General features: G+C 38.0%; 2 protein-coding genes, 2 long non-coding RNA genes and 4 pseudogenes across 4 annotated transcripts; 3 read left to right on the forward strand and 5 right to left on the reverse strand.

Moving 5' to 3' along the window:
• Positions 1-475: 475 nt before the first annotated feature.
• LOC136281011 (tetratricopeptide repeat protein 28-like) lies at positions 476-57,681 on the reverse strand (annotated as a pseudogene).
• LOC131773362 (uncharacterized protein KIAA1958-like) lies at positions 17,546-18,107 on the forward strand (annotated as a pseudogene).
• LOC136281033 (uncharacterized) lies at positions 18,114-18,776 on the forward strand. Its single transcript, XM_066167225.1, has one exon. It carries the CDS (start codon positions 18,114-18,116, stop codon positions 18,774-18,776), a length of 663 nt encoding a protein of 220 aa, XP_066023322.1.
• LOC136281032 (uncharacterized) lies at positions 24,660-27,593 on the reverse strand. Its single transcript, XM_066167224.1, has 8 exons — positions 27,313-27,593; positions 27,085-27,215; positions 26,725-26,953; positions 26,452-26,638; positions 26,187-26,305; positions 25,813-25,921; positions 25,505-25,614; positions 24,660-25,388 (listed from the first exon to the last, which is right to left on the reverse strand). The coding sequence occupies exons 1-4, from the start codon at positions 27,553-27,555 to the stop codon at positions 26,579-26,581; spliced, it is 663 nt and encodes a 220-aa protein (XP_066023321.1). The 5' UTR covers positions 27,556-27,593; the 3' UTR covers positions 24,660-25,388; positions 25,505-25,614; positions 25,813-25,921; positions 26,187-26,305; positions 26,452-26,578.
• On the forward strand, positions 43,940-46,553 carry LOC131787157 (uncharacterized). The gene is made up of 3 exons (XR_009340439.2): positions 43,940-44,105; positions 44,368-44,576; positions 44,677-46,553. It is a non-coding gene; the product is annotated as an uncharacterized lncRNA (long non-coding RNA).
• LOC136281020 (tetratricopeptide repeat protein 28-like) lies at positions 49,353-53,010 on the reverse strand (annotated as a pseudogene).
• A 1,845-nt stretch (positions 57,682-59,526) lies between the features above and the next one.
• On the reverse strand, positions 59,527-64,167 carry LOC131781768 (uncharacterized). The gene is made up of 3 exons (XR_010717540.1): positions 64,030-64,167; positions 61,764-61,867; positions 59,527-60,116 (listed from the first exon to the last, which is right to left on the reverse strand). It is a non-coding gene; the product is annotated as an uncharacterized lncRNA (long non-coding RNA).
• Positions 64,168-69,218: 5,051 nt separating this feature from the next.
• Positions 69,219-71,189, reverse strand: LOC131772736 (uncharacterized; annotated as a pseudogene).
• Between the last annotated feature and the right edge of the window lie 900 nt (positions 71,190-72,089).

Below are 72,089 nucleotides of genomic sequence, written 5' to 3' on the forward strand. Positions count from 1 at the left end.
CAGCATATACACCGGCTAGGAAAGTCAACAATTTCCACCCACAATGTCTAAAGCTTCTAACAGACTACGCTGTGATATCTTCCGAAGATATCACAGTAATGAGTCATTACGGGAGCTTGATGTAAAGAATAGAGTACAGAACCCTATTATCACTTTATTAGAGTTAGTCGGGTTAGTTTCCTGCAAAAAAGCATTAAACGCCAATTAATCTGAAATCGCAACCAGCTTACAGCGGATCACGTTCTGAAGCAAAGCCAAATGATGGCAGCCTCGAAATCTAGTATGAAAAAGTCCAAAAATATGACTTCTATTGCTCGAAATGGACTAAAATTTGGGAGGGTACATGAGAGAGTCGTATTGCAATGGAAAATGCAAATGAGTTAAGTGTGTAAAATTGACGCCAAGAGGGACTTGACGAGTTTTAAGAACGTTAAAGGAAAACATCAAAACAAGTTGTATTTACATTGAGCGATAACTAAACTGAATCAGTTTCATTCAACTCCAGAGTGACATCATCCCCAATGAGAACAAATGCTGCCCAGTACTTTACTTCCCTGAATTCTTCTGACTCTCTCATACATTTCATGGCTTGGTTAAGAGCTTCACTGACCCTCCTTCCTTTAACTAGTTCGTTATAAAAATGTGTCATGAACTGGAAAGTGGCCTCGTCATCAACCGCCCACAGGGATACCACAACGGAACGAGCCCCAGCACCTAAAAATGCTCGAGCAATGCCAACTACCCCCTCAGCCTTTATTTCTCCCTCAGCACTGTGACAACAACTCAACACAACCAATCTTACCCGTAGCTTAGCTGCCAACACATCTGCCATCGTCAATAAAAAGTCTTTCTCCTCAGGTTGAATGGATTCTCGTACAGGGTTTGGGGCCAAAGCAATTTCTCCTGTTCCCATTTTGCCATGTGCGGCGATGTGCACTAGAGCAACCGTGGATAGTCGCTTTAAGACTTCTCCTTTAGTCGCCATTTTTCCAATGAGGGGAGCCGTTCCTAGGATTCTTCCGATCATCTCTACTTCTTTCTTTGTATATGGCAGCTCACACAACTTTCCCTTCATAGAGAACTTCCTCTAGGTACGGATCTCCCACGAGAAGGGCGCCTGTCTTATTGTGGAAGTCAGCTGGAGAATCGGTAATTAATTTCAAAGTGGTCAAGGACGGAATCAATCTGATCTTTAGAGACTCACACAGATACTCCTGGTTTGGGTTCATCAGTGCTGCATAGGGTACCAAACATAATGGACCTTCTGGTACAAGAATGAGGTCATGTCCATGGACCAGGTCAGCAATAGGAGCAATTATAAGGTCAAAAAACCTCTTTAAGCTCTCCTTTGATGAAACAGGCGGAGAAACACTAACAGGGGCCCTGTCAGTCGTGCACTCCATCTCTCGCGACACATGAAGCGAGCGATTTTCGATGTTGACACCAGCACGTACACCAATTTCAGCCAAGGCGGTACTTTTTAAGGTCAAAAGAAAAGTTCTTGTGTCTTCTTCTGCAACATAGTCTCCAACCTCTGTTTTCCTCAAGGTGACTTCTTTATCCTTCCTTATGACCCAGAAAATGATTTCTTGTTCATTAACAGCTATGGAAACTGTTGTTGAAGGAATGGATCTAAAAGAGGAGCCAGTTGACTTTCCTGAGGAATGAGACCGAGAGTATACCTCTTGACACCCATAATTTTCTTTTATGAGATCTTCTAGAGCCTGCGCCCGTCCATCCTCAGCAACACGCAAGGCATCATTAACTTCCCCTCGGCTTAAATGGAGACGCCACAAATTATTGACTACATTATTATACGTATTGCGATAGCTAATTTTCCACTTGTCTTCTGACTGGAGATGAGCCCTCATTCCATTCAACTGTAACAAACTGAGATTTAAGAAATAAAAGGCTTTCAAAGACGATTCTTCATCATTAAACTGATTGTATAACATAAAATATGCATGGCCAAGATTTCCATAAGTCCGTCTTTCTCCAGCTTTATCTCCCACTTCTTTTGCAATTTGTAGATCACACTCATGGTATTTGATTGCCTTATGAAAACCGCCAAGTCTATCATAGGCATTGCCAAGATTTCCATAAGCCCTTCCTTCTCCAGCTTTATCCCCCACTTCTTTTGCAATATGTATGCGACGCTTGAAGTACTCGATTGCCTTTTGAACAAGGCCTAGGTGATAATAGGCAATGCCAAGATTTCCATAAGCCCTTCCTTCTCCAGCTTTATCCTTCACTTCTTTTGCAATTTCTAGGTGACTCTTGTGGTACTCGATTGCCTTATGAAAATCGCCTAGACGATCATAGGCATTGCCAAGATTTCCATAAGCCTTTCCTTCTCCAGTTTTATCCCTCACTTCTTTTGCAATTTGAAGACGACGCTTGTGGTACTCGATTGCCTTATATAAATCGCCGAGGCTATGATAGGCATTGCCATGATTTCCATAGGCTTCTTCTTCTCCAGCTTTATCCCCTGCTTCTTTTGAAATTTGTAGATGATGCTCATGGTACTCAATTGCCTTATGAAATTCGCCTAAGCCATGACAGGCATTGCCAAGATTTCTATAAGCCTTTCCTTCTCCAGCTTTATCCCCCTCTTCTTTTGCAATTTGTAGGTGACGCTCATGGTATTCGATTGCCTTATGAAAATCGCTTAAGCTCGCAGAGGCAATGCCAAGATTTCCATAAGCCCGTCCTTCTTCAGCTTTATCCCCTACTGCTTTTGCAATTTGTAGGTTACACTCATAGTACTCGATTGCCTTATGAAAGTGGCTTAAGCATTGATAGGCATTGCCAAGATTTCCATAAGCCAGTCTTTCTCCAGCTTTATCCCCCTCTTCTTTTGCAATTTGTAGGTGACGCTCATGGTACTCGATTGCCTTATGAAAATCGCTTAAGTTCTCATAGGCAATGCCAAGATTTCCGTAAGCCCATCCTTCTCCAGCTTTATCCCCCACTTCTTTTGTAATTTGTAGATTACACTCATAGTACTCGATTGCCTTATGAAAATCGCTTAAGCATCGATAGGCATTGCCAAGATTTCCGTAGGCTTCTCCTTCTCCAGCTTTATCCCCTGCTTCTTTTGCAATTTGTCGATGATGCTCATGGTACTCAATTGCCTTATGAAATTCGCCTAGGCCATGATAGGCAATGCCAAGATTTCCATAAGCCAGTCCTTCTCCAGCTTTATCCCCCTCTTCTTTTGCAATTTGTAGGTGACGCCTATGGTACTCGATTGCCTTATGAAAATCGCTTAAGCTCTCATAGGCGATGCCAAGACTTCCACAAGCCCGTTTTTCTCCAGCTTTATCCCCCACTTCTTTTGCAATTCTTAGGTAACACTCATAATACTCGATTGCCTTATGAAAATCGCCTAAGAATAGATAGGCATTGCCAAGATTTCCATAAACCAGTCCTTCTCCAGCTTTATCCCCCTCTTTCGTTTGCAATTTGTAGCTGACGCTCAAAGTACTCGCTTGCCTTATGAATATCGCTTAAGCTCTCATAGGCAATGCCAAGATTTCCATAAGCCCGTCCTTCTTCAGTTTTACCTCCCACCTCTTTTGCAAGTTGTAAGTGACACTCATGGTACTCCATTGCCTTATGAAAATCGCCAACGCCCTGATAGCCGATGCCAAGGTTTCTATTTGTCTCTCCCTTTCCAGCTTTGTCATTGTCGCCTACCCTTCTACATGAAAAAGAAAAACAGTTTTTGTTGGAAGATCATAAACGCACAAAAAGTTCCTTTCTTCATTCGAAATAAAGATTTTTATTTGCATTCAACTTTCCACCTTGAATCCTATTCAAAATATCCGTACAATTAGGTGCAAATATATATATATATATATATATATATATATATATATCTATATCTTTTAATTTAACAAATCGTTTCATCAATTGGAAACCTAAGAAATGTGTATGTAGCTCGACAAATTGCGCTGACCCTGGATGAACTTTATTGCAAAAGCTTTTCCAGTCCTTGCCCACGGTTTATCCCTTAACTATGGAAAAAGACAGATAATCTTATTGGGATATCCTTCTCTCCAAGTTGTCTTAGGGCTGGTTTACATTAGCGACGGAGTCGGATTCGCAGTCGGAGTCGTAAGAGCACTTCCGACTGAGTGAAAACTAAAAATCAGATTCGTGAGCGGAGACATAAGCTGAATGGAATCAAAGTACGGAATCGGAGTCGGAAGAATCAGAAGAGTTTCATTCAATTCCACTTTGAACTCCGACGCTTATGATCTGTGAAAACTCGATTGTCGGAGTTGAAGGCAGAAGCAGAAGCAGAAGCAGAAGATCAAACCAGTTTCATTTCAACTTGATCGTATTGCTTTTCACTTCTCAATAACGATTCCAACTCCGTTGTAAATGAAGACCAGCCCTTAGCTTATTCCAGATTATTGGCCGTTAAGCTTTCTACATAGGAGATTGATATTGAAGTGAGAAAATTATATTAAAATCACCCGTCACAGTTTGAGGATCATTCTTAAGAGATGTTTCCCACCCCCTTTCTACATTCCACAGAGCACCATAACCTAAACAAGCATACCCTAGCATAGGTCTCAGTAGACCCAAGGGCCGTAAATAAGTTTAAATGTTGAAGGCAGTAAGAAACAGAAGGTGGTCAGGTCATCGTGGAGGCACAACACTGGGATCTATTTATTTTCCCGGGTCATTCACAAGGCATCAATCAACAAAAGTGTGTCAGGCTTGTTTGATATTCTGATTGGTTGTGTAGATATCGGCATCTAAAGTTGGAGTAGCTAAAAGTAAGCAAGTCGTGCTACGTAAATGGACGCCACGGGACAAATACTTCAAATATCACAATTTCCCGACAGGCTTTCGTTTCTCACTATTCCTGGGATATTTCGGCGAAATTTGACGAAAATCGGTCTAAACTATATACCCTATAAATTCGCTCAAAGTGGTTGTATTCTTCCCAAAATCAAATGCAAGATTTTAGCTCATAAAGCTCCGCCAACAACTCGCGTCACGCCAGATTATTTCGCCTCCTGAAACTGCAAACCAATGGGAAAACGGGACCTCCTAGCTTCAGTGATGATGGACTAAGACTTCACGGAAAAAGTAACCCACTGCAGACAGGGTTTTTTTTTTGGTTTTTGTTTTGGTTTTTTTTATCTCGATCGCTCAGTGGAGTGTTGAAGAGGACGACACAATAATGACCATCATGTATGACGAATTTTGGTTTGACAGCGAGTTATTAGTTATTTAGAAACCGGATTTTCAAATAAAAGTTAATAAATCAGGAAGGTGTCATAATCTTGGACCTGGGCGAATCCCCAGGGGGAGTTTTCGCGGCAACTACTAATGTTGAGGCTCGATTTTCATCTTATTTCCATATATTGCTTACATCGCGCACTTGACAAAACTCACAAATCGAAGCTCTTTGCTTATGGAAAAATCATTGCTCAAGGAAATATCCAAAGCATAGGAAAGTCCTTGGTGAAAAAAAAAAACAAAACAAAACATAAAGAAACAGAAAACAGGCCCTGAGGGGAAATTCGAAGTTTTTGCGTGACAAGCCAAAATAAAGGCTGCGTGGCATAATGGAGCGCAGGTCTCACTAGGAGTTTTTTTTTTCTTTTTTTTTTTGTCCTAAAACTCCGTGAAGTTAGTTTTACGGCTGTGTAGAGGAGTGTTGTGTAGTGTCACCATGGACGAAGGCAAGCGAGAGGTACGTATCCTTCATCAGTCAGTTGTTTCTTTTTAATATCATCTCACTTATTACTTTTCCTCAATTCAATATCAGTTAGCACATGTGATAGAAGAGGCTAAGACTTCCTGTTGGAGACTGTACGATAAGTTGATTGTTTTTAATTCGATTGACGTTTATAACCGATTTCGGTTATCTATACACAATCAGACAAACATTTATGCGGTACGTTGTTTACGTTGTTTACGTTGTGTTTCATCGACCCATACATGGCATTGATCCACTTATTTACTACGGGACGTTTAGTGTGTTTCTTTCTACTAAGCTTGAAGCTTTGAGTGGGAGTTGACCGAAGCATTGTGGTAAAATCGTTAAAACAAGTGAATAAACAGTGACTTAACAAGCTTTTCCACGTTTTCGACGTAACGAAGTGCACATAAGAGATTTATGTAGTCCATGTCTTACACATTAATAATTTTAGTTTCTTTGATGAACTTTTCAATTTACCCCTTAGCTGAGTTGCCTTTTTTACCCCCAAAGCGGTCTAAATTCCACGAGCATATTGAAGTAATGATCAAAGAGACAACACAATATTTTTGTCTATTAGTCCAGTCCTGAAATCATCATGTATCTGCTAACACTAGGGAAAAGTTTTAAAATTTTCTGAGAAAAAAGACCAGTCTTCTGAGAAAAAAGTGCAGCTGGAAAAGAACACATTTTAGTCAAACGAGTAGAGTAGCAATATTTTGAGGTAATTCTTAGTGTTTTAAAACATCGAGATTTGAAGTAGATCAGAGACGCGAGTGCATGTTTACTCCCTGGTCAATGGTGAGAGTTTCCGCCCATAATTTTCAAAAACAAAAAAACATCAAATTGCGAGGAAAAGTGAATCAGACGACCATCCATGTTTAGAAATTTTATTGTCATAACCACCTGGAAAAAAAAAAAGAAAAGATAAAGAAAAGAAAACTTGGGATGTTGAGAGAATACGAGAAAAGTCTGTGAACCACGCAGTGCAACCTCGTAGTTTACAAACTCTTCTCTTGTTCTCCTAAGATTGCGCGTGGTTTATATACGTCAGTAAACCGATAGAAAGTGTCGTTTATTGCTTAAATATCAGTATTTACCTATTTAATGTGGCTAAAAAGATCCAAATTAATTTGTTCGAACTATTTAGATAGAACTTGAAATACAACTCAAAGTACAACTTGAAATCCAACTCAAAGTCTAATTCGAAGTTTAACTCGAACTAAAACTCGAACTCGAATCCAAACTCGAGCATACCACAATCCCATAAGTCAGGGTGGCACTTGAAAATGCCCCTCGATGACAGATTTTGAGAGCAAAGTAGACAAATTTTAGGTGTGGAAAATGCCATGTCTTGGTCTAAAATTGGGTCAGCATTTAGAGAACCTGGCGGCACATCCCCACCAAGAAATCTGAGAAAACACGTTTCAAGCATATAGATAATGGCAACTGATTACTTATCCATGTATAGACCCTTTAACCAAACTCCCCCTCACATTCTCCAGCTTTAGCTATTTTTAAATCCTGTTTCAATTCTTCTTTCATTTCATTTCTTGGCAGCATTCATGAAAAGTTCAGAGCAGAAATCCTGATAGAGGTACGAGGTTAGATGTAACTCCGATTTTTTTAGAAAGGGATCCGGAAAAATCAAAGAGAATGATGCATCTATGTTTCGCCTTTTGTATTCTTTATATTGTCCATTTTCCTAAACTGGGATTTTCACTGTTTGAGAACGGACGAAAAACCTATTAAAAGCTGTAACACACACCGATATGATACTAGGTCTGTATGTTGGCGACTATAAACTTTATTTTTAGTTTATTTTTGCTTTATGATAAAACAAAAATATAACTAAAAATAAAGTAAACATCACTTCGATATCGATAGCCTGAAAGCAAATTAACCTACACCTATATGACATTGAAGTGGAAAACGTGAATTGATAAATCGTTTGTTTCACGCCCACTTCAGGAGTTGCTTGAATGTTCTCTTTTTTTCTTTCCAAAACCGGGGTGCTTATGTATGTCTTTGTGTGCGTGTGGGTAGGGATTTATTTGCGCGTCCAGACTAAGACCTTTAATGAATTCTTAGTGGTTTTCTCAGGCATTAGTAACTCGCTTTTCCGCCCAAGTCATTCACATGAGTTTTAGTGTTACTGGTTCATTCTTCAACTAAAACACGACTATTATATGAAGCTGGTGATCAGTGAAGTTTTCCCTGCCCCATGTCATAGAAAAATCGAAGAAATGACATTCTTTACAATGCGACTTTTGTGCAATATGTCAACAGAACGAAGACGATTCAGAGGTATCCCTGGCTAGTGGTCTCAGCAATCTTGAAAACGATGAGCAACTTTAACACCTGTCCAGTCGTATACCTGTAAGGCAATGACTGAAAAGGCCAAATTACTGTTACGCCTAAATAGTGTGGTGAGGGCCTTCAACAGCCTATGGATCAAGGTCTTTTTCCGTCGCAAGTCAATCAGTGAAAAGGCCAAATTATGTCCTAATGGATAATAAGAAAGTTGAGTGCGAGCTTCCTCACTAAAAGGCAACTAAAATATCTCTCATCCCCAAGCCGCAGCAAAAAGGAAGATGAGGTCGCATCCTATCTTATACGGTATGGTAAGCTAAAGTTTGTCAAAAAGCGCAATTTAACCAGCCTTGCTAACTTTAACGTGAAGAAATCAACCCTGGGAAACAAAGAGCAGCACCCCGAAAGACAACGATTGGGGAAACCACCATCCGCTACTCTCTCAGAAAACATGAAAGTATAAACTTAAATGGCTCAAGGATACAGAGGCCTTTAAGTGCTACGGCTGCAATTCTGCCATACGAGTCCCAGGTGAAATTCCTGATCTTGCAAATGATGTACTTGCGTCTACTAATGAATACAAATCGTTCATGAACGATGGGTAACTACAAGTTCATTTCGGGCCCACACATTACTACTTATACGCTGTGTGCATCGCCGCCAAAGACACTGAATTTGATACAAGTACTGACATGGTAATTTCAGAGAATGACAAGTCACAAGCGCTTGATTCATAAGGAATTTCAATTATAATAATCATGCTCTCGTATTTCTATCTTACGCGAACGATGAAGATGTAAGTTGTATCCTGTGGCTGTTAGCTGGCTCAAACAAAAAGCCTTCTCGGAAGGCTCTGCAATTAATAATTGATCCAGTGAACCTGTTTCTATTTCTCGTTTTTCAATTTGTTTTTCCTGGAATCAGTCGCGAATTTTCTTGTGTCCTATACGAGCGTTGCAGTGTGGGTTACAGTTAATGAGAAAACTTAGGTGTGAAAGCTCATCGACATGACTTGCTTTAATGTCCTGTATTCTCGGCTTGCGTCAGCGTTCAGACTATTGACGTTATGTCTTTGAAAGTGGCAAAAAAAATCCTGTAAGTATTGTAAAACATCTATATTTATTTGAAATACGAATGACTTGTTCCGTTTTCATCCAGAAAGAATTTATATCACATTTCAAATTCATATCTTCAAAAAGTATAGACTTAGGGCCTGTTTACATGGAGTTGGGGGACCCCAGGTGGGTGAGGTAACCCGCCTGTCAATATAATTTCTTTTTTCATCTTGATCACGTTTACATGATAGGTGGGGTTATCCGCCTAAGCAGGTTGCCCGGTCTGCCAGGTAGGGTAACTATTCCTTCTAACGTATTAAGTCAACGGTTCCTCGCGTAACCTAACACTGCGTAATACAATGCGTTAAGCTTTCATGAATAAATACATATTTGTCAGAGAATTAATCTTTCTTCGTTCTCGAGATGTGAGCTTGGGACGCCTCTGCTAAAATTCCTTAATTGCAAGCGCAACAATAACCTCAAGAAAACTCACCCCAGCACCTCGGGGTTGTAAGATTGTATGTAAACGCGTTTTACTTTCGACCACGGCTAAGCGGGCTGCCTCACCTACCTGAGGTCCCCTACCTCCATGTAAACAGGCCCTTATCCTAAGAAATAGAGATGTTTTGACACCATCGGGTTTTTTGTGTTCTTAGTGTGTTTTTAGTTTTAGTGTTTCGATTTATACTTTCGTAAACATGCCGACTCACTTTATGGTAGTTTACTGTTGATATTACTATCGCAGGAAATTTAAGGATATCGCACCTGAATTAAATAAAATGTTCTGTTCACAGTAGTCACTTCAGCGTAATTTTCTCATATTTTTCCCATAATCCCATCCATGATCCGATCCGGTCCAGTTTTGTACTATAGTTCTCCATGTTTTTTAAAGTTTTGACTCGTTTGGCTAAAAAAAAATTTTTGCCGGTTGCAGTTTCGCATTTTTTCTCAGTCTTTTTCCTCACAAAAGTTGAAGACACGACACAGGATCATTTCAGAACTCGAATGGTCATAAAGAGAAACTAATATTAGCACGCACGACATTGATTACTATCATCGCTGATGTGCTCTACAGTAGTCATATCTAAAACAATCTTGCTTCTCCCCTCGTTTTTCGCCTCTTTTCTCGCGTGTGCTAAATAATATTGAATGAGGGAAAAGTAACACGTGAGATTATATCAAAAAAAGAAATACTAACTGATTGAGGGGGGACTGAGGTCTATTAGAAACCGCAAAACCGCCGAGAAAACTCGGTCAAAACCGAAAACTGCACGAAGTTCTCGCCGCCTTTCCTCTCTTCGTTAAGAAAACGCCACACACTCCACAGTTGCTTCTTGATCTATTCGAACTTTTTCCGTTGCCGGCGCGTGTGGCACGTTAGAAGCTATACTTCAGAAATTGATCGACCTGAGTGCTCCACTTTGCAAGGTCAAGGTCTAGGGCGCTATTCGAGACGCGTGACCTCCTGCGGATCCCTACGATATTTCACTAAAAAGAAGTTATTGAAGAGACATTTGGTTTGTCACGCATTCCTCCCAATAACTTTGCGTTTTGCCGCTATTCGAGATCAGTGGAGGCGCTCAATTACCGCTCAGATCGAAGACAAACCGGAACATACACCAAAACCGAAAAGCCGATCTAAAAATCGCCAAAACTGCAAAACCGAAAATCCCAATGTCCCCACCTGATTGATGAAATGATACGTACCTCTCGCTTGCCTTGCCCATGGCTGCACTACACAACACTCCTCGACACAGCCGTGAAAGTGACTACATGGGGTTTTGCGCTGCTCCATTATGTAACGCAGACTCTATTTTGGCTTGTTTTTTCACCTCCCTTTTTTTAATTCTTTATTACTTTTGAAATGACGATTGCTTTATTTTTCAAAACTTTTTTTTCTTTTTTTTTTTCGATCCGTGCTCCTATCCGTGTGGTTTTTGGGCAAAAAAATTCCAAGAGGAACTTTGCTCCATTGTGTCGCCACATTATATTTTGGCTTGTCACTCAAAATTTCTAATTTTAACTAACATGATCCGATCCATGATCCGATACGTGATCCGATCCGTATTCCGATCCGTGATCCGATCCGTGATCCGATCCGTGTTCCGATCCGTGATCCAATCTGTGATCTGATCCATGATTCGGTCCGTGTTCCGGTCCGTTATCTGATCCGTGATCCGATCCGTGATCCGGTCCGTTATCAAATCCGGTCCGATCCAGATTTTGTTGACGCCGCAAAAGTGAAAAAAAATACAGGTTTAAACACGAGTTGTCTACGCTTATCAGAGGAGGGTGAAACATAAGGGAAAAACAATGGAGCTTGCAGTCATACCTGGCAATGTCAAGAGAGGATTGTTGAAAATTTGAAATTTGCTCAAAACATGACCGACATTAATGAAAGTTCTCAGCTGCTTTAAAATAGCACTGATTAGCATGCGTGTTGATCGCTTCCGCTAGGATGTTAAAGTAATTTGCGCGCGTACGAATTTTTTTTCCCGAAGGACGCACACGAAGGTGGGAAGTAACCTTAAGCCGTGGAGAGCGACTTTGCTCTTAGCCTCTTGCCCCGTAATTTTAGCATTGGACTTAAGTAAGTCTGATTACCATTACAAATAAGTTCCAAGTCTTTCAATACCTTTTTATATGTATTATATATTTTAGTGGTAGCATAGAAAGTTTGCGTAGCAAAATAAACTTCGTTTAAATAAACTTCCTTTAAATCGGGTTTAACCGAATGTAAATCAGAAACAGAGAACTGAAATACTGAGTTTTTCATGGCTTTCAATTTATGCTACATTTGAAGTCGACAAACATTTGTTTAAGCAGCTCCTGTGAAGAAAAATATTTTGAAATGTGTTTTACAAAACAGCTTTCAAACTTTTTAAAGCTTTGTTGTCAATGGGGTATAAATCTGTTACTGGCCAATTAGGCTTCACTTTAAGCAGATTTTGGTAAAAGTATCCACCTAAAGATGGTAGACTAGCCGGCAGTTTTTTCCGGTTAGTATCCAACTAACAGCTCTGAAAGGTATCCAATATTTGCAGCAGGATTAAACCTCTTGTTTCTCCATCTTCACGTCGTTTTATTAATTGTACTTTCACACAAAATTTAAGGTTATGATCTATATTTACAGTTAACTTGCCAATATGTAACTCTACTCTAAGCATGAAAAATTTACTTGTAGAGAAGTCCCAATATTCATAGCAGAGCTCGCAGCGCGCGCAGCGCGCGCAGTGTAGCCCCATAATTACACAAAACAGTAGTAACCCATCAAGTCGAAAAATTTGGACGTGCGACCGTACAACCGACCGTACTAGGTGCTACTTTTAGCATACGCGGCCAACTTTACCACGGGCACTATCTTAGCTATTACGCGATGGAGGAGTGAGGGAGAAGGTGATGCGCAGGCGCGATTGCGCGCGTAACTTGCATACCCCATTAATGTGCGCCAGGAAACACCGGCAGATGACAATGAAGTGCGCATACTCGAGAGTCGAGCTTCAGTGTAGCGTACCGCGGGCACATGGCTAGGCATCGCACGAGGGCTTCATGTGGGCTAGTGGATGTGAAGCCGTGAAACCAAATAATTTGCAACCCGCGTTTTGAGCGCGAAATCAAACTGGTGAGTTTGAAGTTGAACAGTAATTCTTAGCATTTTGCAATTTCTAATCAACTCGCAAAGCAGCAATACCGGCAGAGCTAAAGCTATGTCAACGGAATGAAATTGTTATGATTAAAGTTAGTGGAGAGAGGGTTTCGAGGGAAATAGGATGAAAGAAAGAGACTGGGCGACCAAGAGGTAAAATACGTAAAGCGAGTCGAGAAAAACGCGTAAGAAAGTTAGAGAGGACACCAAAATGTACAGAATACGGTGAAAGGAACGCGAAAGAGAACAAGAAAAGACATAAGTAAAAAAGGCAAATATCTCGCGAAGAGGAACAGGAGAAGGAAATACAAACAATCGTCGTTTGATACTAGCTTCAGTTCATAATTCAAATCACGTTTCGGTATATCAGTGACTTTGGCCTTCATCGCCTAAAAACCCTCGTGCCGGTTCATCGCTCCAATAATATTTCAAAGTGTTTGTATTCTTCAAGGTATTTCTTGTCGTGTCGTTTGAATTGTTTTCTACAGTCGTGGTGCTGATGAAAAGGAAGTTATCTTACGGATTTTGTTTTGCCTAGAAAGCTTTCAAATGATAGCGAACGGCGAGCGCAAGTTTCTACCTCTTTCTCTCTCTAGTTAACTATCGTAGGATTTACTCTCTTCATTCAAAAAAATCACGCTTCGCCGAAGAAGTGTTGTTTTAGCTTAAAAACGAAGTGGTAGCCTTTCCCAAAATTGAAATAAAATGAGATTGAGTCAGCGATGTCCATGTTTACATTAAGTCTGACGTGGTAATTTGATTTTGACAACATTGTCATGAAAGAACCCGTCAAACATCTGAGAATTAAATTACGGACCGCAAATGTGTGGTGCGAACAAACTCGCGGGTAAAAGGGAATTAGTTCTACTGCTGAATGAGTGAACTTCATTGTTTAGTCATGGTACTTTTCAGCGCTATTTTCTCGCGCTTTCTACTCGATTAGTACGAACTTCAGGGAAAATTTCAATTGTCTCACAAAACATGGAGCCACTCTCTCTTCTCTCAACATCTCGAGGCGTACTTACTGCTCGAATTATGATGAACATGCCTGCAATACGATATTTTTTCCCTGATGCCGGAAACTGAAGAATTAATCTCTGAAATCGATAGTCATGACATTTTGCAAGGAAGCGTCTGAACTGTGATCGTGTCATTTACTATTTTAAAATTCACAAATGGTATTCTCTTTTCATCCATGTAAAGAGATATTACACATTTCTTAAACTGAAATTTGAATCATGAAGTCAACTTAATTTCAATGAGTTCCAAACTTCATTGTACATTACAACACTTTACTGGAGTATGTTACATTTATTTGCTGTAATTCTGGTTCATATGATTACATAACCCGCTAACTTTCAAGATTTCATTAGTAATTCTCTTTATTGTCTGGCATACAATTTATGTGATGTTAGGTTGGAGAATTTGGAATTGGATTGTTCTCATTACTCGTCTGCTTGATATTATACTGATAGTGTAAAGAGAAATTCTGTATAGGTCACTAGTGGGATTAAAACAGTTAAAACGTGGGATTTCATTATATTGTAATGATTAAAATTTTATGCTTTCAATGTAACAAAAAAAAATCTGATGAGAATCTGATGTTATGAAACAATGGAAAAACCTGTTGCTGGTAGCTTATGTCTTTAATGTTTAAACGTTTATGGGAAATGCTTTTCTTCAAAAGCTAGGATACAGAAGTTTTCAAGGCTGATAGAAATAACCTGGTTGCAAGTAATGAAAAGCAAAGTGAAATTCATACCTTACTGCTTGACATGCTTCACTCAAACATGTCAGTTGTGTGTATCTACCATTGTAAAGGTGTCTTTCATGAAAAATATTTATTTATGTGGCTGTTGTTCTTTGTCGATCTTTGTTGCCCAAAAGGCTGGTAAAGGCACTGAACTTCAATTTTTATGTACACAGGGCACCCTTCAAGGTGAAAGAGTAGAAGACCACAGACTGATGTTTACTAGGCAGTTGCACTCACCGCAATTATATATTCAAGCAATACTCTACATATATAAAACTGATTACATCATGTCTTTAACCCTTTACACCCTAACATCAGTATGTATATTCTCCATACTGTTCTCCATACATTCCCTAATGTGCTGGCAAGGAGAATTTGCTTAACAATCAAAAGATTCTTCAATTGACGATCATTTCCTTTATTCTCATGACCTTAATACTTGATTTAGGCCGGGGATGATATCAAAAGGAGAAATTAGATACTAGTCTCTCTCAGGAATTAAAGTGTTAACAACTGTTCACATTTTATATGCTCCTAGCTTGCATTTGTTGGCAGCAATAGTTAAGATTGTTAGGAAAGCAAAAAGATGAACAGAAGACAGTGAAATGAGGGAAACTGTAAACTTTACCCAATGGTAGAAGAAATGATCACAGAATACTTATGTAGGGAAACTTGAATTATGCTAGCCAATTTCCTCCATTTCCCTTCATGTTTTTGATCAAATAAAATTTAATCAGTTGTAGGGTTTGCTTATAATGTGTCAAATCACCAGTGTGGACTTGATTCTTCTCAGATGTCAGCTGGTAAAACATAGATACTTAAAAAAAATGACCATAAGTAAAAGTACACATCTTCAGAAAAAATCACATTGAAGTGGTGGCGTGATTGAACTGTGATATTTAGAATGACAGAAGCAGGAAAAACACATTGAGCTTTTTTCTATTCACTAGTAAGTTTATTAGATTTTAGATTCTACGTTCAAACTGGGTAAGATTAAATTTATCCATATCATGCTTCATTATGGTTTGTTTACATGGAAAGGTAGTTGTTGTTGTAGCTTCACAGATGTTTTCATTGCTGTTACAACTAACATTCATAACAAAGTTTTATTTAACATAGAATGGTTCAAGAACTTTCTTCCTTTCTCTGCAATACTATTTACTATTTTTGGAGCACTATTAACCCTTTACACCCTAACATCAGTATGCATATTCTCCATACTGTTCTCAATACATTTCATTATGTGCTGGCAAGGAGAACTTGTTTCACAATCAAGAGGTTCTTTAGTTTATTATTGTTGCCTTCATTCTCATAACCTTAATGTTTGATCCAGGGTGATATTGAAAGGAGAAATTAGATGCTAATCACTATCAGGGATTAAAGTGTTAAAGGAAGCAGGTTATTAAACAATTACAGCTTTGATTCAAGCAAGTATTTGAATATGTGAGTAACATTTGATGTTTTCACATGTAACAGGATGATCAAGCTGAAGATGGCCTCAAAAAGAAGTGAACTCAACTGTAACAATTAGGTCACTACTTTTGAAACTTGAGCACTTGGTAAATACACCTTGGCTTGCAATTCTGATGATTACAGTTTGTTGAGGTAATTGAAATGTCAGTCCCCAAGCAGGAACCATCCACATGACCTGTAAAGTCATAAACTATGAGATAACTTTTGAAAAATGCCGATAACCTCAGTATTTTTTAAAATGAAGAAAGGAAAGCCTGCCCTCTTACCACAGATAGTTCTTTTGTGTATCATTGGAACGTACCTAGTCTTATTTGTACATGAAGTTGATTGTTTTAGATAGGCTAACCTAATAAATTAGCGGTGAAAATTTCTTTTTTTGACTCAATTTTACCTGACAAACCTAAACTGAATAAAAAGAAACTTGAAATTTGTTTCTTCTCCTTCTGAGGTGTGCATCAACATTTTGAAGTCATGGCAGGCTTGAACTACAGGTTTATAAGAAATCTGCATGTGTGTGTGTTTTCAATATATAAAACCAGTAAAAAGGTTGTTTAGCTTTTTTCATTAGTTCACATTTCTTTTTCTGAGAATCTTGTTTATTTGGCCTATGCTGAGTTCTAATTTTTCAAACAAATTTTACATTCTTTTGAATATTCTTAGATCTCCTAGTATCAGTTAATACTAATGTGATTAAAATAATTACATCAAATCTTGTAGATGTTTGGTACATTTTTCCACCGATCCTACTGTGTAGGGATTGGTATTGGCTATAAAAGTATAGTTAAATTAAATATTTGTGCACAGCCTATACATTAAATATTTGTAATAAAAGATTGTATCCTTCTTAGAACTAGTTTATCAGAATAAGAATGAGTTACCAAGCATAATTATGGCTCTCATAATAATAGTTTCCAGGTTTGAAAACAGTCATTGGCTACTAAAATCCTCAGTTCCTTTACCTCGACAGCCCATCCTCATCAAAACATTTGCAGCAAGAGCAATTAGCAAATTTATTACCACTTTGAAATCACTGGTGGTCCCTGTAATCTGATTGGCTCTAATTGGTGCGATTTATTCACGAATCGCACCATTTTTTGCTCTAAATCACATCTTTTTTCCAGCCAATGAGGAAGTTACACTTTAAACAAAACAACCAATCAGATTTCAAGGCTTGTTTAAAGTAACCAATCAAATTGCAGGAAAATGAAAGACAAAGAGTTTCATTTCGCAAATTTTGCAACTTTTGTTTAAATAACTCTTATTTTTCCCCCCCAAAAATGGATGAATTTAATTTTTTCCAGTTTTTGAATGATGACAATGAGATCCTTCAGGCTGAAGACCAACATTCCAGGGACTTTCCCACTTTTCGTGTACATTTTGGTGAATATTTTGACGATTTTCTACCCTCTCAAGCTCACAATCCGCACAATCCCGAGTCCACCGAGTCAGCAACAAACGAAGAAAATCAAAAGCCACCACAAGAGTTAGATGTTTCAAGATTTCCTATAATTTCAAGCGATGAAATACAGGAGCTTAAGTCTGTCGCTTCGAATAAAAATACGTCCCGCTCCACAAAACAATGGATGAATGTTTTCAGAAGCTGGTGTTAATGCCGCCATCTTGAATATGTCTCCATCGAAACAATGGCGCCTGAAAAACTTGACAAGGAGTAAGTTTTACGCCGAGGTATAAAAAAAGGACGGAGATGACTACGAGCCAGAATCCCTTAAAATCATGCAGAGTGCCATCGAACGGTATCTAAAGGAGAAGAAGTATCCATTGAGCATCGTGCGATCGAGAGAGTTTCACTCCTCACAAGAAATCCTCAATGCGAAAGCAATTTCCCCACGTCAACAAGGAAAGGGAAAGAGAGCCAACAAAGCTCAGCCAATCACACCTGAAGAAGAGTCAGCCCTGTGGGAAAAAGGTCAGTTGGGTGATTTTAATGGAAAGGTCTTGACCAATGTCAACTTCAAAAAATTGACAGAACAACTGGGATTTCGTGGTCGCCAAGAACACTACGATGCATACGTGGAAGACGTAATTATAAGACAGCGAGAAGATGGAACTGAAGTTGTTGAGTTCAGGGAAGGTCCCACTAAAACGTGGAGCGGTGGTCTCACCATCAGGCGAAGAACAACACCACAAGCAATGTTCAGCACCGATGGCGGAAAAAGCGATCCAGTGCGGCTATTCAAGCTTTGGTTGTCCAAGCGACCCGAAGGAATGAAGAACACAGGGCCACTCTATCTTAGCATCATAAATCGTCCTAAATCAGCAGATTTTTGGTACACCAAAGTTCGAATGGGACAAATCACCATCGGCAATTTAATAAAATCCATGGCCTCCTGTCTCAGGACGAATAAGAAGCTGACGAACCACAGCATGAAGAAAACATTGGTATCAAAACTGAAGAAGTCTGGTCAACCGCGCAATGTTATCTGTGAAATAACAGGCCATGCACGTGAATCTTCGTTAGACGACTACCATGAAATAGACGAGAATCACAGGAAAGAACTGTCTCACATTATCAGTGGATATAAAGAAGTGCCAAACGAAAATCAAGTAAGCGAAGTCTCCCGCCAAAATACTGCAAATGAAGCCTCAAATCAAGAGATTGCAGTGCAACATAAACGAACACCTCTGGTTCCTATTTATCACGTCCATCAACAAGGCCAAATGCATCAGGCCATGGGCTCCAATCCTGGTTTTCAGCCGGCTGAATTTTCAGGATTTCCACCACGTTTTCCGTTGCAGTCACAGTACCGCATGGAAGCCTTCAGTTGTGCTGCTCCCGTTCCATCGCAGAATTAGATAGGCTGCATCTTCAATTTCTTCTCTAGAGACAGCCAGAATTCTCCACCCCAACCACAGAAGAAACGAAGAGCTTACATCATTGAGTCAGACGACGAGGACTGAACTTTAACGCTTCACTATTTTTCTGAGTTATTGAGGACTTCTCGAATTTCTTGAATGAAAGTTGTCTTTCTTTTGATACGCTTGACTGAGTTTTTGACACATGACATCAAAGTCTTTCTGTTTTGCATACAAAATGAGATGTAAAAGCGTTTCCGGTTCCGCTTTTTATTTAAAAACCGGCTCAGTACTGCATCAATAAAATATTCGAATTGACCAAGTCCTGTATTTGGGTGATTTCAAAATGGATGTAATAAAGTGGTAATTGAACCTCGTGTCGTGCAATTTTGGTCTGAAATCATACTTGTGATTTCAAATCGAACTCGCGCTGGGCGCTCGTTCGATTTTGAAATCACGCGTATGATTTCAGCCCAAATTGCACTCCACTCAGTTCAATTACCATTATTAACAATACAGACAAGAGAGCCTATTCCCACATACACCCTCCTCAATCCTGTTCACTTACTATGGACATGACATTTCAAACATGGTGTATGTTTTCCTGACTAATTATTTTGTAATGGTGCTTACAAATTGTGGAAAATGGTTGCATTGACATATAATACGACTTGCCAGATGATAGTCAAATGAAAAATTTTTAAATATTGATAAAATTTATTTTTGTGTTTCATGTTAATATGTTGCAATAACTCTACTTTCCAGTAAATACAACTATTTGTAAACATGAGAAAATACCATAAAAAAAAACTTTGCTTTAAAACTAAAGAGAAAACTTGATTGATGTTTGGAATTGATTGCTGTGATGTAATAAATGAAATCCAGGTATTATTTCAAGTTTTCCACATATATCTTCATGATCGAATCCTAAGTCTCTCTTCGTCATCAAGTCTTAATCATGACATGTTAGCTCTAGCTTGTCTTCTTTTAAAGCAAACTTTTGCAGCGCAAGAAAAATGTTGGAAAAATTTCGTACTACATTAGCTAGAGTTGTTAGATCATGGGCAGTTGGCTTTAAGACACCTACATTATAAGTAGTTACAGTAGAGGTTACCGAATCAAATAACAGAAAGAATCTCAAAAAGACGCCGTGTATTTCCAGCCAGAGGACAATCATGAAACAATTATAGCCAAATGGGGAAAAGTTTTAAGAAATTACAGGTTCAAACACGAGTTGAAAATGACTTTTCTTTTCAATTTTTACGCAAAACAGAGGAGGCTGAAACGTTGGGGAAAAAATGGTGGGGCAAGCAGTCATACCTAGCAACTTCAAGAGAAGATATAAGAGAATCCCGGCATACGATTCTGGCGTCTTGACTGATTTACTAATTCACTGTTATCACGTGTATACTCTTCAATCGACTGTCTGGTGATGTCTAAACTCGAAGTAGTTTAACCGCGTTTCTTTCAATTTTGGCTCATTTCCCAAACCAAAATTATCAGTCGCGCTCAAAAGAATATAATTTCAACCGATGCTGACATCGCACACTTCCTCTGAAGAAGAAAAGATTCTCCATCTTCGAAAATTTGCTCAAAACATCAAGAAGAACAACGAAGGTCCTCAACTGCTTGAAGATACCCCTGACCAAAATACACTAACAAAAGCTCCGCTTTTAGGCTTGGCTAAATTTATATATTCAGTGTTTTCAAACCTGGAGAGCTGCCTTGTTCACGATCGTGATCTCTCTTGCCTTGAAGAACCTCCATAGCTGAAAAAGAACGTAAAGGGAAATATTATTTGTCTTTCCCGAGCGCTTAAGCGATCAGTTCATTTTCCGAATTTATCGGTTGAATCTCAAGTTAATCAAGCCACAATACAAAAGAAAAAGTTTGAGGTTTCTTTGCACACCTTAATCTTCAAGATTAAAGCCTCATTCCGTGATAATTTATGTCTTACATGACAATCCTAGGTTCAAGTGAAAGAAATTAGTTGCGGTTCAGTTTGAATAAACGTAAGTATAGAAAGGGAAAATTCCCAGCTGAAAGCGACCAGGGGCAGAGGGAATTTCCCTTCATTAACTAAAAGTGAAAATAAAACTCATGACTCGGATTTCACACAATCGATATTTCAGAAACAGAAATAGGGATGCCTTCTCGGTTGCAGTGATTTGGAAGCTTCACCCAGCGTCCTTTGATTACATTTACTGTTGCCACTAAGCAGTAAACATGGTGAAATATTTTTAAAACCGAGCTAATTTGTACACTCTTCAATACGAGTCGATGTGACTGTACAATACAATACAATACAATACAATACAATACAATACAATAATACAATACAATACAATTTATTTTATGTCGGTAACGTAGGGGTGGTTACCCAATCCCCCGAGCCTAATGGCTCATGTTGAAAACGCTCGACAGTTAAAATGCAGATGTGTGTATAAATATATGTACAAGTTAAATATATGTGTATATGACGAAAAAAGAAACGCAAAAATATCACCTAGCAACGTACCTCTAGTCCTAATCCTGAACCTCCCCTGAAACCCTACCAGCCCTAATCACCTAACTTGTAGCCCTAACCCCGAAGCCTAATTACCAATTCATAACCCTACCCTTACAATTGTATACTAATACATTTATTACACTTACAGCCAAGCGTAGTTATGCGAGATAGGCCAGTCTTAAATTCTGCTAGAGTGGTTGCCGATTTAACTGAAGATGGTAGCTGGTTCCAGGAATGAGAGATAATAAACGAAAAAGAGCTATGAATATGGCTAGAGGTATTTACAGGCTGGGAAACATTAAGAGCAGAGGAGCGCAAATTGTAGTGACAGACCCTAGGTGTGAAAAAATTAGAGATATATGAAGCTCCCTGTAGCCTGTATGCCTTGAAAAACATGATTAAAGACGCAGTAAGACGTCTTTGGATTAAGGTGTCTATACTAGCAAGCCTGAGACAGTCTTTGTACTCAGTAGATCTACCTAGATTAAGCACAGTTCTTAACGCGTGAAAGTTACATTTTTCCAGCTTATTTTTCAGAGGAGTAGAGATTCCCAACAATAGAGGGGAACAATATTTTAAATGAGGTAACACATATGTTTTATACAAAGAGATCATAAAAGAGGAAGGTATAAGACGCTTTATTCTGCGGAGAGCGGCGATTTTTGCATATGCCTTTTTCAGCGTAATTGTTACGTGATCTTCGAAGGAGAGTTTATTGTCCAGCGTAACGCCCAGGATCTTTAGAATCAGCTTTATGTCAATAACCTGCTGCGGGTCCACAAAGAATTCAAAATTGTAGGAACTGTTTCCAAGTACCATTGCCTGCGTTTTGGTGCTATTGATTCCTAGGTAGTTGTAAGTGAACCATTCCTTGAGTCTTGATATATCCGCATTGAGATTAAACTCCAGAGTCATAGGGCAGACGCTAGACGAGTATTGGGTAGTGTCATCCGCGTATAGACGTAGTGAGGAGGTAGCAACACAGTAATTAACATCATTGATAAAAATGTTAAAAAGTAAAGGTCCTAACAAGCTACCCTGCGGAAGCCCGCAGCGCACGGGCAGCCAGTTCGAGTAGGACCCATTTCATCTAACACGTTGGAATCTGTCAGACAGATAAGACTGTATAAGCTCCAGAGCCTCCTGGCGCACTCCATACGCTTTAAGCTTAGCGAGTAGCAAATTGTAGCAAACTGAATCAAAGGCTTTGGAAAGGTCAGTAGCCACTACCCCTGTGCTTTCTTTCTTGTCCAGTGCCGCACGCCAGTCATGATTAACAGCCGATAAAAGAGAGGCAAAAGCGGAAGATTTATGAAGGCAAGGAACCTACGAAAATATCACAAACGTTTGATCAAGATAACACACCTTGCTTCCTTGAGTTCACGACAGGCTTAGTTTGTTCTGAAAATTGATTACATGCAAGCATAGCACGCTCCCAAGTCGAATTTTTCACGAGTACGTCTCTTTCGAAAGGTTTTAACAACAGTTTAAGCGCTCTTAAATTTCTCAACGAGATTCTGAGAAAACGAAAGGTAAGGACCTCGCGCTCGAATGTTTATCCAACATTCTGAACCCTTACGTTATCGTCAGACTCGACTAACTTGATCTTGCTACGCTTTTGGTTTATATTACAACAAAATACGACTGTATACACGATGATGGTTATAGTGAAGCAGGTTGCTCTAGTCATCTCTGCAATTGAGACTACTGCAAACGACGGCTGTCGTCAAAATATCATCTAAACCGCTTCACTTAGTCTTTCCTGGAACACAGAGGTAAGGATTCAACCAATCTGTTACTCGAAACTCTTAGGGAAATTCACCGACAACTAGAGTTCCTTTCTTGCGGCTGATGTGTAAAACTAGATGATTTGTAGATAACTGTTGTGCACTTTTAGAAACGATAAATTCGACAAGACGAGAAGCGGAAGATGAATGACCTTCGATTAATCGCTTTCCTTGGTTCCTCAGGCTTTTTTTATGAAATCATGACACTCTCTTAAGTTGAGTAATCACGTGAAGTTGACAACGGATATCAAATTTCCTAACTGTTGGCGCGATCACTTGTTGAGATCTTTGCCTCACTTTACGGTTACATTCCTATGACCTTTATATTTATTCGGTGGGTAAGTTTATCTTGGTTAGATCGTTGTTATTTTCATGATTTACCGGAGAGAAGATAAGTAGAAGCGACAAATATTCCCAGAATAGGAGACCCGTTTAAAAGTCTAAGTAAATAGATTAGAGACAAGCGAAGGACCGGGCGGGTGAAAGTCGGTGGTCACGATTTCCTACCCAGGCTGCTCTTTCGTGGGTCGCGAATTCCCACGTAAACTCTGTGACCCCCTTCCGCAGTATGATTTTATTGTGTCAGCGGTCGTCTCACTTTAGTAATAATAAAAAAGGATCTGCCTGCAGTCAACCAGCGGTATCATAATTGATTACTCTACTCTGATCAGTTGGGTTCCGGAGTTGAAACCTTGCAGGATTTTGTTAGAATTTACGTTGAGAAAAGGCGAATTGAATGGCAGATTCAAAGAGGAGGTAAGTAAATGGGTAAAAAGGAATGATTTATTATAAAACTGCAGTACTTTTCCGTGTATAATTTTTAATACAGTAAAAAAGCTGAGCTTCCAAGGTGGCCATATATACTTTGCCGTTAAGATCAGAAATAGGTTCGTCTGTTTAACAGTCTACTGGCCCATTGAAAACTTAGTAGTTGACATCAGTTAAAATTAAGAACAAGTAAGCATTATTATCGTAAAAAATATGCAGCTTTTAGAAGCTGGCCAGTAAGGTATTCTTGGCTTATTGCAGAAGGAAATGTAATGGTTTCATATTAATAATTAGTCATGGTGAAGAGCAGGTCCTTCACAATAACAATTTGAGTTGGGGAAGGGGGGACTCAAGTGTGTTCGCATGAGCTGGGAAAACTTGGATTTCAAAGAACTGCAGGGAGGGGGGAGTTGGACAGAGGGGTCTGAACATCCTGATTCCCATACCCTTATTAAATGGCTCTTGCCTCTGTTTTATTTTCATTGCAAAAGTTTATGCAATTGTGCTAAAACTTTTACCCAGTTCCTGCCCCTCTTGCCTCCAGTACACATCCATCCCCTATTCTCATGGGTTCCCATCCCCCTGTCCCCCACCAAATAACTCTTAGATACTGGAAATTGCTTTGAAATTAGAAAAGAAAGTGTTTATACACAAACCAGTGACAAACGTGTTATACCCGAAATGCAGTGGTTTTTTTTGTTGTTTTTGTTGTTAACAGTACAAGGATATGAATTATTTAGAACCGGACCTTCTAAATTTTATCGTCAACTCCAATTCCATAATATTTTTCACAGGTTAATGCTTCAGCCTTTAGTCTTGTAAATGGTTGGTAAATGGTTTATCAATCAGATTGGAACGTACAGGGTAAAAAAGGGCATTTTATCACCAGCTTCTGGAAGTGTGTCTTCAATTTTCTCTTCAGTAAGTTCTTGTTTAGTATTTTATCTTTAGCTTGTTTGTGTGCCTTTTGGTTCTTTCTTGTTTTCTTCACAATTACAGTTTCTGAAAATATTGGTTCCATGGTTCTTGTCCAAAAAGATGTTTAATGAACATGACATATCTATTTCATTAGTTTCTCAGCAAATGAGTGCCTAAATCAAGGAACATTTGCTGTGACTGTAACAAAGAAGTATTACTGATCACATTCAGTCGGTCAAATTTTAACTGACTTAAATGATTGGTCTCTTAACAGTACACCTATTGGGCCCTTTTACTGCATGTTCTTTGAGAAAAAATGATTTAAATTATATAGCTTGCTTTAGAAAATACACTTTCTCACAATTTTTTTCCCTTGAATGTAAATTTCAACAAGCTGAGCCACAACTCCATCACACACTTTAAAAATGAAAAGAAGACTCCCAGATAGGTTGCTATCTGTGTGTATTTTAAGTGTATGATCATGGACAATAAAAGAAAGGATTTTGCAATGCTGTGGCAAAGTTCACTCCTAAACAACTAGCATGGAAGAACTGTCCACATCTATCGCAGCCAAGCCAGTCTTCATTGTCATCCATCTGACACACCTTGCAAACAAGAACATCCCTTCCTCTGCCAAAAAGTGAAGTAAAAGTTCAAAATGATTACTTAATTCTCAATTTGTTTTTTGGGATTAAACACAATTCACAACGGTGATTGTAATGATAAGAAAGGTATAATTATTGTACCTCAAAATGTCATCGTAACAGCTGCCAAACAGGTTGGATAGAAGCTTCATTCTCTCAATAGAAACATTGACCTTTGTGATCGGTCTGTTATCACACAAGTTCCTGGCAAACTAACAATAGATCTTGCAGTTATATTATATATGATGTAAGATTGGTTGATGTAAAAATGTAAATATTCTGATTATGTCTCTTTAAAAACTGCTATGGAATGACATCATATTGTTTTGACTGTTTAATGTCAAAGATATTGATGGAATTGGTACCTATGAGCTCACTTATCGAATGCTTTATACTACTCTAAAGATTACCTTACAAATAAGTACTCCACAGTTGAATCCATCAGTTTGCTGAAAATGGGGTGGCTTGAGGCATGCCCACTCTTTGCTTTTCCAGCCTGTTTTGATGTCAGCAGCCTCACTACAGAAAGATTGCAACCATTTTCATAAATGCTACTGGATATAGCTACAAAAATGAGTTATGAACATTGTCTCAATATTAATTCCTGGCGATTGATGGAATCAGTTAAGTTAGGTTTAGTTAAGTTTATGTTACATGAAGTCACTAAATTAGTCATATAAATATATAGCTGAAAAATCATAAAAACAATGTGGCCAGTACAATGGCCATTCATAACTCTCACAACAATGAAACACAGGGTCTTGCTGGGAATACAGAAACTCACCTTATGTTATTTATAAGTCTGTACAGGCTGGGATTGGAAGCTGCTGTTATTTCATTTGGATGTTTGTTTCCATGAATAGGATCAATGTAGACACGGATAGATTCCTTGTTATCTAAAATCTTTGAACACATTTATTTTATGTCGTCAAAACGAAGTCCTGAGTCATGTGTAAAATGTTCAATTTATCCAAAGAATATAATACAAATTTTAGAGATGACTATTTTATAAAAAAAAATTTACAGTATGAATAGCATCCTCGACTTACCAGTAATGTCCAGTGATGTCCAGTGATATTCATTGGAATAACAATTTTTTCAATTCCATGGAACCTCTCGCCCATCCACAATCTACGGGTACTTGCCCCATGTTTCACCAACTGACAAAGGGTACTGTCAGCAGCAAAGAATTTTTTGGTCGAGTTTTCTTAGTTTCCACAGTGTAGCATCAACGATCTACAAAGAGAAGCACAACGAATTTAACAACTGAAGATATACAAAATTAATCTTTCAAATAGTTACTGCAAAACAGTACTGCTCACCATATCAGTTAACCATCCATCTACAAAACTAGGGATCTCCTCTTTAATTTTCTGTGTTTCTTTTGCAGATAAAGTGCCAAGAGGAAGAGTGGCTAGCAAGTCAGAAACGGTTACTTTGAATGGCCCTACTTCCAGTACGGAATCGCGTATACCAGTGTTGACTTGCAAGGTCCTAACTCTCGTCTCTGCGTCACACAACTGTACTTCTGACTCTCCTAGCTGAGAAGGCCTGTATATACACCACAACAGTAGATCAAAAGAATAGTCTAAAAGGTTGATACATCGTTCCTTACTTAACTGATAGAATATTCGAAGAGTTATGATCACTGTTCTGTATTACTACATTCGATAGAATTGTACCTTGGTGAGATACGAGCAGAACTCTCGTGAATTGTGCCAGTTAGCTCATCATTATCCATGTCGTTATCCGCATCATTACACAGTTCAAGTTCATTATCGTCATCAAGAGACACATCACATATCGAGTCAACCTGCAAATATAACATTGGCACATACAAGATAAACATTTTACACGTTGACATAAACAGTTCTTTCAATCGTTGTGAGAAAACAACGAATTATACCAACCTCTTCTAATTCCACGTCACTGTCTTTGGAATTGCCCTCAGCCCTTGTCAAGTCTACAACCACGCCCCTGTCCTTCCTTTTCTTGCTGTCTCGTCTGCGTTTGGGAAGTGTCTTATGTTTCACCTTGTGGTGGTCTACCTCTGTAACTTTGAGCTTCTTTTTTGCAGGACTGTGTCGAAGAGGAAGGCCATTTTCAAGAGAGGAACTTTGACGGAGATCCTTCAGCAGAGATTCCACAGTCATGATAGTATTCTCAAGGATAGCTGAATCATCGACCACGAATGTTGCTGATCTCAATTCATCGACTCTTTGCCGAAGGCGCTTTCTGAGCTTTTGAGTTATTAAAGGTTGCTCGTTGTCGTTGATTTTTGGCCGGGAAGAAGTGCCACTGGTGCATCATATTCATCGGAAGATGAGGTGGGGACTGTTGTTTCTGCACCGCGTACTTGACTGTAATAGTCATTTCCCTCGTCCGTTGAACTCGGTTCCGAGGTTGGTTGTTCGTTAGGATCGGCTTGATCAAAATGCACGGTGTCCAGAGTTATGAAGACGCTATTTTTTTAAGAATGCGGTAAGCTGTTAAAGCTCCACTCGTCAAAGAAGTTGAAAACAGCAAAAATGTGTTTACAAGGGAAATGCGTTTTACGCCAGCTTTCACATTTGCAGCTTGGCTCCAACAGCTTGACAGCAAACAGCTTTGTACTGTTCGAAATGCTTTTGACGAGAAATTCACACTTTTCTAAATTGACACATTTCACGTCATGTTGGGCAAACTCAGCAGCCCCAAAGTTACTCCTGAGGCATGTGTTTGACGAAATGAGTAGGACGGTTGTGAAGATAGTCAGGTATATCGCGCTTGAATTCACGATAAGAACCACTCAGCTGAAGGTTGGTGTCCAGGTAGTGTTGGTAGGAATCAGGGATAAACGACTCCACGATCATCACCACTATTCCAAAAACTGATTTGTCGAGTGATCTAGGCAAATACCTGTATTTGAACAACTTATTCTGCGCTTCAATTCCATTGTTGGTATTCACGATGTTGACGGCCTGTTGAACACGAAATGCATGAGCCCAACGATCGGAACAGTCCAACCACACCTTCTCGCAGTATTCTTGTACTTTGGGATTTCCCAAGTACAACGTCGACTTTCTCAGGCTTTCCACGGCCTTCTTGTAGGACGTCTCCGAACGAGCACAAGCAATTGCTTGCATCAGTTCTAGAAACATCTTTTGTTCCCCTACGGTCAGTCCATTTTTGCCGACTTTGACCCATCTCTGCCACGCCTGCTCGCAGTGAAAATCGCATATGTATACTGCAACATCTGGGAATTCGCTTTCGATAGCATTTATTTCCGCCATCGAATAATCTACCGTGAAATACTTTGGTTTCCACTTAGGATTCCAGCTTTTGATGATATTAAGGGCTTCCGCGATGCATTCATTGTCCTCGTTCTGCTAGAGAAATTCGGCTACAACCTTATAACCCACATTGGTGTGGACACACACGAAAAACAAAGGATAGCATACTTAGTCGTTTTGTAGGTGGCATCCATAAGTACAAGGTCACTGCCATACCTGAGGAGAAGCCTCCGCTGCCATTCTTCTTGGTGTACGAACAAAAACTTTGTCTCGTCGTTATCCTTGACCTCGTCCCTTGTCCTGAAGTAGAACTTGGATGATGGGGAGTCACGCCTCCATTACTCAATTTTGCGCTTTAGTGACTCTTGGTCATCACCGCAGTATTTGCTGGCGCTGATTGCTCGAGCGATATGACTTCGCAAATCCTGGCGACTGGGGTAATATCGTCGGTTTGACTTTCGGGGTCTCTGATGACCTTCATGACTTCCAAACATTTCTTTGTCGACGTACTGCTCCAAGCATTTCCGTACCACATCTGGACTAGTTATATTTTCACTAACCAGCTCGCGGATCTTGCTTGCGATTTTCGGATTGATGGAGTGACCTATTGTGGCGGCCTCACCGACAGGATGTACCTTGTGTGCTATACTAAGAGGAAGCCTGAAATAGAATCTTGTCGTCGTTCTTAGGCGCTTTCCCGTCTGCTTGTCATCCTTTAATTGCTTGAGAATCCCGGCTTTTGCCTTCCGTGGACCTTTCTTTGACGAGCACTCTTCAGGTTCTAAAGTATAATCAGTGTACAGCCGTATAGCTCGCACTTGCAGACTTGCTGGGCAGTCGAGTTTTCTTGATCCTTGAACTTTAATGTAACCTCCGGAGCTGGCTAAGTAATCGTGTCCGGAGGTATTTTGAGGTTTCTGTTTCTTTCCACCTCGAGAATCCTATATTTTCATAGAGAAACAGAAAGTAATGATAAGGTTCTAAGCACTCTATGCCACGTTTTTGAAAATGTCGTAGCAAACTGTGTCAATAGTATCCTTACCGCCTTTGGTCAATGCAGGCAATGTTTTGTTTCCACGGTTACCACTGAGAATGGGTGGGCCAGACAGGCAATAGGAAGGTTGCCAGACTTTTGCTCAAACATGGGTTGTACTAAAAAAAGACGAAACTACCGACATCATAAAGAGAGATTTTACAAAGCTGTTACATAGCACGATTATTGAAATATTGTAAAACTTTCCGCAGATCAAAAAAATGATTTTGTTTTCCAACTGAGATTTCCGGCACTTGCGACTGGAGTATTTTATAAAGAGGCTGTCAAAACGACATTTATTAAGTTTTCTTTTTATGTTAACCACAGAGCCCGGTGTTTTCCAAGTATGTTATTATGTTGTTTTTCGAAAAAAAAGAAAAAAGAGTGCAAACAAAACAGATCCGGTCCACGCACGCATGTTTTTCACAGCGCCTTGTCTTTTCTTCCAAACCCGTGTAAACTGTTAAAAACCTTTCGGGCCGAGGTTAAAGAAAAATGTGATCACTTTTAGACTACGAAAAACGCTTTATTAAATAGTCGCTAAATCTTGACAACCGTGAATGATTGTTGACTTTTACGACGATGATTTAGCATTTCTTCGTACTCATTTTCTCACCAGTGGAAGTTGTGCAATAGTCTGTCAACGCACGTGTGGAACGGATGTTGTAGATGCCTTCGGATAATTACCGAAATTAAAATCCTGGTCACTTGATGGCTAAATTTTATTGAATTGTTGCGACATAATATTTCGCTTTCATTTCTTCATTAAAATATGGACGTCGCATCTGGGCCCCATAAATGACTAGCATATTTCCGCCTTTAACAAACAAAAGGCAGCGAAAGGTCAAGTTGTTTTGTAATATAAACATGAAAACCCTGGCATGGCCTGCCTTGACTGTATTCGTCCTTTGTTTTGCGCAATCGTTTTACTTTTCCCGAAAATTGCAAACCTAAAATGCTCAAAAGAAAAAGTAAAGAAGATTGAAAATACCATTTTCGGATGATCTCCGCGACCTTTCCTTGACCTCTGTTGTGGAGCGCACAAAACATGTAGAATTCAATGTGGTGAATTGCTCAATGAGATCTTCCTTCCGTTCCTCTGTCCCATCTCAAAACTTGTAACCGTAGTCAGTATCAACGCGTACCTCGCAAAGGTTTGAATGAAGAAACTCGATTTCCTTTTTAACTAGCGTAGATTGTTTGCCAGAACTATTTGGATTACAGCTAAGGCTAGAAGCCCGCTTTGCAAAAAAATTCGGATGACATCTCGTTAGCAAGGCAAGGCCAATGAGCCCTGATAGGGACGTGACTTTAAGTAATAGAGCGGGATTCTTGCCGCTGGTTATAATTAACAGCTGATTCAACCCTAGTTCCCAAGTTGAGCTCCCCTTAGTTAGTTATTACTAAAGTGGGACGACCGCTGACACAATAAAATCATACTGCGGAAGGAGGTCACAGAGTCTACGTGGGAATTCGCGACCCCTCTTTCGTTCATTTCCATTAACCGAGAGCGTGACAAAAATTAAGGCTGACATAAGCCCCACTTCCCTCCACACCCATTTAAAATAAATGGAGCATTTTGGGTAGTCCCGCTTTTCTCTTCTTTTAAAGTTTCACATTGAACGCGTGACTGAGCCCACAGGCAGCCGAAGCTCGCACAGTGAGCTCCTATAGATATTAGATATGCAAATATTATTATTTTGGTCAACGGGCAAAGTAGAGGATTTGTCTGAGACTGTACTGTTAATTTCATACTTAAACCAGAAATTTGAAATATTTTTGAATAAATAACAAGCTTTACTTGCCTCTAAGTTGTTTCTTCATTTGAATTTTGATTTTTTTTAGGCTGATTTACGGTCGTATGACTAGTTTGAAGTTCCCTCTCTAGCCAATCTCATCAGCGAGTTAATCTGCCGTAAAGCAGCCTCGAAAATTCGAAAAAAAAAGGGGGGGAGTAAACTTTGTCTTTAATCAAAACGGAAGCAAACTTTTGAGTGGAGAATACGACCATTCCTGCTGATGCTCTTATATGCAGCAGTTTACAGTATTTATATATCTAATAACAGAGTCTTGGTGTACGAACTTGGGCTTCCTGTGTTGTGTTTGGGTGTAAGTGGGGTTTTGTACTCCTTTCTGTTACAAGAACCAACTGAGCTGAAATGTGCCAAGGGAATTTTTAATTAATAACATGCTCTTTCCAAAAGCTCAGCAAAGAGGGCGAAAGTAAGAAACAAATCATTATCAGCATCAAACAGTGGCACTACCACTTTGACATCTCAGCAACAGAGGATGGAGACACTGAGACACAAATATTAGAACTGGTGGATTTCAGATGACAACCAAGTCTCATAGTTAGAATTTAATAGTTTGAAAACAAGCCACCAATGGATGAAACTTGACTTCTTCATGATCATATACGGGTCTGCCTAATGTGCGAGCCAGCGAGTCATGCGAGTCACTGTGCGAGCCATGTGAGTCATGCGAGCCAGGTTGCGAGCCATGCGAGTCATGCGAGCCAGGGTGCGAGCCATGAAAAATGAAAAATAAAAATATATCAAATAAAAAATTAACATGTATGTAAAATATATCGTACAATACTACTTACTCATGAGTCCATGCGCCATTTTTTGATTGTTTTCAAACCCAGTTTCTCTCGGACAGAAGTATATATTAGAGCCCATTCCTTTACCGCGTTCTTCCTTGGCACGTTACCAAAGAGGTGCAGTGGGTTTTTTTCCTTCCAGTCGGAACAAATTATCAGGAGAGGTAGAAAGTACTTTTTTTTGGCGTTTACTTCTGAAATCATTCAAGTGAGGTAAGTGAGATTCGGATATATGTATTTTTAATGTATTAGTTCCATTTCTTGAACATTTTCAGCACAGCCTCAGACGAGGTTAACATTGCGAAATGTAAAAGTATTTTTTTGTCAACAGTAAATTTTACTTTTTCGGGTTTGTTAGAAAATGGAAATTGAAATGGAACTTCGGCAGAGGATAGAAGAAGAAGGATTTGAAATTGCTTTTAATCCTCCCGGTGATGGAAGCTGTTTCTATCGGGCTGCAGCGTTTCAACTGGGACTTAAGTCGGAGATCTTGCACAACCTCATTTTTAATTATCTGGGAAACCATCAGTTTGACGTAAGTTATTTAACCGTAGTATAAGTGACTGCGTGACCGACAACAGATGATGACATAAGCGACGCCCGGTTAATAAGAGTATTAAAAACAAACGGAATGAAATGAAATATTTTTCTTGTACTTAGTTTTTACATCATTTTCCTTAATTGAGCCCTAATCCAAGTCTTTTTTTTTTTCATTGTACACTAGGGCTCATTATTTTTCCTTAACGTGTATTTATTTTTAAGCCTAATTTTCCTTGCCTCCCAGTTCAGAGGTTCACTTTAAACGAGCTGCATGTATATTTGTCACAATGTTCGTAACAGAGCATCTGAAAAGCAACGTTTTAGGCATCACATTTTTCTCACTGCGCACACTGAAAGACTATTGGGCAGACAATTTTTTTTAGGAAAAATGAATAGTTTAAAGTTTTGAAACCACCTGAAAAGCCGTCTCTTGTACGAGGTTTTGTGACATTTTTTTTTTTTTTTTTTTCATAATAGGACCAGGGAAATGACCGCTTGGCTTTCTTGTGTGACGTCGATATGGGTGGTGAAAAGGTGCCTGCTGTGTGGTCAGAAGCGTTGAAGATCCTGGAAAAGAATTATGCTAATTCTTTAGTGATTAGCGCCTTTGCAAATGTGATGCACTACAAGATCATGATTATTACAGTGCATGGGGTAAATAATTGTTGTCATCCAATGTTTCACGTTTGTTTCCATTGCTTTCAGAAAACGAAATTAAGTTTTTAACTAAGGAGTAATAAATTGTTTTCTTTACATTTTATTTTACAGGATGACAATTTCGTTAAAGTTGTGGAGCCTCAGTTGGGTCCCTCAGTTGGCACTCTTTACTTCGGACACAGTGGTAATCACTACGTCCCATTGAAGCTCAAGCAAAGGGTGGGATTGGTTACTTCCATGTGCTATACATAATGTAAACAGATGTGCCTGGGTTCGTTTCACAACTTGGGCACATGTTCATATTTGACCTGTGATACGCAATTTCTGACAAACAAATAATCAATCAGTCAGGCTAACATTGCAACTAACTCGCTAAGATCTGTTTAAATTTCATACAGTTTTTTGGTCCCTGGGTTATATTCAGGACGTCACAGTATTGCTGACTTACTCAACCTTCTCACATTTGTTTCAGGCATCAAGCTATGCAACGGCGGCGAGATCTTCCAAGGGAAATTCTGAGCCACGTACTCGTAGTTTTTCCCCTAAAATCAAAGAGGAACAAAGTGCTCAAGAAATTAAAACATCCTCCGGTAAAACTTTCAAAGCTAAAAGGACAACGACAACAAAGGTACAATTTTAACGGGGTGACTCATCTAGTTCTAACCACGTAATCGTTTTGGTTCTGCCTTTTTTTTTGGTGGAAGTGGGAAGAGGCGAGGCGGAGATAAAACAAACGTCATTAGCGGTAGATACACTAAGAAACTCATTCTGTTGTGTCTAATTTCAGACACCCAAAGGACGAAAAAAATCAAGAGATGGAATGGTGGGAATCCACAGAAGAATACAACCCCGGGACGAGTTTATGGAGAGGACGAAAAATATCCGATGACACATCTTCTTATGGATCGGATCTTGAAATAATTGAAGAAAAGGAAACTCCAAAAGACAAGTCATTAAAGGTATGTAGGAGGAATTTATTCGCGTTTTTAACTAGAAGATACAGAACTTCAACACTTTACCTATACAGGCCTTTTTTTTTTTTTAATTTAGAAGAGCAAGCAGGAAATTAAGACGACGGTTGCAGATATTAGTGATCAGAGTGTGGTTGAAATAAGCTCCGACGATGGCATGGAGGTCGATTCGCCCCTTAAACAACCCACCGGGAAAAGACAGCGTATTTCATCAGTAAGTGATTGTATACTGACTGACGAAACTGAACACAGAACAAAACGACTGTCCCAATATTCTTCCTCCTTGATTCCTACATCGCCTAGGTGATCACTAATTTACGTTGCACCCTCTTACCCAGAACCTATTTGCACAATCCTGCGCGCCGAAGAACACTGGTCAATGTTTAAGAAAATTAGGCAACCCATCGATCTGAAAAATTTGGTTGTCACGTGACTGTTCCTACGTCCGTCTGTTGGTCCGTACGGCCATCCCCATACCTTCAAAAATAATAGAGTAGCAAGCACCATTACTGTAGGCACCTCTGTGGACATCCATGTTACAATTAATTGATAGCTGACCAGTATCACGTAATGATCACAATTGATCGTTTTTTGAGTTTCTTATCCAAGAAAAAAAATCCTCTTTTCCCGTTATGGTTAATTATTGAAATAAGTAGCTCTGCTTTTATTAGTAGCTTGAAGCCGTGCATGGAAAGGAAATTTAGAAATCAACGTCAATGCGTATATTTGTCCGCTAAGATTGCAGAATTTTTAGACACACAAAAATATATCTGAACCAAAGAATGTTGTGTAGATATCATTTGTAAAAAGTCATTGTTGTAGGTTCTTTTAGGCTCGATTACCAGCCGCTGTTGGAGAGAGCGGCAGAAATCGACCTTAATTTTTTTTTTAATATAACAGGATGACAGCATCGAAGAATTAATCGCCAGTGTAAGTGGACTAAGTTCCAATGACAACACGCCTCAAAAGCCACGTCTACCAGCAGTTAAAAGACCCAAAGAGGACGCCCAGAGGTCACCCGCAAAGCAGAAGCTATTTGATGAAGAGTACGTAATCATTCTTTTATTGATGTAATAGAGTGTTGGGTTTAGGTGAATGGTTTTCTGTTTTGATAAAAATGTGCACAGAATGGAATACAAAAAACTAATTAGTTATAAACGTCAAGGGAGTAAAAACAGGGAAATTCCCTCGAGATCATTACAAGTGCACATGAAAATAAACGTCTCTTTTGTTGTTTGGGAGGGGTAGACTAGATGGCGGCATGCAGATGTGTTAGTGGGGGTTATTATGATACGATATGAAAATAGCCGTGGTGTTTTATCAAAAGTCTATGCTTCTTAAGCAGTTTTCTTCCTGAAGTGTTAACGACCTTTTGCATTTATTGGTAGAGATAGCGACAGCAATGGGGACATCAGCGTTCTAAGAAAGGGACGTAGACTGTATGCCAACCAAGACGAAATTGACAAACTCAAGCCAGTTCAGGTGAAGAAGGTTCCTCTGGCTCCTCAAGGTCCTGTAAAGTATGAAGTGCAATACAATGATGCGGACCCTTTGTCAGTGGTTGTAGACAACTGGAAGTGGGGTAGAGCACAACCATGCAACAGAGCGGGATTTTGCAAGGGTGGTAGAAGGACGCTTCAATTGTGTCTCGGTTCGCTAGAATGCGCAAACAAGAAGTGCGCATATTTAAAAATTCATAAGTCTCCAAACAAAGTCGATTTTAATCGATCAAAACGTTGCGTTCACTGTCACAGTGAAGCCATTAAAAAGCATTGTTCAGCAAGAAAATATGTTGAAAACGACCGGTGCCACAAAAAAATGACAGTAATCTACTTACAGGAACACGATTACTCTCCAAAGCAAGAAGAAGATAAGCCGTCTAAAGAGGAAGTAGAAAACATTCTCCGTATAAAACCTACTAAATCAGCAGGTCAACTACAGTTGGACGTTGTACGCGAGGCCTTACTTAGTGGTAAAGAAGTAGACGAGGTGAACGAGATAGCTTTAAGATACAGCAACAAAAAACATCTTCAGTATATACAGAGTACCATTAACAAGAAAAAGAGACCTGGAGGATCGGAGATAGAAGCTGTTCAATTGCTTAAGGACGATTTTCTTGTCAGGAAATTAGATGAAAACTTAATTATGTGTGTTGGCGACGATTATGTCATTCTTTCGTCTGAGCATAAGGTGCGATTAGGTGCACTCATTACTCTTGGCATTGTTGACGAACCAGTAAGCCTCGATGGCTGTGAAAGCCGCGCGCAACACTACACAGAAATTGAGATGACCACTTACGACCCCATCTTGAGACGCAATGTCAAATTAGTCAGTATGTTTGCAGCCAAACCAGGTGAAAATTCAGATAACGTAAAAAAAATGGTGCAGTCTTTTGATGCGGCCGTTAACAATGTTCTCCCAAAAGTGGCTGGCCAATATAATGTAGATAATGAAGACGTCTAAGGACGGGGATTAGATTCAAAATCATACGTCGGTGATGAAGGTGGTGCTCTGTGGCGTGGTCTCTGCTTGGTAAAGGGGGAAGACGTAAAAAACAAGACCATTTCAGACTTTTTCCATTTCAAACAAGACATCAACCGTAATTCCGTTTATTTTGGCGACCAAAAAAGTAAAAAGGAATTCAAATCAATAATGATGGATGCGTATAATTCTCCTACCTCTTTGCAGGCAGTAGATGCGGAAAAACGACTTGTAAAACTTATTGAAAAAAAATCAACAAATGTAAAAAAAATGAATTCTTTTAAGGCATGGTGGTGGCGAAGAAAAGCGCGTTGGCAAAAATGGTGCCGCACACAGTCATCGAGCGAAGCATCCTCTGCGGAGGTGGCAAATGCAAAATCTTTGTATGCGTCCGGATATAGGAAAAGTCTGCTGGACGTGGTAACCGCGGAATGCGCAAGCGCTGTTTTGGAGGGTGCAGAAAACAAGAGACAATCCCTTGGCCTAAAGACAGTAGGTCGTGGCCCTTCCGCGGCAGACCGCTCTGATAAGCAATCCCTTAGTATGGCCAGAGCGAGGGAAGCGTCGGCCGACGCAATTCAACAAATCGCAGAGAAGGCAGAGGTTATAATTGATGATGACTTTGCATTGGAAACTGACGACGTCGAAAATGCACAGCAGCAGTTTAAAATCAACACAAAAGACACTCACAGGGCGGACAAAAAAAATCAAACAAAACAAAAAAGTAAACAAGTTAAGAAAGTGAAAGATGGGCACGTGACCAAAAAACAAAAGAAATTATTCCACGACAAGGTTGAAGGAGTTCACATGGACCTACTTCATTGTGATTCCTCTATGACCGAATTCACGTTCAAAGTGCTTGATACAATGGGGTATCTCGAAGAGATTTGCATCAGAAAGGAATCTGCCATCTGCTCATCTGTCTGGTGCAAAAAGGAATGTCACCACCTGATGTGGATTTTCCACAATTTGTTCAACTTTGATAAAGAGCAGCCGATTATGTACCAGTCAAAATTCACTGATCAACAGTGGAAACAAATAATTGAGGCATTCCCAGAAAACGTCCCACTGCCTAAAGTGACTTGTCCTTCAGAGGATGAGCAACAATATACGATAAACAAAAACATCTAAAAAGGACGCTAAATGCACCACCTGTAAAAAAGAATTATCAGAGGGTAATATCCAAGCCACAACAGAAGGCCCTTACAGGACAATACAGAAGTCCTGGATTAAAAGAACATTCTTCTTTTGCCCTCGTTTGCAGTGCATGGGAAAATTGCCGAGGAATTCTTTTATTTGCCCATATAAAACTGGAATGACACTGTTAATCGAAACACCTTTGACTGAACAGCAAAAGAAAGAAATAGACTTGAAAACTTGACTTATTTAACTAAAATATCACCCGCCGCTCTCAAAAACATCATCACGGACGGTGGGCTGATCATTTGTCAGTTTACATGTTCAAAAACATCTCAGTAAAATGGCACCTGTTGCATTTGCGAAGTGATCTTTTTATGCCTATCTACTATTAACTTTTCAAACGAGATATTTCAACTCTGCAAAGCAAGACTGTCACCTTGCAATTGTTAGTAACCAGCTAAGTAAAATAAACCTAGAAAATCAAAACAGTCAAGAGAGTAAGTCAGTTCGAGTTATACCATGGATTCCCGATTTCTTGAACCTCCCAGACAAACAAAAAATGGTTCCAGAAATATCTGGATGAGGTAAATTTCTCCTTTCTTTGTTTGCCTCTGTTTTGCTAATTGGACATAAAGATTGCTCAAATAACAGAAGGTATTATGAAATCGGCGGTTCCAAAAAATCTGGATTATACTGTAATTTTCCATATTGTAGGGAAATTGCGAGCAGCAGCACCAACAATAATAACAAGAACAAAAAACAACAACAACAAAAACATCTCTGTCTCTAAAGACTACAAAGAATGCGTGACTTCGATAGTGTTATGTAATCTATACAGTACTGATGTTATCTGAACATTGATAAATCGTTTTACTACCAAGACGCATCTTCGAAGGTATTTTTCTTCGACATTTTCTCTCCTTTCAAAACATAATATAACAGATCTTAAAATAAATAATTAAACAAATAAATAGCACGAGATAAATACAGTTACATCACGTTTTAGAATCATCTATGAAATTAAAACCGTCGCTACATGTCGCTAGTGTCACTCGCGTCATGTATCATTTAATATACAGCGTTATGTAATTTTTTCTTACGTTTAAATTGTGGCTCGCATGACTCGCATGGTTTTTCTTACGTAAAAACCGTGGCTCGCACCTTGGCTCGCATGGCTCGCATGTTTTTTCTTACGTTAAAACCGTGGCTCGCATGACTCGCATGGCTCGCATCGTAACTCGCATGACTCGCTGGCTCGCATATTAGTAAGACTCGTGAAATACAAGCTAATCACAGTTTTGAATGGGACTACAAATCGTCTTTTACCCTCATATTTATAAAAGAAGGATACTACATTAGGAAGTATAAGAGATACATAGATGATCCCAGTGTACCAGTATGGACTGATCCATCTTTTGAGATGTGACAAAGACTCCATCAGTCACACAAAACAAAGATTATATATTATGGAATCGGTTATCTCGATTTTATGACTTATCATCTGTGTCATTTACATTTCAAACAACGTGATGTATCAAGTATTTCAAGGAAAGTTTGATTGTAATTCATGGTTTAATTATAGTTAGTTAGACTATTGCTCTAAATGAGCATGAATGCAAGGGTGCCAGTCACTGAACAATACTTAAGACATGAATTTTTCCTCAAAGTAAATTCTGTATGACCCCATATTTCCATATATTGTATTAATTCTTTTTTATGTTGATGATGTCTTTAATACAACAATTTGATTGTTTAGACACACACACACATATAAAATATATATGTAGATGTCACTGACACATTTTCTTTTAAAACAATTCCAGTGCTAACAAAAGTTTTGATGTGCAGTATGTATATTTAAATGATCTGAAAGTACATTTTTGGAGGTACTTGTTTAATGGACACACTGCCTCACATGTTTGCTTCACACGGCTTTGGTGAGTAGTACTGTCATAGAATGCAATGTACACATATGTGATATCCATATAATGAATGCTCTGTTTGTTTTGTGTTGACAAAGTTAAATACACAACTACAGAGCGCTTAGATCTTGTCATTAAAATATCACACATTTCATTGATACAAAATATTATATAAATGTTATATGAACTGATGAACTCTTCGTTTCCAGATTGGTGCTGAAATATGTAAAAACACTAGGGTATCTGCTTGTAAGCGTCATGCTCATAACTTTGCGCAAATTAGCTCAGGAAAATTTTTAAAATGGTATATCTGAAGTGAAATATTGATTTGATGCAAAACACAATCAGACATCTTTAGTTTTATGATTACCTAAGGTTGACATCTATAAACTATTAAGATTCCTATGTTTCAGTCATTGTAACAATGCTTCAAATGGATGCCTATAGTGGGTTTTTTTGCTAATGGTTTTTTTTGATAGACATACATCGCAGTCATAATAATATTTACAAAAAGGAACATTGAATATTGAAAGCCTTAATAATATCATCATCATACAGAAAGGAATGTGATAGCTTAATTCTTTTTAACCACATGTTTAAATAATATAATAAGTTATTTAGGAGATGAACAGATCTAAAGCTTGTAGCATATATATGACTTCTAGGTGTTTGGATATTAATACATAATATGATGTGCCACCTGACTTATATTAACAACTATTATTGTAATCCATAATTCCCCTCAAAGTCCACAGTATTAACATAAAAACTAATGCGTGAGGTAAGTTTTCTTTCAGGTATTCCTCTTGTGATTGTGGAGTTCAATTACATAGTCTAAAATTAATTTTAATAATTTTATTGTCATGGATGTTGCAAAGACATGCAAATATGATTGGAAATGTAGATTTTCACTGTTAGATGGCTGTTTACTAAGAACGTTTTCTCTTGCAGTTTCTTATTTCAATTACAAATCAATGAAAACAACAGGAGCATGAATAGCCACAAACAAATTAAAAGTTAACCAGTTTAGAATCATTAAGTTTAAAAGAGTTGAGACATTGAACTTTATTTCATGGCAGGGAACAGATCACAGCAATCAAGAGGGAAATACTAAGATTAATCCAAGTTATACCTTCCAGTGCTTCTCTCCTGGTGTTGAGATAAGAATTTTTATCCAGTTTGGGACATGTATTTTTGAAATTGCTTGTGTGCAGTGTGAACAATGACATTCTCCTCATCATACATGAAGCTTTTATAATTCTTCAGATGTCAGATTTTTTAAGATTGGCTTTGGATGTTTATGTTTTTACAAGATATGGCCATAACACCAGGAAAATTCAAACCTAAACAGAACACAACAAAGAATCGGTCATTGTTCTCTATCTAAAATTTAATAAGGATTGAGAAAATCCTTTGTTTGTTTGGTCAGTTCTAGAACCTGGGATTCACGTCAGGATAGAGTTAAGTTTACAAGATTCATTCTGAAATGAGACTACATGAGTGACCTTAGGGTTGGTGTTGACTTAATGTTATATAGCAGGCTTGGATGGATTGGATGTTGCAATTTTATGGCTGCTCAATCAGGTTTAAATCAACATTTGTCAAAAATTCTTTTATATCACAGAATCTGCTTCTGTCTGTGAATAAAACTCCTTCAGCCAAAGACAATGATTTACCAAAAATGAAGCATGGTGTTGGCAATACTGGCAGGTATATGCTCAAATGTACAAACTTAAGTAAAGATGCAACAAGACACTTTGGAATGGATTCTAACCACTTAGTGCTTTAGGAATAAAAAAAAAGAAGGATTTGATATATCCATGGTATACTAGCTGCATTAAGTGTTAACTGTCTACTTGAAAGAAGATAAAAACCAAGATATCAGATGATTATGTATTATTAGTATGGCATACACTGGTAGTTGAAGTAGTGGTGCAGTGTCCAAAAACATTCATTCTGTATGCATGAAAATGTATTTGAGTAATGAAAAAAGTAAGAAAAAAATTATGAGATTGTTAAGTTTAATACATTTTTACAGTCTGATAACAATTCCCCAAAAGACTAAAATTTAGTGCTGCATTTTTCTTTCCTAAATTATTCCATTTGGTTATCTTGCTGAATCCAAATTCCTCCTCTAGATAATGGATAAGTGTCAAATGATGATCCTACAATAACATTAACTAGTACGTTAAGAAAAAAATTTTAAGACACTCTATTAATTGTGATTGTTATAGTGTAGTAGTAAATGTTTTTGTAAAGGGTAATTTTTATGAACAAATGTGGGCATACCTATAATCATTTTATATTTCCAAATACTAGTGATACCTGTTTGAAGGGGAAATTATGTTTCAAAAGTTTGGCTGACATTAACAACTCACCAGTTTCATCTTACATAATGTTTGAAATAGTTTCAGGTAACAATGGATTGTAATGAAATCTGTATTTTGCACTGAAACTTTGTAAATTTCTTCAATTTAACAACATTGATTCCATTTAGTTTTCCATCATCTGTCACTCTATATGAGCATGGAAAGTCAGCTTTAATAATAATTTAATGCATGTGATTACTGCAATATCCATAATGAAATTTACTTAAAAAACAATCCATAGATACTTTCAAGCTTTCTTATGACTGCCCCCCCCCCTTCTCCCATTAAAAAATGATAATATCATTATCTGTTCCTCAGGCATTAGTAAACCGATATATCAGATATAAATGTTATTAAATTATCGAGTGGTTTGAAATACTTGAGATCTTCTTATCAGTGTTACTTTGAGACAACAACATTGTTAAAATGGAAGTTAGCAAAATATGTTTTTACAAAGTCTGTTAATATTTACAGGTTACAGTTAATGACAACATATATGTATTGGAGCAGTAACTATTGTGCGGTTGTTGTAAAGGATTTTTTTTCAAGGATCAATGGTTGTACTGTATTTAGCTCAATACTAAATCTATGAAAATGTACTGATCACAATTTTACTCAGTAATTTACTCCTCTGACCCCCAGAGTTTGTGCTGCTGCATTTGGTTGGGGAATACGTTCCCAATTTTTATCCCAGGAAATTTTTTGGATTTTGGTATCAAACATTTTATAAAGCAAGTCCAATTAACTTTTATTGCATTAGCAATCTCTTAATCATTTTATTACAGTGTATTCTGATTACATATGCGCCAGCAACCGCATTGTACTTCAGTAAGTTTTAGGCTATCACTATATATGAAGGGTTTTAGAACCAATGTACTTATTTTGTTAACTCTCATTCATGACCTATTGTAACTTTTGATCGATATACTAATATAAAGTTTTTTTTAATATATTTTAACCTCAATAAAGTTTGAATTGTGTTGTTCCAGCAGATATTGATATTGACTGCAACTGTAAAATTCGTCGCATATATCGCTAATCTCAACTAACTCCTTGCCCTTGGTTTTCATTCTTGCTCTGTGTAGAAGGATAAATGTATACACCATTTACAGCTTGACTGTCATGGGGTGACTTCAATATTTCCTAAAACCACACATGTCGATATTCCTTTGGTTTGAGAAACTTGGAAGAGAAGTAGGTCTCAAATTTTGCAACCTGGTTTAGATGGGTTAATACTTGGTAAAGAATTGTGAATATTTTATTAACTTACCGTTGTGGTGCCAATAAATTTCGTTTCAGAGATAGAGCTCTTTATCCATGTGATGCTCTTGCAATGTATCCGCGTTTTATGTTTACCATCAGTTGCAGGCGAAGCAAATAGACGAGTAACTATTTTCTCTCCTGCAGTATTCTGCCATATTGGAAATTTCACTTTCGTAACCATGGTTATGGACACACCTCCGTCACACCTCTTTATTGCTCCAATGAGAGCTTACGTGTAGCTTTCCCAGAATGCCCTAGCGATCGTAAAGCTCTAAGTTCGTGATTAACGAATTCTTCACTTCAATTTTTTCCATGTGAAACGTAAACGTTTTGTACTTCTCCTACCAGTAGCCGTGAAAGTTCTATTTTGTATTGGAGATCTTGAGCTAGCCTTTCGTAGGGTGGAGTTTTTCTTGCAAGTCTTTACGACCGACTTTAACTCATTCAGTAGAGGTAAGTAGAAAGAAGTTCGCAGCTTGGTCAGCGAGGAGTCGTATGAAAATTATCCCCTTCGTAGCTTTGGTCAGTTAGCCTTTCTCGCCTCCCTTTTTTTTGTTTTTTGTTTTTTGTTTTTTTTTATTGTTACTGACGCTTATTGATAAAGACTGTTAACGACGATGGCAAAATTATTATTTACATGATTTTCCTTCGACACTAATTTGTATGTCAATTCTTGGAACTGACTTTTAGTAATAGTTCCATGTTTTCGCTGTAGGGCTTCCGACAATTCAATAAGGAACAAAGTTATTGTGGAAACTGAGATAGATGGTTTGAGGGGTGCTGTTGGGTAGTACAATGTAATACAAACGCTACCCTACAAGTCAGTGGCACCGATGCATAAATCAGCCTGTGTGGTGGAATGTCCACCACAGTTAGAAAGATAAACTTTAATTCGCATTGCTATTATGGCAAGGAAGTCTTGAGGTAAACACCAGCACTGATTTGGTTCTTACTTGGTCTGTACTTTTCCATGCAGACCGTATCCACTGAAACGATCATAACCCATGTATTTTTGTTTTGAAAGGTATCAAACTTAGAATTGAAAGGGTTCAGTCCAAGTGCAATATAATGAATCACTTGCTAACTTTGCTTGCTCAAGTTCTACTGAGGAATATTGGCCATCAGTTATTTTTGGAAGGGCCTCAGGAAAATGTTCTCTTGTGTGGCCCTCAGGCTTGGTAAGAAGTTATTATTTGCAGTTATAGCTGAACTCATCTGTTAGAATGACATTAATTTTATAAAATGAATGAGAGACAGTTGATTTCATTTTCATATTTTTAGTTCAAAGTTATGGTGATGTAGTAGGCATGGCCACCATGTTCACTGCCCTGGCCACTGCCACTATGCTGTCATTTGTGGCTCTAATTAAACAACCAATGTAATTTCACAATTGTTAACTAACCAATCTCTGTTGGACAGTAAGAAACACACTCAGTATGTCTTAAATGAAAACATCATACCATGGAAAGTGCTTGAACATCCACTTTTTGCTTTGATTAAAAAACTCATAAGCTCACTGTGCCCTCCCATTTATTTATTTAAATTTTGATGCAATAGAAGGAATTTGTGCACACTTTCTTTGTTATAATGTCTATTTGTTACAAATTGAAAAATATTTCTTGGGCCCCATATTGTTTCTAAAATGTCATTTAGTTTGCATGAGCTTGATAAATTTAAGATTTTCTTAATATTGTGAAAAATGACATTTAAAGCAAATGTTAGCCAAGTTTGTTGTAATGTCAGCTGTTGTTAGGTTACAACTTACTTTACTTTACTATTTCATTTCTTCCACCCCTTCTTTTTTTATTATTTTTCTTGTCCACATCTATTTTATGAGAAAAGAATCCTTAGTTTGAACAAGTTTATTAAAAATACTGCACAAATTCTCTTATTGAATTAGTAAGAAAACATTTTGTTGAAGTGACAACACTGAACCAAGTGATGGTAACATTGCAAAATTATGAACATCTGCTTTATTGGAAATGGGCAAAGGAAAATATCATTTTGTATTGCTAAGAATTTAACAGGAAAATTGTACTTCAGGAAGGTATGGTGTCACTTTTGAAACTTGGTACAGAGGGGAGAAACTATTCACTGTTTACAGGTGCAACATTTTGTGGAATCATTGCATTATAGAAGAAAAGAAAATATTACTTTACAGTTGACATTTACCCAAATCACTGCCTGCGTGGGGTGGTCCTTCAGGTAGATCTTCTTCATGTTTTGTATAAACAGTAAACATTATCTAATAATTGTCAATTTGAAAAAAAGGTATTCTTTTTAAATTAGTGGTAAAGGAAAACAGTGAGCCAACCTAACACAACTTCACTGCACAGAGCTTAACAGTGAAATTGTGTTTAAAGGAGGCTGTGATGTCACTTTTCCAATATCTTAAAGAGAGGATAGACTTACTGGTAATTGTTTACAGATGCATGACATTTTGTGGAATCATAGCATTATGGAAGAAAAGAATATATAATTTTCCAGTTGGCACTTAACCAAATCTCCAGTTGAAGGAGGTGGTCTTTTGGGTACATGCAGATCTTCACCATCTGTGGTATCAACTGTAAACTCATGTAGTTGTCAGTGTTTAAAAAAAGGTATTTTATTGAAACATCAAGGAACAGATGTGTTGTGAAAAACATTTTGTCTAAACTGATCATGTAAATTATGTTTTTGTCTTGTGGTTGCAGAGTAATTATTTATTGAATAGTATATTATTTATGATGCATATGTAATTTTACAAACATTTAAATCTTAATCTAGTTTTACAGTTGTGGTTTAAGTAAGTTAACATTCTGTTGTAAATCTAGCACTCACCTTCTTGGTTTAAATGTAGACCATATTTAAGAATAAATTGAAATGTTCCTACTTTAATTGTGTAAATGAGTTTGTTAGTAACCTGTGGATATAAAAATCTTAATAAAGTAATTATAAGTATTGTGGTTAAATGCCTTGTCAAAGATTATTCAAGAGTATGTGTGAGTATTCATTTGAAATGGAAGTTTTAAGACTTGAATTAATCTTTCAAGAATTATTTGTTGCAAAGTAAATTGATAAATGTTAAAAAAAAATATCCTCACCGGGCATTTCTTTTTCTCTTGACCTCTGAAATAACAAATGCCATAATTTCACAATTGTTTATTTCAATTTTATTACATAACTATCAAACAATAGAGGCCAAATAACAACACAAATTGATCCCCTTGCTATTATTATGTCTTGTATCAATATGCTTTCTTTTTAGAAAGTGTAACATAACATTCCTTGACCTTTTTTGATGTCCATAACTTTTAGCCTGACATTCACAGTAATTGAGTGTAAGAAATTGAAATTTGTCTGTTTTCTTCCAAGCTGGGAAAGGAAAGATATCAAAGTTGTTTCATAATTTAACAATATTCACAAAGGTGACTTACTTAACTTTCTTTTATTTGGCAAGTATTAGTAAGTGCTAGTTACATGGAAGTCTTTACACTTTAATATCAGTATGCATATTCTCCATACTGTTCTCCATACATTTCTAAAGAGGCTGACAAGGAGAATTTGTTTAACAGTCAAGAGCTGCTCTAGTTGGTGATCATCTCTCTTCTCGTGACTTTCATGTTTGACTCAGGAGTGATAATTATAGTAAGGAGAGATTAGATGCTAGTCATTCTTAGGGGCCAAAGGATTAATGAGGGGAGGCTTCCTGCACAAAGGTACACTGCTCTACTGTTTTATCCTGCTATGTCTTACTCACAAATGAAAGAAAATAAATCAATCCTTATCATGAACAATTCATAACACTTTTATGCCAACTATTTCTTGAGGTGTAAGGCAGTCTTTTCATCGCCAGATTGTTGGAAATATGACAATCAATTTAAATGAAATAATCTTGGAAGTAACTCTCCTTAAAATTAAGGCTTTACCTCCCACAGCACTTGTTTTATTTTATTGAAAGAAATGAAAAAAGGTAACATTGATATATGTTACCTTTCATCTGCTGTCAGAAAGTCTCTGGCTCTAAGAACGGTAATCAGGTGGTACTCAGGCTCTGTCAGGCTCCAAATTTTTGTACACTAGTAGTTCTGATTCTCCAAAATCTTGAGGGTTATTCCAGTCCACAGAAACAAACAATGCTTGCTCTGTTTGAGCTTCTTGATATTGGCAATAGTTAAGCATGGCTTCAAAAAGACAACTTGACAATGATTTTTGGTTGAGCATTAAAACAATCTTAAGCTTATTCTCAGCACAACTAAAGAAAAAAAACTGTAAGGTTGTCAGTTGAGTGATCAGTTAGCCCCCTGATCCTGGGAGTGAAAAGGCCACACCATGATTTAATGTAGTTAGCTATTAAAGGAGACCAGCTGAGACAAATTTGAACATGGTAATCTTTTTCCCGTCATGGACCGCACAATTTACAATTTTGATTGAGCCTTAATTAATCTAATATCAATAAGGTTTAACAGCAAGACCTTTGTTTTGGTTTTGGTTTGAAAATGTTAAATGAAAAATAGAAACAAAAACAAAAATACGCACTTTGAGGTTGGAGAGCATCACAGTCCCAATTAATTTATTACTTTGAATCTTTTTGTGTATTTTATTTTCAGTAATCACAGTAAGGGCAAAAGAGTGCCCAATGCCAAAATTTCGACTCGGCAGAAGACAATTCTTGAACAGATTAGGTTACTTTCTGCAGCAAAGTGCAGCAGCAAACACAGTTACTGCTGTAGATATTTCACCTCTAATTCTTAAAGGGCTGGCAGACGAATAAAATCTATGTTTGTTGAGTTCCAGACATCTCTTTTCAGGTTACACTCTGAGCATCCCTTTGAATGGAGCTCCTTGGGTCTAACACAAATATTACTGCAGATCACACTGCCATAATGCTCTAACAGCTGATATGCAGCTGATCTCTGGTGACACTTTCACACCTTTATTACACTGTGATCAGCTGTCATCACAGATATATCTGACTTGCCCATCCATTTTTGCTGATCATTTGACTTTTTCTCTTTTTGTCTTTTTAATTCGTGCACAAACATAAAAAAAAAATATCTGAAGACGAATTTTTTCCTGAAGAATTCATTTCAAGCAGCCACCACATATGATCACTATTTTACCAAGAGAAAAAACCTTTGCCAATCAGGAGTATTATGTATGCTCAGTTAGAAATAAATTAACAAACCAAACCTCACATGCCTTCGATATTACTCTTTCATCTAGGTTTCAAATAACTTGCTTATAAAGTAATTTGTCAGGAATATGATTAATAAGAGCAGTGCTCAGAAAAAGAATTGTAGGGATATCCTTTCTTGAGGACACTTTTTGATTATTTTGGTTTTTGTTTTTCTTCATCCAATCCAAAGCACTTCAGGGAATTAACCTTCAAACGTCTAACAACTCTTCACCAAAGTGGAGGTGGCTAGTGGTTGATATTTATTCCTGCAACAATTACAATATGTGCGTGGGCAAATCCAGTGCAAGTTGCTCGGAGGTAGATGGCAAAGGCTGTACGGCATTTGAGTAGCCAATCAGAGGGTGCATATGGTAAATATCCTCCATTAGCCATCGACACCCACCTGAAAAGTTGTTAATTATTCAATGTTTATTAGCACCGAACGTCCTTTTGGGGAACATATATGGCCAACTGTTAAGAAGTCTTTTGGTTTGGGACTATCTGAACTACTAAACAACGTAAACTGCAACTGTAAACTCACACTTGTTTAATGGCTTGGATTGTAATACAACTTGTTAGGCTTAACTTCACAACTCAACTGTTCAGCTGATAACTGCTCCACTGCCTACGAGAATGTTGCTCACGTTATTTTAAGGTGACCAAGCTAGAACTGACAGGAGATTGGTAGTCGGTCATCAAACTATCACCCGTTATTAATTTATGCTTACGTAGTGCCTTGCACAGTAGGTTGTAACCAAACTGCGCTTGTCCAAAGAGATGATCAGCATAAAGACCTAACATCAAATAAACATCGTCAAAATCTTTTTCATGTTAAAAGGTTCGCTGTCCTTCGCGGGTCTCCAGGCCAAAATAAACGAACGTGAGCAATATAAACATTACTAGGTACAACTTTAAGGAAATTCATGTAACTGTAACATTGATATGTTTACAGAAACACTGTTTAAAGGTAGGTGCGTAACAATAATTTACAACAAGAGTAAACAGTTCGTATTTGGAGAAGGGCCAACTGATGTTAATGCCTACTTTCCATGAATTAACAGGAAACTAGCAAGTGATTCCAGTCACACTGATGGAATAACATTTTACAAGCTGTAAAACAATAGCCACAATTATTATTAGCTGTAAACATTGGTTTGGCATGGCTTGGGTTAAAGTAGCAAAAAAAAACAACTTCAGATCGTGGTACTAAATCAGTGATTATAAAAATTCCAGGAAGAAATAGCCTGTGAAAGACTGGTATTAGGTCAAATGAGTGAATATCAAAAATAATGACTCGGCTTCTTAATTAAAAGTACCTCCAAAAAGGGAAGATTGTACTTTAAAAACAAATCAGTTCAAGCATATGCATATGAATTTGAAGTAGGTCATTTCCGTGTACCCTAAAACCATACCAAAAACAAATCTCTAAACTACTCCAATGCAATAATTCCCCGCGTTTATACTTAAAAGCCAATGCTGAAGTCGAAGCACTTCCTTCAATAAAATACTTACTTGCATTCTAAAATAAACATGAGCAATCATTCAACTACTTGTTTGATATCAACAGTCAACTTATACAACACCTGCCGATGAAAACAGTATACAAGAATATTCTAAGTAAGCTATAACAACCTAAAAATCAAAATACCAATCCAATTAATATTTAATGAGTTGAAATTAGTTCAGTGGATCCCGTAATCTTAATCTTTAACACTATATAAAGTTTGGCTCCCCATCCTCGCATCTGATTCTGCTGAGTTGCAACCTCTGTGCGGAGGGAGAAGCTTTCGATGTTATCATTTCTGACTGAAAAATGTAAACTAATTTTTTCCTGCCCTGATTTAGGACTGGTCTCTTTATTTATTAAACAGGACACTAAAGCTAACCACGCTCAGGGCCTACAGTGGCTTCACAGATTTCCTTACTAAAAACGTGAGGGTGCTAGGCCCTCCGCTGCCTGTGTAGAGTCCACATTTTTGAAACCTAAACTCTTACTTGTTATTAAATTCAAAACCAATATATTTGTACGGTTAAATCATGTGTATGTATGCTATCAAGTTGATTATCAAATTTGATAAGTTACAACATATAAAATCAAACCAATGACTATGGTTTGTTACGATTTGTCAAAGAACAAGCGGATCAAAAAAAAAAATTCTGTCAACTAACATTCATCTTTCGCTATGCAAATAGAGCCAGATTATTTCCAAACTCCTAAATTTGATAAGTTACAACATATTAAATCCAACCAGTGACTATGGTTTGTTACGATTTGTCAAACATGAGCAGATAAAAAAATTTTTCCTAGTAACATTGATCTTTTGCTATGCAGAGAGCCAGATCATTTCCAAACTCCTAAATTTTTATTTATTTCATGCTATTTGAAATACAGAATGGTACCGGCCATGGCACTGAAAGGGTTTATCACATCAAGATCCATTCCCATGTTAATCTTAACTGACGGACAATGACAGTTGTAGTTTTCATTTATCATCTTCGGGCAGCGACCATCTATGGGTAGAAAAAGAACAACACCATTGGAAACTTCTTGTATTTTGAAAAATAAAGGAAATCACCATGCAGTTTGTTTTGTTTCGATTGTTTTTTCGTTGGCTGGAGTACATTTTGTACTGCTTATACAGTGGCTAGAAAACTCAACAATTTCTATCCAATTTGGGTGGGTTGGGAAGAGAGTCTTATTGCAATAGAGAATGCAGATGAATGAAGTGAGTAAAATTTGACGTCAAGACTAAGCACTTTAAGAGTATTAAGAGCATTAAAGGAAAATATCAAAACAAGTTATATTTACATTCAGCGGCGACTAGACTGAATCAGTTCCATTTAGCTCCAGAGTGACATCATCCCCAATGAGAACAAATGGTGCCCAGTACTTTACTTCCCCGAACTCTTCAGACTCTCTCATACATTTCATGGCTTGGTTAAGAGCTTCACTGACCCTCCTTCCTTTAACTAGTTCTTTATAGAAATGTTTCATGAACCGGAAAGTGGCTTCGTCATCAATTCCCCAGAGGGACACCAAAACGGACCGAGCCCCAGCACCTAAAAATGCTCGAGAAATACCAACCACTCCCTCAGCCTTTATTTCTCCATGAGCACTATGACAGCAAACTCAACACAACCAACCTTGCCCGCAGCTTAGCTTCCAATACATCCGCCATCGTCAACAAAAAGTCTTTCTCCTCAGAATGATGGGATTCCTCAGCAGGGTTTGGGGCCAAAATAATTTCTCCTGTATCCATTTTGCCATGTGCGGCGATGTGCACCAAAGCAACCCTGGATAGTCGCTTTAAGACTTCTCCTTTAGTCGCCATTTTTCCAATGAGGGGAGCCGTTCTTAGGATTCTTCCAATCATCTCTACTTCTTTCTTTGCATATGGCAGCTCACACAACTTTCTCCCTTTATAGAGAACTTCCTCTAGGTACGGATCTCCCACGAGAAGGGCGCCTGTCTTATTGTGGAAGTCAGCTGGAGAATCGGTAATTAATTTCAAAGTGGTCAAGGACGGAATCAATCTGATCTTTAGAGACTCACACAGATACTCCTGTTTTGGGTTCATCAGTGCTGCATAGGGTACCAAACATAATGGACCTTCTGGAACGAGAACGAGGTCATTTCCATGAACCAGGTCAGCAACAGGAGCAATGATAAGGTCAAAAAAGCTCTTTAAGCTTTCCTGTGGTGAAAGAGGCCGAGAAATATTGACAGGGGCCCTGTCAGTCCTGCACCCCACCTCACGTGACTCATCAAGTGAGCGATTTTCGATTTTAACGCCAGCACGTACACCAATTTCGTCCAAGGTGGTATGGTGTAGAGTCGAAAGGAAGGTTCTCACGTCTTCTTCGGAAACATAGTCTCTTACCTCTCTTCTCCTCAAGGTGACTTCTTCATCTTTCCTTATGACCCAGAAAATTATTTCTTGTTTATTGAGAGCTATGAAAACTGTTGTCGAATGAATGGATCTAAGAGAGGAACCAGTCGACTTCTCTGAGGAATGAGACCAAGAGTATACGTCTTGACACCCATAATTTTCTTCCATGAGATCTTTTAGAGCCTGCGCCCTTCAATCCTCAGCAACACGCAAGGCATCATTAACTTCACCTTGGTTTAAATGGAGACACCACAAACTATTGTACATATTGTTATACGTATCGCGGTAGCTAATTTTCCACTCGTCATTAAACTGGAGATGAGCCCTTATTTCATTCAACTTTGACAAACTGGAACTAAAGTAGTCACGGGCTTTCAAAAATGAACTTCGATCTTTAGAGATGTGGTTAAGCATAAAATAGGCATTGCCAAGATTTCCATAAGCCTGTCCTTCTCCATCTTTATCCCCCACTTCTTTTGCAATTTGTAGACGATGCTCATGATACTTGATTGCCTTATGAAAATCGCATAACTTCTGATAGGCATTGCCAAGATTTCCATACGCCCGTCCTTCTCCAGCTTTATCCCCCACCTCTTTTGCAATTTGTAGACGCAGCTCATGGTACTGGATTGCCTTACGAAAATCGCCTAAGCTCTGATAGGCATTACCAAGATTTCCATAAGCTCGCCCTTCTCCAGCCTTGTCCCCCACCTCTTTCGCAATATGCAGACGATGCTCATGATACTCGATTGCCCTGTGAAAATCGCCTAAACTCTCATAGGCATTGCCAAGATTTCCATATGTCCCTCCTTCTCCAGCTTTGTCCCCTACTTCTTTTGCAATTTGTAGGTCACGCTCACAGTACTCAATTGCCTTATGAAAATTGCCTAAGCTTTGATAGGCATTGCTAAGATTACAATAAGCCTTTCCTTCTCCCGCTTTGTCCCCCACTTCTTTAGCAATTTGTAGGTGATGCTCATGATATGCGACTGCCTCATGAAAATCACTCAGGCACTGATAGGCATTGCCAAGACCTCCATAAGCCTGTCCTTCTCCAACTTTATCACCCTCTTCTTTTGCAATTTGTAGATGACACTCATGGTACTCGATTGCCTTATAAAAATCGCCTAAGCTCTGATAGGCATTGCCAAGATTTCCATAAGCCCGTCCTTCTCCAGCTTTATCCCCCACCTCTTTTGCAATTTGTAGACGACGCTCATGGTACTTGATTGCCTTATGAAAATCGCCTAAGCTCTTATAGGCATTGCCAAGATTTCCATAGACCTTTCCTTCTCTAGCTTTATCGCCCACCTCTTTTGTAATTTGTAGTTGACGCCCATGGTAATGGATGGCTTTATGAAAATCGCCTAAGCTCTGATAGGCATTGCCAAGATTTCCATAAGCTCCTCCTTCTTCATCTTTGTCCCCCACTTCTTTTGCAATTTGTAGATGACGCTCATGGTAGTCTATTGCCTTACGAAAATTGCCTAAGTTATCATAGGCAATGCCAAGACTTCCATAAGCCCCTCCTTCTCCCGCTTTGTCTCCCACTTCTTTTGCAATTTGTAGACAATACTCATGGTACTCGATTGCCTTATGAAAATCGCCTAAGATTAGATAGGCAGTGCCAAGAATGCCATAAGCCTCTTCTTCTCCAGCTTTATCCCCCAATCCTTTTGCAATTTGCAGGTGATGCTCATGGTACTTAATGACCTCACGAAAGTTGCCTGAGCTCTGATAGGCGTTGCCAAGGTTATTAAAAGTCTCTCCCTCTCCAGCTTTGTTGTTGGGTCTCAACTTTTCGGTATTTTGCAAATATTCACCTACCCTCCAATATGAAAGAAAAAAAAAGCAGTTTTTGTGAGAAAAAAAATAGAGATAATCCAGCGATCATAAAAGCACAAAAAGTTCCCTTCTTCATTCAAAATAAAGATCCTCATTTGCATTCACCTTTCTACCTTTAGGCTTATTCAAAATATCCGTACAATTCAATGTAAATAATGTTTTTATTAAACAAATGGCTTATTTGATTGGAGACTTGAGAAATGTGTACATAGCTTGATAGATTACATTGAACTTGACCCTGGATGAGTTTTATTGCAAATGCTTTCCCGGTCCTTACCCACAGCTTATCCCTAAACTATGAAAAAAAAGACCAAAAAACAAAAAACAAGTAATCTTTTGGGATATCCTTCTCTTCAAGCTGTCTTAAGGCTGGTTTCCACTAGCGACGGAGTCGGAGTTGTAGTTGTAGTCGTAAGGGCACTTCCGACTGGGTGAAAACTAAAAATCAGAGTCATGAGCGGAGTCATAAGCTCAACGGCCGGAAGAATCAGAACGGCTTCATTTTCTTCTGATTGTGCTTTGGAATCCGATGCTTACGATCAGTGAAAAACTTCATTGAAGGCAGAAGCGGAAGATCAAACCAGCTGGATTTCAACTTGATTGCATTAATCTGCACTTCTCAATAACGACTCCGACTCCGTTGTAAATGAAAACCAGCCTTTAGGTTATGCCTTATAATCGGCCGTTAAGCTTTCTACATAAGAAATTGATATTAAAGTGAAGAAATTATGTTAAACTCGCCCGTCATAGTTTGAGGATCAGTAACAAATGCTGTTACAAATAACAAACGGCCGTGTTTCCCCCTCCTTCTACACTCCACAGAGCACTATAACCTAAACAAACATATCCTAACATAGGTCTTAATAGACCCGAGGGCCGTAAAGAGGTTTAAATGAAAAATTCATCCGGCTAATGGCCTTAAGATTTCTACACCTCTTTTTTTTCAATTTCGCAAACTCGGAAATTACAGATTTACAGATTTTGAGTTCATTTCACCAATTACAGATTTCAATTCAACACCTTTCTATATTTTGCGTAGCAAAATAAACTTCTTTTAAGCAATCTTCTTTTGAATAAACTTCCTTTAAACCGGGCTTAACCGGATGTAAATTAGAAACAGAGAACTTAAAAACTAAATTTTTCATAGGATTAAATTTGTGCTACATTTTAAGTCAACAAACATTGGTTTAAGCAGCTCCTGTGTGGCTACCGTTTCATTTCCGTTTTAACATTACTTCCGGTTTTACACACCGTTGCGTGTCACGTGACAGTCTCTTGGGGATTGCACATGCTTTGACATTTTAGAGAGAGTTTTACCTTCGTGTAGCTGTTTTGGCTCGCAAAACAGTTCTTTGACGTTACTATGATCGCGAATGTAATGTGATCGTTATTGCGACTTCCCTTTTTTTGTACGTTATTTTGTAACGCTACACACAGATTAAAAGCGAAAGCTAGATTCTATAAAGGAAAATAGTTCAAACTGTGTTTGACAAAACATCTTTGAAACATGTTTAAGTTTTGTTCTCAATGGGTTATAAACCTGATAATGACCAATGATGCCTCACTTAAAAGAAAATAAAGTGAAAGTATCCACCTAAAGATGGCAGACTAACCAGCAGTTTTTTTCCGGTTAGGCTCTAACTAACAGCTCTGAAAACCATGCAATATTTGCAGCACACTTAAGCTTCTTGTTTCCCATCTTCGAGTCGTTGTATTAGGTTTGCTTTCAAACAAAATTTAAGGTCATGATCTTTATTTACAGTTAACTTGCAAATATGTAGCTCTAGTCTAAGCAAGAAAGATTTCATAGTAGAAAACTGCTAATGTTCACATTCAGTGTTTTCAAACCTGGAGAGCTGTCTTGTTTTCGATCTTGATCTCTCTTGCCTTGAGGAACCTCCATAGCTGAAAAATAACACGCCGAGCGCTTCAGCGATCAGTTTACCGAATTTATCAGTTGAAGTTCAAGTTAAACATGCCACAATACGAAAGGTAAAATCGGAGGTTTCTTTGGACACCTTTATCTCTAAAAAGCTTCATTCCCTGATAATTTGTCCCTTACATGACAATCTTATGTTCAAATTAAAGAATTTAGCTGCGGCACAGTTTGAATAACCGTAAATATAAAAAGGGAAACCTCCCAGCTGAAAGCGACCGGGGGCAGAAGGAATGTCCCTTCATTAAGTGAAAATGGAAATGATTTGAATCAGTATTCCAGAGACAGAAAGAGGGATTCTCATCGATTGCAGTGATTTGGTAGTTTTACTCAGTGTTCTTTGATTATGTCTATCGCTGCCAGTTACCTATTACAATTATAGTAACCATGGTGAAATATTTTTAAAACCGAGTTAATTTGTATACTATTCAATGCGAGTCAATGTGACTGCACAGACGGTCAAATCAAATTACGAACGTCTACACAACGTGGAACACACTTACATGCGTTAGACATGATTAGCAGCCGATAAGAGAGACAAAAGCGGTAGATTTGCGAAGACAAGCAACCTACGGAATTGTTACAACCGCTTGATCAACATAACAACACCTCTCTTCCTTGAGTTCATGACACGCTTGGTTTGTTCTGAAAATGGTTTACATGCCAGCATAGCGAGCTCCCGAGCCGATTTTTTCACAAGTAAGTCTCTGTCCAAAGATTTTCACAATAGTCTAAGCGCTCAGAAGTTTCTCATCGAGATTTCTGACAAAACGAAAGGTATTGACCTCGAGCTCGAAGGTTTATCGAACTGATCCTGAACCCTTACATTATCTTCAGACTCGACTAACTCGATCTTGCTTCGCTTTTGGTTTACACTAGAATAACATACGACTGTACACACGATGATAGTTACACTGAAGCAGGTTGTTCGGGGGCATCTCCGCAATCGAGGCTACTGCAAACGACAACTGTCATCAAAACATCTTCTAAACCGCTGCACTTAGTCTTACCTGGAACACAGAGGCAAGGATTCAACCAATCTGTTACTCGAAACTCTGGAAAAATTCACCCACAACTCGAGTTCCTTTCTTTCGGCTGATGCGCAAAACTAGATGATTTGTAGATAACTGTAGAGCACTTTTACAAACCAGAAATTCGAAAAGACGAGAGGTGGAAGACGAATGACCTTTGATTACTCGCATTCCTTGGTTCCTAGAATTTTAGTATGAAATCGTGACATTCTCTTAAGTTAAATAATCATATGACATCACAACGGATATCAGGTTTCCTAACGCGCCACTTGTTGAGGTCTTTGCCGTACTCTTCGGTTACATTCCTCTGACTCATATTTATTCAGTGGGTAAGTTTATCTTGGTAAGATCGTTGTCATTTTCATGATTTTCCGAATAGAAGATAAATCAAACCGACAAATTTTCCCAAAATAGGAAACCTGTTTAAAATTCTAATTCAGTAGATTAGAGACAAGCCAAGGACTGGGCGAGTTAAAGTCAGTGGTCACTATTTCCTGATCCACAGCAACTCTTTCGCTAATTTCCATTATCCGAGAGGGTGACAAAAATTAAGGCTGACATCAACCCCGCTTCCCTCCCCACCCATTAAAAATAAATGGAGCATTTTGGGCGATCTCGCCCCTTTCTTCTTTAAAGTTCCACACTGAATGCGTGACTGAGCCCATGGGCAGCAGAAGCTCGCACAGTGAGCCTCCATAACTATGCAAATATGCTTATTTTGTTCAACGGCCGAAATATGAAGATTTGTCCGAGCATGAACTGTTGTATACTTAACCTAGAAATTTGAAATGCTTTTGAATAAATGACAAGCTTTACCATGACAGGACGGAAAACGCGTGCACTGTAAGTACCTCCCGCTGTCCCATACAAAGCCTTAGAAAACTTTTCTAAGGCTTTGTATGGGACAACGAGAGGTACTTACAGTGCACGCATTATCCGTCCTGTCATGTGCCTTCATGTTGTTTGTTTGTTTGAATTTTGTGAGCTTTTTCAGGCTGATTTGCAGCCGTATAACAAGTTTTTAGTTCCCTCTCTTGCTCCTCTCAACAGCGAGTTAATCTGCCTCATAGCTGCCTTGAAAATCCGAAAAAAGAGGGGTCTTCACTTTGTTTTCCATCAAAACGGAATCAGACTTTTGAGTTGAGAATACGACCATTCCTTCCGATGCAAATACTTTAAGTTCCATAACACAAACACATCGTAAACTGCCGATCATAAGCTTTTCGTAAGGGTCTTAGGAGGGTTATAACCGAAATAGAAAAAAAGCTGTAGCAGTGCTGATCAAGATACGTTTTGCATTTACTCGTTGTGTTTTTAATTAAACCTTTAGCTCCCAGAAGTGATTCACACCAAACTTCTCCCCACAATATCCAACCACTATCCAGCAAAGAGTTAATGAGAATACTCAAATGTATCAGGTAGGAGTTGTCATCTTGATCTAATACCAAATTCTTCTACTAATTTATAAGGTGATGTGTAGCAGCCAGATCCCGGGAGTTAAAGGGTTAAGCTTCAAAACGTCATAATAAATTAAGTTAATTTCAATAAATTTGGAATAGAATTAAAACTAGCAACACGAATAAACATGGTATATAACAAAACTGAAGTTCAGACTTTTCTCTTGAAGTTCATCTTTGCTCTTCTATCATGAACATTTCCATGTCCAAGTAACAGCACTGGGGCTTTTTTTACTTTGGTATTACAAGAAAAAAGAAAAGCAAGAGGGGAGCTTATATCCGGGGAAGGGGGAGGGGGAGGGGGGCGTGGGCTGGGCTATAATTGGATGGTTTTATTCGTCTGTCTAAACACTATCTTAAGGGGCTAAGGGGCTAATGGGCTTATAAATTCTGGGAAGGGGGGGGCTCTTATAAGCAGCAGTTTACAGTATTTATATATATAATAACAGTCTTGGTATACTTGGCTTGGGCTTCCTGTGTTGTGCTTGGGGGTAAGTGGGGTTTTGTACTCCTTTCTGTTACAAGAACCAACTGAACTGAAATGCGCAATGGGTATTTTTAATTAATAATATGCTCTTTCCAAAAGCTCAGCACATAATAAGAAACAAATCATTATCACCGTCGCACAATGGAACTTCCTCTTTGACATCTCAGCAACAGCAGATTGAGACACTGAGACAGAAATAATAACACGTGTTCATGGGTTCACCTTCCCAAATACATTGGCTTCTATTTCAGTTTTAAAATAAAATCTCACTTTTTGAAAAGCTGGAAATGTACACAGGAAATGACATTACCATATCTGGGGCAACTAAAACTGGCATTTTAGAATAAGCTTTATACCCTGTATGAGTAATTCTCACATATTTCACATATTTAGCCATAATTTGCTTTTAATTCACGAATTCTACAATGATGTTAGCTTTTCCATTAGTACCTGAAGGTACAAAACAAATGTGAAAATCATAGCATTCAAAATGAGCACAGGGACTTCCAACACTTCCTTTTTAAGTTTCCACAAGCCTAAATGTCTCATGTTAACGTTTCTTATCATTTCTTTCCTTGTTGCATCTTCTGTTTCTGAACTTTGCTACAATAGGTGCAGTTGTTCTCTCTTTTCAAGTCTCTGCTCTTTAATTTTCTTTGCCTGCAACAGAAACACACCATCAAACAAGAGGAAAACTTTAGACAGATAAAATTGAACTAGTACATGATATATTTTTTTTATTGATAAGAATCCCTATTTTATTAGATTGATGAGTAAATTCTCTTTGTCAGAACACAGAGAAAAGTATGGAAAATATGCATATAAAATGATGTTGGTGTGTATAGGGTTAAAAACACACAATAGGGAATGGATCTGTATATATTAAGAAATTTCTATAAGATCACTGTGCTTTTACAATTTCCTTGGCTGACATTGTGCTTTCACAGGAACTGGCACATGTGAGCAATGGGGAGCAGATGGGAAATGTATGTAACAGCATCACAGTTACATAAGCATCATCTCCCAAATATGATGAATTTCATTTCTTCTTTTCTATTGCTCAATTCTACAAATCTAATTTAATCACACAATCATATATTTGCAAGGGAAATCCCATGAGGTCAAGTAGATCTCTTAATTCAAAGGTATCAGTGATGTTTAGAAAGCTTTGGTAAATTATTTAGCCATTGGAATGCTTTTTGGACAACTTTTATATCAAATTATGAGTAACCATACATTAAGAAATGTAAGAGCTGTTTAATATGTTTTTATGTATGATACTGCTCTTTGTACATTCCTGGTGCACATTTTTAAAAATATTTTGAAGCAATCGGAAAATGCCTTAAGATAATTATATTGTTTGATGTGATCTTTCATTGGAATGCAGAGGGTGATGGACACATCAAATTTTAATGTTTTCTTTTAACTACTAGAATGTTTAGTGTTGTTTAGTTAATTCTTTAAAAGCTTTAATTTCAAGCCAGTGTGTAGTATGGAAATCCTGTATTGCACTCTATAAGTAATCTTTCAATTCATTCACAATAGACTTATCACAAATTAAACATTTTGTTTCAGTACATAATGATTATTGGATTATTTTAAGTAAGTAGCATTTGAATTTAAGTAGAAAACGCACAGTAGTCCTATGTCTAAGTGTCTTGCTGTAGTCTATTATTTATTTTGAGTTCCTAATTTTTGCTGATAACTGTTAATTAAGATCAGGGGGAAAATAATAAAAAATGTCACCAACAATTTGATAATGAAAAGTTAAACCCCATCCCTCTCTCACTGTAAGACAGTACCCACTGATAAAAAAATGAACCAGCGATTAATTCTTACTTACGCTGACTAAATTGAAAGCGTAAGAGTTGGTTTGAGAGTACATGTTTAAGTATGTAAGTACTACAAATTCTTTTGCAATTGTTTAAAATCATGATGTTATACCTCCGAACTCAAAAGCCATTTTTTATTTGACTCTAATTGGCCCTTTGGCTTCAGTTCAAGGGGTGTTTTAGAGTCTTGGAAAAAGAAAACTCAGAGTATCCCTTGAGGCCAGGCATTAACTGCTTATGTTTAACAAAGTTTGAACCGAAACAAACTCTGGACAAGTATGGTAAAGAATGTGTTGCATGAAAAAGACAAGACTTTCTATTTTTATTACCCCACTCCCTGAAAGGACACTTTTGTGCCCCCCTTTGACTATCTTGTCATGATAACTGAAGTTTGTGGTCTAAAATCGAGCATGATATCCAAGCTAGTTAATCACAAAAAGAATAGAGAGCCTAATCAGTCTCCCAGAAAACTTACTACTTGTCCTATACAGGCTTGTTAAAAAGTGCTTGAAACTCCTTATCACAGGCATGCTTAATAATCTTATCTTTCTGGGACACACAGCTCCAATAAAGAAGGGCCTGAAAAAAATATATTGCCATTAAGAAAATAAGAAATCTAAAACAACTTGATGACAACTTTTTACTTAAGCATTAAAACAATCTCAAGCATATTCTCAGCAATACTTAAAACAAACTGTGCAAGGTTTTCAGTTGAGTAAGTCAATGCTAAGATTTTGGAAGTAAAAGGGTCAAGATTTCAGGTAGTTGGTTAAGAGGAGACAATTTGGGACAGATTTGAACACTGTAATGATCTGAATCTGCCACACCATAAACAGTAAGCTATTCATAACAATTTTTCCCACATGTTGAAAAATATTTGAAGGATATTAACCTTAAATAGCCTCCATTTGGTGCAAAAAGAGGAGAACTGTAATATAATATATCTCAGGCATAGGCATTCTTTTCTCCAACAAAGGGCATGGGTTGTCAAAGGCTACCAATTGGGTTGTCATCCATTATATAATGAACAAAAAAAATTAGAACTGTGGGTAACCAAAATTAGAAATCACTTCAGGACACATTTATTGGGTAATATCTTATCATCAGTGTACATCAAGAAGCAAGTATGCAGGTGAAGGGGAAAATTATGGGAACTGCAAGATGTCAGAGACTTGCTAAGCAAATGTTGAAGAGCTGAAGAAAACAACTGCATCACTGGTTCAAAAAAAGATAAATGAAAGAGAAAAAATGCAAATTTTGTGGCTAGCGGGAATCACAGTCCCTGAGGTGCTCATGATGGCCAAAACTACTTGTAACGGTCCAAACAAAAACACACTCTTTAATAAACTTTCAAACAAAACAAAAAAGTGAAGAATCAAAGCAAGGTGAACAATCAAAGTGGTTGCTAACATAAAATCACAAATAATGAGTTACTTCAGAAACAGACAAACAAGAAAACAAAATAAAGGAGAACAAAAGACACTAACAAATGTTGTACGAGATCCAGTTAAAGACCATAGAGAATGATTTAAAACAATTGAGAAAAATGATCCAGCAAAGTTTAACATAAATCAGAACAAATACAATTTACAGTAAAGAACTTATACAAATGATACAAACATAAGTAAATTGAGCAAAAAAAAAGTAACAGAAAAGTGAAGAAAATAACAGACTTGAAAACAAAACAACTTCATAAAAATGCAATGGAAAGAAAAAGTATGCAATATTTTAAAATAAATTATGTCAATGTGATTTTTGGCAGCAACAGCACTTTTCATATAATTTTTTTAGCTTCCTTCTTTTCTTTAATCCTTTAAACCCTAAGAGTGATTAGCATCTAATTTCTCCTTACAATATCCCTGAATCTTACATCAAGGTCATGAGAGTAAAGGGAATGATCACCAACAAAAGAATCTTTTGATTAGTAAACAAATTCTCCTTGTCAGCACCTTAGGAATTGTATAAAGAACAGTAAGGAGAATATGCATACTGATGTTAGGGTGTAAAGGGTTAAGTAAGTCATATTAGGGGCAAAAATTGTAATCTTTGCCAAATTTGACACTCAGAGGAAGACACTCCTTGAATAGTTAAGTTATTCTCTGTAATCCTGAAGTGCAGCCACAACAAATCTTCACCACCGCTCGTCTCTGGTTGTACTTTTATCACAACTTAATCACACTGTGATCATTTGATAAGCAATAATCCAAAAGAAATATGACTTTCACTAAACATTTTTTTTGTTTTATTTCAGTGGTGAACCAAAGAATCCATTCTACAATTAATTAATTTAATCATAAGTTGCTATGTGCTGGAGGGTAAATCGAAACAAAACAAAGCAAAGCAAGGCAAAAAAAAAATAAAGAAAAAGCTGACCATAATTCTCTTCGAAAGAATTCATTTACGCAGCAACTTCATGTAATCGCATTATGTAAGTTTAATTTAAAATAAACAAACCAAACCTCTCGTGACTTCGATGTAAATTTTTTCTTTATCTAGGTTACAAATAACTTTCCTATTAAGTAATTTGTCACGGTTAAAATTAACACGAGCAATGCTCAAAAAAAGAAATATGGGTATAAGCTGGAACAGTCCCTGGCTACAAACCATAGCTGCTACATGTATCAGCATTTCGTAACGAAGTCTTGAACAATCTTGAACTCAAGTTTGTTAAAACGTTCTTACTTACGTTAACTACACGTACAACTCAGACGTAGTGAACACAAGGTGTCGATTTGTCTCACCTCTGTTTTTCATTCCACAAGAGGCTTCACCAAGCCCGAGATTCTTTTGTTATCTTTTCCGTTTGAGCTCATTTTTTCAGATAAATTTTCAGTTTGCTTTCTCCACCAACATAAATTTTTTTTGGGTTTACTTTTTAAAGCAGCTTAAATACGCTCAACTACGTAACCAAGCCTTCTGAAGACGTGTTAAGAATTCTTCACTCACCTCCCCCGACTGGTTGAAGTGTGATTGGAGGGGGACAGGGAGGAGAACATTTTTGTTACTTGCGCGGGAAAAAACAAATCGGAAGGAGTCTATTAACTTTTGCTTTTGTAATTTTCGCGGGGAAGAATATTACCTTATCTAGCTGCGCTCCATTCGTATACGAATCTTCTGCCTTTGGTTAAAATACGATTTCTTCGTTTATCAATAAAGGGCAAAATTACTGAGCGCTGATTGGTTGAGAGAGAGGGCATTTTTTCTTAATCGAGGGCATTTTTAGTAATCAAGAGAGGGCATGATTACCTTGTTCAGTTAAAAGCACTTTGTTGTTTTTCTGTTGGCAGAAACGCTCTGTTGAAATGAGCTTTGTTTTCTAGACTTTTGGCAGTGTATCACGACACAGTTTTGGAGAATAAAATTTCATTGAATCGATTGGTCAGTTCAATTTGATTGATGATTTGCCGTAGCGCTAAACAGGCTTCCCAGATAAAAATAGACTGCGCGCGTGATTTTCCTTCGTATAAATTTTGCCCTTTATTGATAAACAAGTAATCCCATGAGACCTCGTACTATCAAGGATTAATTCCACTTGAGTTTTCAAAATTTTCCAAATTTTGGAAAATTTTGAAAACTCTCGTGCAATTAATCCTTAATAGTACTTGGCCTCATGTGATTACATATACTAATTCTAAACACTACTCACGGTCAAATGGGTTGTGTCCTCTTGTACCGGTACACAAAGGAACGAAACATTAACGAACTGCGTCACAACTATGTATGGATATGAAACAATAGGAATTCCCGCGTGTACCGGTACACCAGGACAGCCCCGTCAAATGGAACCAAAGGGAATTTCAGACCTAGGAAATACTTGTTTTCTTAATAGCGGAGCTCGCAGAGCGTAGCCCCATAACTATACAAAATAGCAGTAGCCCATCAAGCCGAAAAGATTTGGATGTACGACCGTTCGACCGTACGACCGTACACGGTGCTACTTTTAACATGCGTGGTCAACTGTGCCGCGGGCACACCAACGCCACGGCTTTGTTCAGTAGTCCAGTGGTCAGTGCACTGGGCTCCGAGTCGGACGACCCGGGTTCTAGTCCTGGTCGGGGCAAGGCGTTGTGCCCTTGAGGCGTGCGGGAAAAAAAATACGAGCTCCGCTTTTAGGCTTGGCTAAATCTATATATTAGTGTCTTACGAGCTCTGCTCTCGGTGACATGTTTTTCCGAAGGACTCGCTGAACTGCAGCACAATCGCAAGAAGTGCACTTCATCGAGAACAGGTCTTGAAAATGTATATTCAATGTTATCTTAGCACGTCAAAATAGCGGTAACATTGACATTGGTCTGGAAGACATAAAATCCCAGCAGGCAAACAACATTAACCTTTCGTTGAACCACGTAACTGAACCAAGCGCTTTTTTTGATTATCCACAAAACTCGTCATTAGTGTGGTAATCCGCTTCTTTATCCTTGACATTAAGTTTATTCCAACTTTATAAAACAATTAGCATCAATCATATTAAAATACGTATTTAACAACTTGGTAGTCATGTTAGAACGTCATAAGATGCTGTACCTTTAAGGAAGCTGTACCTTTAAAGAAGCTACGAGTAAAATCTATAAGGCCTTTTAACTGTTTATGGTGGTAAATTTATATTATCCCTGGAAACTTTGCACAACTTAGTTATTTGCTTGATTGTTTGTGTTTTTTTTTTTTTGACGCTGTTGTGTTGCGCATCCATCACCCAGCCTCACCTTCTAAAAATAAGAATAGTTTCTGGACCATACTGACTTTAAATTTAACACCATTAAAAGGCCCCTTGGTTTGTAGTTGTAAGTCATAGTGTGAAATTCAGTACTTTAACTATATCCAATAGACCTTACTGCAGTTTTCAACTCCACCCTGATTGGTTGGTGGGCAAATAATTTTTGTGAAAATTCAGTTATGATTAAATATCAGTAATATTGTAAACTTAAGCAACAGTTGTACACGTTATAGGAAAAGGATTCTTCTGTAAAAAAGGTTTCTTCTTGCGGACAAAAATTTTTGAAAAAAATAACATACAATGAATGGAAAATCTGTTACAAACAAGAAGGCAAATTCAATGACAGGTACAGCCATAGCCACTATTAAGCAAGCATCCCTACCACTCCCAAAATGCATTATCAGTTGCCCCAGATGTCCAGGCAGTCGAGGGATCAATTTGAACATTAATACAGTTCAAATTGTGTATTCAGATTAATTATTGCATGCTAAGTGCATTATTTCACGACAACGTACTTTAGCAAGTTATGCATATATATATTTAATATCATCAAAGCAAATGATTTCTGGCGTTATCGCTAATTGAGATATCAGATCAAGAAAGTATCAGCTTTTTAACGGAGTTAAATTTTAGCTGAAGGCTTTTCGAGTTATTAATTTGACTATTTACTGTACGTTATAAAACTACAAAGCAAAACACTAAATTTGGGTAGTAAAACACTAAAATACTTACCTTTCGGTCCCAAAATGTTTTTCACTTTACTGCTTTAAAAATTTGAGCTTGTGTTTACTACACTCTGATGTTTCTTGTCTTTTCCAGTGTGACGACATAAACTAGTGGCAAAAAATTGCTAATTTTGGCCGTTTTACGGCTAAAGGTTAACCCAGTTGAGCTGACTCTTACATAAAAAGTTCAGTGCCATTTTCTTACAGAAAAGGCAAACAAGTATGCGATTATTTGTGCAAGCAGAATAACCTTCATTGGACTTTCACTGATGACTCACTTGATAAACTCGTATGCAAATTAATAGTGTCGATTTACCAGTTAAAGCCTATCACACACGGTGCAACGTTTAATTTTTCCATTCGTATTTCACAAAAATACCCCCAGCACCTACAAAAGGGCAGTGCAGAATATATCATCTCCTCTCAACACGTTCGTTACGCTTCTTACTCCATCTTCTACGGTCTCTTTTTATTTTTTTTACCGTGATTTACACTGATTAAAGAATTTATTTTTGCAGATTGCCGTTTTCTGTGTGTATCGTATTTGGGTTTTAATTACCTGTGAGTGTTTGTATGTTTCATTAGTTGCGTTGTGTACTTGAAGTTGATTTTTACATCATTTTGTATTGTTACTTAATTTATGTCCAGTAATACGTATTTATTTGTATAAGTTTAGTCCTGTGGATCAATATTTGTGTCCCCTCTTTAGAATCAGCCCCGTCGTTTTTAAATCCTTTTAGAAGAAATTTCATTATTTTTAGTTTATTCATAAGTTTTTGTTCTCTTTGTTGTATTTTTCCGACTCAAGTTTCGTAGAACAAACTAAAGGCTTTGGACATTCCTCAGCGCATTAATTTTTTTTTCCTTCTGTATTCAGTTTTTATATTTAATTAGGTAGGTACACCACCTGGGGTATTTTGTTAGAGCGTTCTCTTCAACTTTTAAGTGCGTTTAAACTTTTCAAATATCATCTGTTGTCTATTTTGGAGTGGAGACATACACGTTGCCTTTAATTCGTATCATCTTCAGTGGCATTCATCTTCCTCGTTTATTAACACTCGTTAAAAAAAAAGAAGAAGAAGAAGGGAAATACATTTACCCAGATTTTTATATCCACTCAAGATATATCTTGTGAAATGTGGTATACTTATGAGAGCGTCGTACAGTGTTAAAGTAAACAATCCAGATAATACTCTAAGATTTTCCCAATAAAAATAATACATTAATTGTCTCTTGTTTCTCTAAATTTTTCATTCCTTTATATTTGGCATATAGTTTTCATCTCACGCAATTAAGTTTTTGTTCTTAGGAGCTTTAGAAAGAGGCGCAGTCTTGTGATTTTTAAAGTCGTCGGCTTGTTGGACGTCGAGTTTTTATTGCACAAGAGTAGGCTCCGCGATATAGCTAATTAGCCATTTAAAATGGTGGGATTATGGGAAAATGGGAATTGGCTCATATTTGCAAGATCAGCGGGAGACTGGTTCAAGTTGCCGTCGATTGCATCTCTACTATTTGAGACGTTCTCGCGCATGTTGATGGTGGTGGGAATGGTGTTTGCAGCCAACAAACGAAGGCAGATATTTCAAGGGTGGCTTTCTTGAGTTAGATCTCGCAGAGCTCAATTGATACCAGTAACGACAAGGAACACAACATTACCAAACACTTAAATCACAGTTTCCGTGGAAATATGTTTGTGAATATTCTGCCAGTTGGTTAAAGACTTGCTGGTAACAGCTTTGAAGTTTTATGTCAAAACATTGAAGTTTAACGACAATTAGGTTTGCTTCTGTCCCCAAAGTCGTGCTATTTTTTGCTGATCGAATATCTGAGGATGAGTACATAGGTCAATATTTTTTTCCCAAGTAAATGGAGTAATGAAGATAATTCAAAATGGTGCCTATCGTCATGCCTTGACATACAATGACCTACAGCATTGTAGCTGGTTTTCCTTTCTTTTCGTTTTATCCTCTCCACCCGAAGAGCAAACTTGCAGAAGAATACTCGAATAAAAGGAAAAGGGCTTCAAAGTCTTGAGATCGACGATGACAACAGTCCCAACAATAGATATGGTAAGAATTTGTCGCCCTGCTTGAGCAGCTTCAATTCTTGTCGATGTATGTATGTGTTAACTTTATTTATAGAGGGTGACGACAGTCAGTTAAAAACTGAAAAACTTGCGGCCATCAAGCTAACAAGTACGCAAGGTTAACGTCTAAAAAATGATCCCAAAGACCTAGATATCTAAAACTGAAAAAAATTAACGATGAAAATCAAAGCACGCCCTGATTAACTATGTAGACTTTCGCATCTCTTTAAAACTAGATGCATAACAATCAATGAGGCCCTTTATATAACTACTTACACTTTTACTATGCAGTCTGTGTTCAGAAGGTAGTTCTGTTCACGTTTCATGCATGAATTTTGGAAAAATTCACTCTTCGCGTATATCTTAAACGGCATTTCACCTACGAGTTTAAAAGTGATGCGTGCATTAACGAATCCATAAATTCAATGAGTAACTTTTAGTTATCGAACCCCATGCGTCGTTACTAAAGTCAGATTCTCTTCTGTTATTTTCCTTGATTTTAAAAGAGGTAAGTTTCGCCACCGTTGTCCCAATTCCGTGATCGGCATCTGAACAATCAGCTCCGCCTCCTCCAATCATGATCACAGAACCACTCCAGCCCTTGGCACACCAGAATCCGACCTCATCAGCACCTTGCAGGTCACTACTGCATGAAGCCTGTCCGAAGCCCTCAGTGGTTTGGTATTGTCCACCATATTGAACTTTGCATTTTCCCAGGCTCTTACCATTGGACCAAACTGAACCGTTTCTGAAGTTACCATAGCTGGTAATTTTGGAGCGGAATGTCTTCCCACTCAGACAGTTCCCTATTGTTTGCAATAGAGGGGTGTGTCCAGAGTCATCATTGCGCGTAATTTTAAGCTCACTGCCACCGATCAGCCAGAACGCCGGCGAGATCATGTCTGCGTTATACGACGGATCAGCGGTTTCTCCTGCAGCTTGAGTACTGTCATACCACCAATCCCCTGAGTCATCCATCCAGTTTTTAGTGTCACTGTTTGAAAACCGAGCGAGGAGAGTCCAGACCTGATCCACTGATACCATGTCACAATAAACCTGCAAAGAAATAAAGAATTCCATGCAAACTTTCATTTATGGTGCTAATTTATTTTTTCGTGAATTGTCTGCAAGAAAGAAATTCTTACTATTACGATACAAATCTATTTTTCTTGAATTGTCCAAAGGTGAAGAATAATAATTTAGTTAATTACCAGAAAGTTCTTAGATTTCATTTTTGTCTCCCGGGGCTCCAGCCAATATCTACCGCTAACCGCCATCCCTTGTTCGCTGGCTTTGATCTCTCTACAAGACTCGGCAGGCATCTCGGGAACGGAGCCTAATGAGACTTTGGCAAAGAAACAGTAAAATGCTTCTCGTTCGACGACAATTACTTTCTTGATCGTATTGTACTGTTCAATTAACCAACCGAGCATAATTTCAACGAGGAATACTTTAATGTGGCCATATTAAACAATTCCTCGAAGGCTAAGAGGTTACGTCTTATATGCTAAGTTTCATTGATTCATTGAGTGTTTAAGACACGCATGCTCTGAAGGGAACATCCTGGGAAATGCCGTGAGCCAACCGCATTAATTTCTTATCCCTATTAGGCTTCGACTCCCCTGTTGAACAGAGGAGACTCTTTCTCCCCAAGCCCCCACTCCCTTCCCACATCGATTTATGCGAGGTTCTGATTTAATCTGATGAACTACATATGCGATGTGTGGATTGTATGGGGAATATATCCGGGTTTCAACCCGATCCCAGGAGAACGCTAATGGAATCAGTCACATTTCAATATAGTGAAATTTTAATAGTATACTAAACCCTTGGCATCTTTGAACGAGCTTTCAAACAAGCACTTTCTTTCTCTCTGTCTGTATATCTCGCACCTCTCTAACACAATCTCTCCTCCTCAAAAGTAGCTGTGTTACCGTCATATGGAAGTTTAAAAATTTCTTAAATTGCTGAAAATTTTGACTTAACGATACCTATTAGTTGTGATTGTCCAGGAACTGAAAGAAACTTGATGTTTATAGCAGTGACAAGTATTTATTTTTACTTATCTTTTATACAATGAAAAGTCTAAAGACTATTTTAATTTTTTGCTTCCGAACCTCTGTTCTTTCATCGTCGCATGTAGAATCTAGTTTCATCTCGGACAAAATCTCCAGGTCTTGCTTCTTTGGTTCTGTTATTCAACTCGCAAAGTCTACCAGTTATGACGTAATTGCAGCTCTGACATGTGAATTCGCTGTAGCAGAATATCAGACACTGGTATGGATCTTGTACCTTTTTCGATTTAAAGATGTGACCTTTGAGAGCTTTTCCACTCTCTGACTGCTGAGAGGGTTCACACTGCTGACTTGTGGCCATGCGCAGAGGAATTAAAGATGGAAAGTACAAAATATATAGTATCGGAAACATCTGGCCTGGATCGAGTTGTACTGTAAAGATAAATGGATCAGTTAAAATGCTCGCAAGCAATAAATAGATCATTTAAAACCAATGTAAGAGACGGGAAAATTTAGGCTCAGCAATAATATTGAGAAAGATGATCTTTTTTTTGTCACAAACGTTGGATGAAGATGAGAACATTTTGAGTCTCCATGACAAATCGAACGTTACGTTGAATGAATATTTATGAGAAAACTTGAGTATGTAAACAAGAAGTGAATTCTGTATTTCATTAAAAATTGTTTTTTTTTTTAGTTACAAAAAAATTTTCAAGGTTCTTTTGCTTTTTTCCTTCTTGGAATACCATGGAACATATTTCCTCAGCAACGAAATTTATTTTGGCTGTATCTTCACGTTGGGGTATAGAAACCAATCGCTCAAGATTCTTTTTATTACTAATGTAGACATCCTTGAGTGTGAAAACAATATTCCGTTGAAAAGCAGTTAAGATATCGTCAGAGAGAAGGAAAACGTATCAGACTTAGTTACAAAATAAAAAGGGCAGACAGCTGAAGTAATTAAAGGTTAGTTGTATGTCCCTTTTTGCACTGAAATTTCTAGGTGCATGTTAAATGTAGTAATATTTGGGCTTAATTTAGATTGTGGGGTAATCGAAATGGGTTATTTTAGCTTTCAGGACAAACAGGAAAGAAACTATTTTAACACTGGTGATTTTTAAACAATTAAAACCTGTTTATGGCGCAAACAACCTCATTGAAAGTGAAAAGAAATTCATTGATAGCGCTCTTATTTAACTTGTAATGCAGAGGCATTCGAAGTAGTTTACGCATTATAATAAAAATAGAAATTTCATAGATA

This window comes from Pocillopora verrucosa, chromosome 5, assembly GCF_036669915.1.
Source record: "Pocillopora verrucosa isolate sample1 chromosome 5, ASM3666991v2, whole genome shotgun sequence".
Classification (NCBI taxonomy): Eukaryota; Metazoa; Cnidaria; class Anthozoa; order Scleractinia; family Pocilloporidae; genus Pocillopora; species Pocillopora verrucosa.

Bases quoted from the DNA above. Each gene is read 5' to 3' on its own strand.
- LOC136281033 (XM_066167225.1), top strand. From the start codon at position 18,114: ATGTTCAGCACCGATGGCGGAAAAAGCGATCCAGTGCGGCTATTCAAG.
- LOC136281032 (XM_066167224.1), bottom strand. From the start codon at position 27,555: ATGACTGTGGAATCTCTGCTGAAGGATCTCCGTCAAAGTTCCTCTCTT. The intron at 26,954-27,084 runs GTACAATTCTAT...GTGTATATACAG, and splicing joins TCTGCTCGTATCTCACCAAG to GCCTTCTCAGCTAGGAGAGT. The intron at 26,639-26,724 runs GTGAGCAGTACT...TTCTCTTTGTAG, and splicing joins ATGGATGGTTAACTGATATG to ATCGTTGATGCTACACTGTG.